The 72089-nt window shown below is 36.8% G+C and overlaps 2 protein-coding genes across 8 annotated transcripts in view; both read right to left on the minus strand.

Moving 5' to 3' along the window:
* Nucleotides 1-6385: 6385 nt before the first annotated feature.
* On the minus strand, nucleotides 6386-59341 carry NR2C1 (nuclear receptor subfamily 2 group C member 1). Of its 6 annotated transcripts, XM_085321331.1 has the most exons (17): nucleotides 59234-59341; nucleotides 46558-46615; nucleotides 46301-46475; nucleotides 42041-42116; nucleotides 37451-37558; nucleotides 32128-32358; nucleotides 28595-28676; nucleotides 27256-27435; nucleotides 25524-25671; nucleotides 25353-25443; nucleotides 23141-23325; nucleotides 19161-19323; nucleotides 17523-17644; nucleotides 14284-14423; nucleotides 11921-12058; nucleotides 7449-7554; nucleotides 6386-6937 (listed from the first exon to the last, which is right to left on the minus strand). In XM_085321331.1, exons 4-17 carry the CDS (start codon nucleotides 42092-42094, stop codon nucleotides 6763-6765), a joined length of 1923 nt encoding a protein of 640 aa, XP_085177457.1. In that variant the 5' UTR covers nucleotides 42095-42116; nucleotides 46301-46475; nucleotides 46558-46615; nucleotides 59234-59341; the 3' UTR covers nucleotides 6386-6762. The 6 variants fall into 6 exon arrangements, with proteins under 6 accessions (XP_085177457.1, XP_085177459.1, XP_085177460.1 ...); XM_085321333.1 differs by lacking the exon at nucleotides 46558-46615; XM_085321334.1 differs by lacking the exon at nucleotides 42041-42116.
* Nucleotides 59342-62185: 2844 nt separating this feature from the next.
* Nucleotides 62186-72089, minus strand: part of FGD6 (FYVE, RhoGEF and PH domain containing 6) — a 76543-nt gene continuing 66639 nt past the window's right edge. Inside the window, exons 19-21 of one of the 2 annotated variants that reach the window (XM_085321323.1) lie at nucleotides 70520-70648; nucleotides 67771-67919; nucleotides 62186-65617 (exon numbers count right to left, since the gene is read on the minus strand). In XM_085321323.1, the coding sequence (XP_085177449.1) occupies nucleotides 65581-65617; nucleotides 67771-67919; nucleotides 70520-70648 (315 nt within the window). In that variant the 3' untranslated portion in view covers nucleotides 62186-65580. Of the gene's footprint in view, nucleotides 65618-67770; nucleotides 67920-70266; nucleotides 70313-70519; nucleotides 70649-72089 lie in introns of those variants that run through there. The other variant, XM_085321324.1, reaches the window with a different exon arrangement.

Consider the following 72089-nt stretch of genomic DNA (forward strand, 5'->3'; position numbering starts at 1 on the left):
AGAACCCATGGTGGAGCAGGTCAATCCAGTTTCTCTGCAATCACAGGCAACTCCACCACAGGTTAGTTAAAAGAGTCCCCAGAACATCGCACCTATGCTCTTCCTTTTTTCCACCACCACACAAAAGCTAAAAATACTCTTCTCTCCTCCAGCACCAGGACTCAGAGGACACATTCCATTTCYGTACTCAAGCTGAAATGCACAACCCTCACTTCAGAAAAACATTAACGTAGTAGAAAATTGTATTATGTATTAGTGTATGAATCAGAGCAAGGGTTGGGATTTATGCTTGAGAGTTCAGAGGGTTCAGGAGGACTGAGGTGGCTAAATAGAGCTGTTCAGAGGCATGTATTAACACAGGACTTTATATGCATCTGAGGAAAACAAGGATGACATACAATGATGTACAGATGTTCTTTGGGGTTATTTCACAGGGAGGTCTGAAGAAGAAACAGAGAACTGGTGTTAGGAATGTTTCTTGAGTAGAAAGAGAAAAGGGGATGCTGTGGGTAAATGAAGTTTCTGTACAACTGTTTACTATTCACCAGAAGAGCACTTTTTCTATAGAGCTCTTCCCTTCAGAGGTAAACATAAGGCTACGAAAAAGAAAATGCAATGAGAAGGAGGGAGTACTTGATTAGCAGCCTGACTAAGGGGACCAGGGCTCTGCAAAATTACTGAGAAAGGTAAGTTTTTTAAAAAGAGCCAAGAGAGTTAATTCTGGTGGAGAAGAGGGTCTAAATCCTTATTTCCAGGACTCATATTCAGCTCAKTGAATTACCCAAACTTTATCTGTTGCCACTGCACCTTTTATCTTCAGTGTATTAGAGAGTAATACCATTTACTTCATGATAAATATATTTCAGAATTTAAACATGGAAAGAATGGTAGCTCACTTCTCAGTGAAGCTTCTTTGGATTGTGTTTAAGTTTACCTGCACCTTCATGCAAACACTGCATTCGTTTATAATTAGAAGAGTGAAAAAAAAAACCCAACCCACACTTCTTAAAATTATCATTGAAAAGTCAGATTCTGGAATGGATTGAATCTTGTGATAAGATTCACAATAATAAACATGGATAAATTGTTTGTTTGTCCAAGTAATGTTTAAAACAGAGATGATTATAATTAAACCCTAACAGATGAAGTCCCTATTTTTTTAAAAGAAAAAGTATCTGACCCTCCTCTAAACTCCAACTTTAAACTGATCAATAATGAATTGAATGACAGATTATTGCATTATATGAAGATCTGTGATCAGAGTTCAGTGTAGTACATTTCTATGTAGTGTTTTAAAAGCCAAAGTGCTGGTAAGTTAAATTTTACAATAAATTATTGAACTTTCAAATATGCAGATTCATAGGCCTGAAAGTAGTAAGCACAAAACCAAAAGGTTAATAACAACAAAAGGTAGAAAACAGTAAAATATTGCAACTATCACAAATCYCAGAGTCTCAGTATAATTGACAACACTACATTGTGTAATAGAAGTGTGAAATATCCACAAACTCTTTGTAATCACATATACTCTTAGGTAAGTCAATTCATATAAAACACTAACAAGCAAATAGGTTATTACAATTGTTTTCTATAAAGAAAGTTACAATTTATTTTAAAAAATACAGCCAAAATAGAATTTACAATTTTAGTCAGGTTTCAAGACATCTACAGTGACTTTTATACAACAGCAAGACAATTACAGTGATATTCCGATGCTTACATTAAAGCTGATGTACTAGCAAACTGGAAGCCAAACAAAATGAACAGACCAATGACTGACTTTTCACTGACGCTGAAAATCACAGACAAGAAATGTATTGACAGGGTAAATTTGTGACTGCAGATGGTATTGCAATGAAAGTACTTTTGAAAAACTTTAAATACAACAACTGTTTTTACCAGTATGAAACAAGCAACCTCGTCACATGTATATATTTACAACATACAGTTTTAAGAAAAATGTTTCAAACTAGTGAGTTCATTATGTATTATGCAACATTGCTCCCCTCTTTAATGATAGGATTCTAAAATGTATAAATTTACTCATTTTTTCATTCATGCAGTTTATACTAAAAATCATTTTTCTTGCTCTCAAGATTGAAAATTTTAAAGCTGTTGAAAATAAACTTGCCCTTTCATTTTGATTAGGCTAGTAAATGCCATAGTTTGGTTAAGTCCTGGGTGTGAAAACTCTAAGACTGCTGAAAATAAAAAAGCAGAAAAATAAATTAAGGGTAAAGAAAAATGTCACAAAATTATTGAAATATGTTCATGTCCGTAGTGGAATGAATTTCAGTATTTACATTTTTATTAGTAGATCACCAGTGTTGCTGAACAGCATGAAAAGAGTAATATTAGCCAGCCTTTCATTCAGTAGCAAAGATTTATTCGTATGAAGAAAAGGACAGTAAGTCACAGAGGTGGTAATGTGAGATCATGTCATCAGAACAAATGGCCATTAGAAACACAAGGGGCCTGAGTTGAAGGTAATTTAGTATGGTCATTTAATTGAGCAGCAGTTATCTTAAAAACRACAGAAATTGAAACATGCATATTCATCCCTGTATTAATTTACCTGCTTTAAAGTTCCCATTCCTGAGAAAACCCACATTATGCCTTGTTCCTTATCAAAAGCATGACATTTATAGCTTAAGAACTCAAAATGATTCCTGAAGAATCTTGATGAGCAAGGTGAATAACATAAAAGCAACAGCCTGCACTATGGGATCATCATGAAGACAAGACAGATTACTTGCCAGGCAGCATAGGGCAACCCGCACCCTACCTTATGCCAATACTGACCTGAATAGTGAAAGTTTTCTTAAAATTTCCGTAAGAATAATCTTTGGAAAAAAAGGTTACTTACCCGTAGCCAGAACTCTTTGAAATGYGTTGCTTACATGCACGTTCGCTCTACAGATGTCCAAACAGAGGTATTCAAGACCAGAAACTGGGGRTATTTTGGCCCTCAGCTTGTACTCACATCTTTTTCTTTTCTTGTACTTGACAGCAAGTATAGAGGGTGTAATATCCCGACAAATCAAGGGAGAAGGGTATACAGTTAATGTATATGTGGACAACACACAAGTAACTGGAATCTCTATTCTCTAGGGAACTAGAAAGTAGGAATCTAGCTCCCTATTCTCTAGGGAACTAGGCCCATACTCTCTGAAAAAGGTGACTGTGGGAGACTTTTTCGTTCTTTGGTTGAAGATTTCTTGAATTTGTTAAATCAAGTTCACTAGATGAATGAAGCTCCAACTGTCTAGTTTGTAAAGATAAGAAATAGCTATTACTGAACAAAGTCTCAAATGCAGTCGGAGAACTATTAAGATTACTGATGGTGACTTAACTGTATTGTTTTCAAAATGTAATACTTTGTTATCTAGTCCAGAGATTTCCTGATTGATTTCTTACCTGTCAAGATAGCCAGATTCAAGGATGTCTGAAAGTCTCTATCCTGTGTAAATAAGATGACAATACTCTTTATTTTCCCTCATGACCCAACCTTTGAATCATAGAGTCATAGAATGGTAAGGTTGGAAGAGACCTCTGGAGATCATCTAGTTTAACCCTCAGCATAGCCCATACGGGGACTGAGCCCGCAACCTTGGCATTTGCAGCACCATGGTCTAACCAACTGAGCTAAACTGCCCACAAAAGGGAAGTCTCAGGCCTGGAAATCAAGGATATGAACAGAAGAACATGAATGAGTTAATTCCCTGGGCAAAAATTCCAGATGAAGTCCAAGGGATTTCCAGGAAAAGAACAGTAAGAAGTGTGGGAGTGGGAAAAAAGTAGCCATTGGGGTTTGGATCTCCTGCTGTCCTACAAAGATGACAGGCATCAAAAAACCAACAGGACCATGTTTCAGATACCTGAAATTAAACAGTGTAATGTGAAACACAAGACCAAAGTTCTTATGCTCTTCAGTTAACACAACCTAAGAAAGAGACAACTCTTCTCTTGACCCAGCAATCCATAGTGATGGTAGTACATGCATTACTGAAGAAGGCTAACTTGTCTTCCAAGAGGCTAGGGGACAAARAGGAAGCAAGAACAGAAGTAGTCCAGAGAAAATAAAGTTCTGTGGCCTTCTTCTCCAGAACACTTCTCTGATAAAGATGGATGAGCTGATAAATTGCTCAATTASCTCAATTTAGCTCAATTGCTAAGGATTTCCATCTGTAGAAACACTGGTATTTCCTCAACTGTTTCTGTGGCTTGAAGGTACCATGCAAAGGCCAGATCAACTGAACTTTTTGCCCGCTATAAACAAAGAACTGCATATCACATCAGCAATTTAAAYTCAGGAGTCAAAAATTTCTGCAAGGACCTGTAAGGTATTTACAGAATCTACTAATTTTAGATGGAAAACAAACATTACCATCTTACTATTATCTAGGCTACATGAATCTGAACAYTGGTGTAAAGAGGTCCAATAGCCTGGAAAATTCTTTCAAGAGTATATTAARTGTCTGGGGAACCAACTTCAAACTGTTCAGGAGTAAACTGTTGTCAGCTTCCTTTAAAAGTTTAATCACAGAGGACAGTAAGTGTCCTTTGCCTGTTATATCCTGAAATACAAATGGGGCCAGAAATGGGTTAGGAATATCACAGGACTAGAAAACAGTGCCAGAATTTCTAAGCAGAGCTGAACTGAAGGATGATACACCTCCCATCTGCACCTGGGTATTAGAGATAGCAAGATGGGCAGGCATAYTCTTTAACCACTGGGGAGGAAACATGCACAACGTATTGGCAGAAACTATTTCATATTTTCATAAAACCTGCTTATGAGATGCATGCCTCCTGCAGCTCACATGGCGCAAGCACTGAAGAAAAGTTGTCCTCATACTGCATGAACTCCAAGGAATGTGAAGGAAGAGCTGAAATCCTGTGAGAGATGGGATGTAGGAAGGGAAGGGCTCAGCTGCCACGGCCAGCTCCAGCACCTGAGGTCGCCATCCAGGAAGTCATCAAATGCYGAGGCACACTGAGAGATGATTCAGTCCTGTCAAGGGTCCTCAGCAGCAAATGCTTTGGTCTGCAGTATTGGGTATGACTGCTCCTAAAGTACAGCCACAGAATATGGAACTTGGGCCGAGGAAGAAAGACTGAGCAGCTCACTTAGTGGGTGGAATTAAGAGAACAGAGAAATTCACTGTCAGAGGCAGTGAATTTTTGGCTGGTTAAGATTCTCAGGTGCTGAGAAAAACAACAGAACACACCCAGACCTCACCTAGTAGTCCCTCAGTGTTGCTTTGGCCTTGGAGTTGCTGTTGTAGAGTGGGCTCAGGCCTCCCTTACAGTTGATCTTCTGGCTAAACAATTTTGGTGCAACCATGTGTTTCTTGATCAAAGGCTCTTCCCAAAGTTGCCAGAGAAACAGACAACTCAGGATGAACAGACCTGGGCCTCAATCCAACATTTTGACAATCTTAAATGCTAGTGTTACTATCACTTTTACTAGGATACTTCTCTCATTTTAGGCCACAGATATTAAATTTTGTAGGGATTTATAGCTTCCTGTTGCAACAGGAAGCAAAAAGAGCCCATATCAGTGTTATATGACAGTGAGGTACATGCCACAAGACAGAAAAAAGACCTTTAGATAGAGCCATAGAGTATGATCAGGCAAGGTATATGAAGTGTTTAGACCCATTTCTGATAAGGAAAGGAAAAGCAGGGGAGACTGTGAAAGATAGGGAGAAAGAGCAGATTCCACAAATTCAAATTTATGAAATAATCATATGAGACTCACTGGAAAGGAGAACTACATAGTCAAAGGGTAACCATAATAAACCATTCCTCAAATCTTTATGTAAGAATAAAGTGGTGAACAGATGCACAAAATTCCAAAACACCATGCTTTGTTTCTTACAGCGGTGGTTAAAAGGTGTTAGAGGCAGCTAGAATGCCTCTGTCTTTGTGCATTGAGTGTGAAGGAGGGAGGGGTAGTGCGAACAAGCTTTAACTTTTGAGACCAAAAAAATAGGAGGCTGCTCTCTTTGAATGCTTGCARTACACACTTTTCTATTAGTTTTCCATAGGTCTACCAACACATAGCACTACAACACAGTATTCCTTTGCATCCACAAAACAATTAATACYGACCCTTTGCAGTTTCATTTCTAATCAACTGCACCAACATACAAAGAGAGAATTTTTAAAAAGTGAACTTTCTCTAACTTCTCTGCACTTGAAATGGTATCCACTGTTTCATTCAGTAGAAGAAATGAATCTSTCTTCAAAACAACAGAAAAACTGAGCTTGATTATAAAGGTCTTATTTCCACAGAGGCTGACCTTTTCAAGATGTCTGATCATGTATATTCCGTTTAATCAGTGACAAAGAACTAGCAGCAAAACACTGAAAACACAACTCAGAGAGGAAAGTTAATTTATTTATCTAAAACATCAAACTAAGTTGTGATACCTTAGTTCAGTCAAAGCTTCTTCAGTTTCTTCACAAGCCTGGATTTCATAAACAAATATTCCAAGTTCATCTATCTACAAAAATAGGACGGACAATTCTTGATTTTCTTCAGATACCAAGTTAATTTACAAGTCCTTGAAGATCAGATGAAAAATAGGAAGTGATCTTTAAGACACTCCACCACATTTCCCAAGTGTACGGGAAAGGAGGAATTTTAGCCTTCTTTTGAAAGGTGCTTGGGAAGGCTTATTGCCATCTCTTGGAGACAGGGTATGCATTTACATCACCATGACTGCCATGGTACATAATCCTTGATTTCTACTTTTATGTGGCATGACCAATTATTTGAGAGTTGTAGTCCGCTGTCTCCATTCGCAGAATATATGGGATGATGCTGTCAATCTGAACATTTCCAATTAGTCCTGCAAAGAATAACTCTTCGGTAATAGCAGCACTCATCAGTCTAAGAGCTGGCAATCGGAGAAGAAGTCTAGACAGTCTGAAAAAAAGGTTTGGTAAAAAGTGTTATGCAATTCCGGTCGCACATTTTGATGTGATTCACAATTATGTTATCAGTAAGAGAACATGAAACAGTAACAAGGGTCAACGTCAGTTAAAATTTGATATAAAAACTTCATGAAAAGCATAGATAATTAAACCAATAGATTATATAATTTATGCCAGTCATATCTGTGACAGTACAAACAAAAAAGTGAATGTGCAAGTCAAAGTACATGGATTCTATAGTATGTTTGGACTTAGACAAATGATCAAATATCCCAGGAGGGTGCAATTCAAAATGAAAACATTTACAATATTTCCTTTTTAAATGCGAAGTATACTCGGGCCTTGATTTTGGAAGGCAACAGTGAGYGAGTACATATATTTTATAAGTTCACTACATGTAATTTCTTAACGAAGTTTACATATTATAAGAAATATTGCACAAATCAAGATCACAGATGCTCTGAAAAGAGAATCAAATGAGATAACTGTGCAAGTTTACACACCTGTAAGTATCATCAGGATATGCTTTTGTTACGTAGTCTTGGAACTCCATGTAGGCCTTTTCCTGAAATTTTTCAATCTGTGCTACATTTTCAAGTCCAGGGTGATCTGAAAGACACTCTACATTGTTATATTTGTTCTATATAAAATGTGCTAAAATCCATACAGATTATCTAATTGTAACCATGCTCAAATTATTATTTAGTAGCTGTTTCCAACAATTTTACTAAGACACCTCTTTAGCTCCTTTTTGACATTGATGTTTTACTTTATTTTTTATAAATACAACCAGACAGTCTAATGAGTTCAAATACATGCAGTGCTTGCAGTATTTACAACAATCTTGATGATACAGTTTTGTTCTTGGTGTTTTGGTAGAACAGCATTATTCCAGTGTATTCATATCTATTGGAATATTGTATGCATAAATAGCATTTGGATCAGAGGTGAAGAATAAAATTAGGATCAATTGAGAAAGCAAAATAAAAGGCYATGAGCCATTTATTGCCTAACAACTCCAAAAGAAACGTTTTTCAGCTGTCTGGTGCAGAATTTTCCAAGGTGCTAAATAATTTCAGCAATGACTTAAAAACTTGAAATTTAACTCTTGGTAAAAAGAAAGGGTATTAATCCAAGTGCCAATTCACATTTGGAAATTACTSTCTCCTACTTCTGAACATTTTACGTGGTCTATCATTTATTAWGTATCTGGTTTAATGCAAGTATATTATTGTCATAATATCCTGACAAATCACAAACAATCACTCCTCCTCTCCAAATATTTATCTTGCCTTCACCAAACCCAGGAATTTTTGGTCTAGCTCTACAGCTATGGAAGCGTTCCAAGCAGTTTAGCAGTTACGTGATACATTCGATTCCCCATAACCCACCATTTCACAGATAAGTATCTTCTCTTGTCTAATAATTCAGTCATTCCTTATCTCCAGAAACCTGACAGAAAGCATGACTTCAAATTAATGCAGAGAACAAGAGGTTAGCAAGGTTGTAAAGAAGCAACATATTTTGAAGAGTTTCTACATACATGCAATGTATGTTGCTTCACGACATTGCTTTTGGAGCAACATCAGAAACAACTTCCCAAAACAGTAGTTTGAAGAACACTACTGGTTTGCTCATAGCCATTTATGAYGATGCAAAGCCTTCTAGGAACTCCTTTGCACTCACCGCTTTGTGTAAGGCTGTCTTATGACTATCAAACAGCTGGCTTGGCACAGCAGATTTTCATTAATCTTCCAGTCTCCAGCAACAGAATACAAATCAGCAGGGACCATTAAAGCTGACATTCTTTCTTTGGGACTCTGCTGCATGTGCAGCCCAGCCCCATCCTGTAGGGGAGCATTAAAATCCCCAATATTGTAATATTTGGCCTGTGAATCATTGCCAGAACATCTCTTCTGCTCARGGTACTGGCATATGTTATCATGACTTTGAGAGATACGAAGATTTTTTAATGCAGCTTACAGAATCAAAAATATTGGCTATGAGACAGTACATGAGTATTAAAGCAACTACACATACTTAGGTATGTGATCTGAKGCCACGTAAGCTGAAGAAAACTCAGCTCAGTGATGTGGCCTGATAGTCTTTCCTGAGATCTTTTTCCCTCCTATCTTTTGTATTGTTAAATGTAATTGGAAGGAGACAAACTAATTTCAGACTAAACAAATAAGTAAATATTGTTTTGCAAATATAAGCTTTCTAGGAAAATGTTTTCTAACAGGACTGATTTCTTCAAATATGCCAATAGATTCTGCCATAAAACCTAGCAGACACAGTGCTAGAAGAACAGGCTTGAGGTATTCTTCCATCATTTCCTTTCTTTTCTGGAGCAGCCTTCAGAGCTCCAGGAATGGTTTGAAAGGACTGTTTTGGGATAACCAACATCTAAAGTAGAAGTCAATCTACTGAAAGCATGATTTACTACAATTAAGCATTCACTCTCTCCTCCTTCCCCCTTAAAGAAAGCCCTAGCTCTTCAAGTAATAGTGAAAGTTCAGACAAATGTGAAGTCCTTAGCAGGAAAGGACTCTAATATTGCAATTAGATCCATCGTAGCTACTGGTTATCAAAAAAAAAAAAAAAAAAAGTTCCTGTGCTTTAGCACACTGTAAAAGCAAGCACATAAAAACATGCAAGATTCTCCCAGTCATGATGACTGAGATGAAGGATTAGGTTCTATAGCGAAAACACTCAGACTGATTTTCCTTTAGAGATCCAGAATAAGAAGGAAGTCTCTCTAGAATACCTTCTGGGAATTTCTTGTCTTTACTGTAGGGTTCTGGCATTACTTATACTGCTTCTTATTTGCAAGAAGTCCTTTCACCTCAAAAGTCTTCCATTAATGCAATATTAAAAGAGGAAATGGAAGATAGGCAAAGTTTTGCTATGCACTTAGGTGATTTCCATGGATTTCTGCTGATGCTGCCACTTTCACTGGGAGATGTGGATCCTCTTTGGAGAAAGAGAAATTACCATATATGAAAAGACTCATGTAAATATGAGGGAAATTGCAAAGCAAGAACTCCACAATTCTTATATACATATATTGTTTATGTATATGTGTGTGTATGCACGTATGTAAGAAAATCTGCTTGAAATTTACATTTTGGAAGCGTCCCAGATCCAGAAGTTTTTCCTGCCTCAACTTATCTCTCTCTGAAAAAATGAGCTGCCACAGACTAGAAGACAGTTCTTCTGAAATCTAATAAATCTAATAAAACTGACAAGAACCAAGTACCCATTTTATGCCAGATTTATGCTGAATTCTCCTGCCAGAGCCCTTTCTCTCATGGGATAGATTTTTAGAAAAACTGGTACTTTAAGAAATATTTGTTCTCTTTGAAGAACTTTTATTTAGTATTTTAGTAATCTCCATCAATTTGATGTTGCACTGTGGCCAGCATGACTGCTATACCACGGAGTAGATGGAGTGCCTCTGAAGTCAAGCCATACTTTGTAACCTTTCCCTATGCACCTAGAGAAAATTTTAGTTAAAAGAATGACCCATTACAAACCCTATGGTTTTTGAAGAAATTGTCATTTTCCAGTCTTCATAACCTATACCGATTAACGTTACATACAACAGCAGTCTTCACTGTCAATGAAAAAAACATTCAAATATCCTTATTTGGTATTCTAATTTGAAGAACCTACACTACAGACAGAAGGTAGTCACTAAGATTAAGACAGCATTTTAAAATTCACTCTGGTCTTTTCTTTGGGACATCAGTGTCTAAAGAAAGTAGAGTAATGAGGAATAAGCTGTTGATGCTTTTAAAAATTTCTAATGCAAAATGGAGTGACTGAAGATTTACTTTCTAAATGTGAAAGTGAAAAATTCCTGGAGATACAAAAGTATTTTAAGTTTATATAGCTTCCTTTTATCCAAAGGTGTTTTCTTGTTCTTATTTTAAATCTAAGCTCTGAATTATGACTCTAAGACCTGGAATATATTGGAGATTTTTTTAAAATTAATTTTACAGTTTTCTACAGTCTGCCCAGGCATATGTGTTATGTAATCTAACTGATCAATTATTAACTATTTTAACTAGAGGACCCTTCCTTCTCCATATTGTGGACTTCTCTCTCAGAAGGAGAAAATAATTACTTTATTGTCTAAAGTGTGCCCATAATCCTTGTTTACAGTATATTATTTAAATACTAGTCAAAAAATAGAAATAGCAATGTAAAGGAATTTTTGTAGCGTCAATCACCATATTCAGAAAGGTTTTATACACTTATTTTCATAATATCCAGGTAAAATGAGGTGATATATTACTATAATTTTACATGTGGGGAAACAAGACTCGGAGAGATTGTGTTTCATACATTAAAAACTCAAATTCACCTCAGTGTGTGTGGGGGGGGATATCAAAGGCAGAGGCAAGGTTAAAACTTAAAAGTTCCAAAGCAGCTTTCATCATCAAGCTCTCTCCATTAAAAGATTAACCTTCCTCTTTCTACAATCCTCTGCTTCATTCATTACACACYTTCCAGGATTCCTCAACAAGTGAAGCAGGGATCCTACAGTAACTGTAGTGGCATATAATGAAATGGGTAGAAGTTATATGGCAAAAAATAGCATACAGATAAATAATTCATGACTATCATCATACTGTTTTTGTACAGTGCTTAGCAGAGCTAGAATCTGATTCTGAAAAAACAAAGATTTTAGGTATTACAAGTGAGCTAATCTCAGTTCCCACTCAGCCTACTTATCTGATGTTACCGCCTCAATTTCAAAAAATTTGTTTTCAACTCTTCACCTTTTTGTCACCCCTTAAAAAATATTTTAAAAAATGTATTTAAAAATATGTCTTTGTGGAAAACATAGCAAATTTTCAGTAGAGAGTTTTAAACAGACTTTAAATACACCACTGAAGACTTTGTAGTCATAGTAAAAGTATAAAGTTCTTAAAATTCTTAAAGTTTTACATTAAGAATAATTACATACCGGGACTGAAGAGGACGATTGCTTTCAAATAAGCATATTCATATCCATCCAGGCAAAGCTTAACCATACTGTTACAGAACTCTTGCAGTTTGAAGATATGCTCCATTACTAGTTTTCCTCTGTCTGTTGGCAGCTTATCTAACTCAACACACACAAAATATAAAAACCCYGAAGTCAATACATATGCAAAAATGTAGTCATGCTGGATTTTTTTTAAAAAATAAATGCGTTCATCACTTGTATCAGATTCAAACAGCAAGAAGTCTAAGCCATATTTAGACTCGTATAGTAGGACTGAATAATCTAGAAACTAATTGTGATTAGGAGTATCACCATTTTTTTTAAAAAAAACATTGCTGCTGCAGATCTGTGCGCTACATCAATGAGGAAGATTGGTGTACAGTTTCATGGGTTACTTTAGTCAAAGATTACGTTATTGCTGAAAAMGATGATGTCCCAAATGAGTTCTTTAGTTCCTTCATTATAAAAGAGGAAAAAAATATAGTTTAGTTTTTCTACCAGCCTGTTTTTGCATAGCATTGAAGACAGTGAATTTTCATACATTTAACAACTCTAAAAACCAGTTAGCCTGAAAAACTATATTTACCTTATTAAAAATGTGTTAAGCTATGAACAGATGAAGACTACATTATTTTTGACTGATTAGCTTTTAGAGTTGAGAGGCTTSTGGGCATTAACAAGCACACAAAGAATATTAAGTAGAAGACTCCATGTATTTCAGTTTGAATACCCCGCAAAAGAGTRTTTCCTTCACTATACAGTAAATTAAACAGTAGGTCAGCTGGCATCTTTCATTTGAATGAAAAACATGCAAAGGATCTGTATCTGCAGAATATACGATTAGTAAGGAAGGAAGTATGTTCAGTGTAAATCTGCCAAGAAGACTTGTATTTCCCCAATTAGCCACAGTGATGTAACAGCAATTAAATAGGTGATTTTGATGAGAGATACATTTAAGAAATCAAGAATGCCTCCAAATGAAATTCCAGAGTTTTGCCCCCCCAGGAGTACAAAGATTTCTTATAGACTGCTTCTTAAAAATATTGTGTGGGAAACCAAAGGTTCAGTTACTTGTGATTAGACTAAAACATGGACATAATCTAACTGGTAATAAGCCCTCTTGATCTCAGAAGCAGACAGCAGAAATCGGTACCTATGGATAGACAATGTTGAATATGTAGCCATGGGTTTTTGCTGCATGTTGGGGTAATTCTGATGATCTCTGTGAATTAAGGCATCTGACATTGTCATCTAATGTGAAAAGTACATACTCTCCATTTTTCTTCTATGAATGAAGCTCAAGGAACCAGACTTGGGAAGCCTTCACAATTGTAGAAGACATTATCAGTTTTTAAGAACTGGCCCTTAAAAGACAAGTCTTCTGTGTTTTAAATAGGCATGTAAATCTGAACTACAAACAGAATATCTTCAAAAATACGGGAAGAGCACAGCTTACAGGATGTTGCAGCAGAGACAGGATTGGGCAGGTAAGTCAGAACAAGTTTTGAACCTTGATCAGATTCTAATAAAAGACTTTAGAAATATTTCCTTTGGCTTTAAAGTCTTTTTAAAGAAGGAGTTGAGACCTGCGGTACTGCCAAAGATAGTATAGAGCATTCCGGTCATCTACAAGCAGTAGAGGCAAATTTCAAAAGACAAACAAACCTCAAAGTCATTTTAAAAACCAAGACCATCACATGCAATGAAAGATGCAATATCCATGAAATACAGATAGTAAATATCTATGAAATACAGATAGTAATGAGCAGCTAAACTTGCGCTTAGCTAACTGTAGTCTAAAACTAGTATACAGAAGTGAACAATCCCAGTTATGTAAAGAAAGTACATGAAGAAGGCAGCATTTGGTTGCTTTGTCTCACAGCTATGAACAGCAAGGAAGGGTTAAGTCAGTCTCTACTCTGCACACTTAGTACAAAGGATGCATATTCACAGTACATTTATGTTCTTAAAAATAATGCTGTGCTGAAATATTCCTATTTTGAGTGGAGGTATACTAAGAGCAGAATTCTATTAGCAACTACAAAGACGTGATTTAAAAAAGCAGTAAATATCAACTTACGTTAGGCTAGTAAACATTAGTCTAGAATAGCTAAATATAGTTCTAGAGGAAGTATTAGCATAGCTTTCAGAAAATTGCTAAGAATTTCCATCTTGTGGACTATATTTTCTATTATTATTTTTTCTCAATACTACTCACTAAGCTCTACAAAGAATAAATTTACAATAAATTGAAAGATAGTAATCAACTTCTGCACAGTTCAGAACGTAAAAACTATGAAGTTACTTTGCAGATCTGGGAATACAGACAATATGTACCTTACCTTGCTGTAAACTGCCATGAAGGTGATTAACAAATGCAGTTAATATAGTGGCCACATTCATCACTTGTGAACATTGTGCAAGACCAAGTGTAAAAAGTTCATTCCAGCAGGCTTTTACTAAAGATATGCTGTTATCCTGTCTATTAAAAAATACAATAATTTCACTTAATAGGACCAGCCATTTGTATTTATATACTTTTTCTAATTTAAAGAACACTTAATGAAATATGCACCTCATTCAATCATTGCAACCAGTTCCAAAATAAAGCCCCAAACCAAAAGTATTATTTTCATGCTAGAATTAACATACTTGTTTTAAAGTAACATTTGTATAGAAAACATTTTGTTTGAATGATCTAAAAGGCAATAGATCTCTATCCCAAAAGCAAGTTAAGTTACCAAATGACAACTACCAAGGCATATTCCATCATACTAGTCTTAATGGGATTTACACTAATTTTTAGATACCATTTACATGGAAGAATGAAAARGTTTACATTCTTCCTGCATTGTGAGTGTAGAATAACTACACAAAGGTCTATTTTTTTACTTGAAATACGGYAGGGGAACTTTTTTCTTGGTGGACTTTTTAATTAAAAATAAGAATGCACATGTGAAATGGAATACATGAGATCAAGTTCCTAAACTTCTAGACTGCTATCTTCTGTAGCCCTTCCATGTTTGGTATCAGGCTTGAAATTGGGACCTCAAGGAACAAACAGAGGTTGTGAGGATTGGTTTGTTGTATGAATTAGTCCTTAAATTAAGCTTCATGTGTAGTGAATTTTCTTTCACCAGCTGAAGCCTAAAATTAGGTATGTCAATCCATATAGTAACCTAATGTTCAGTAATGCCGAGCATCTCTAACTCATAGAGCTCAACAGGAGCTCAGTACCTGAAAAAAAAAAACTATCAGTGAGAAGTCCAATTCAGGTTCCAAGTTCCACAGTTTTAGCCAGTAAATATAAAAAAAGGAAAGTTATAAGAAGCAAAGACCTATTGAAGATCAAAAGCATATTAAAGCTAGGATTTCAACTACAAAAATATGATAGAATGGATTTTTACAAGAATGTTAGTGCAATCTTAAGTGATTTATTGTAATATTATTTATATGCCAAATGACTGATTAGAGTTGTCCTACAGTGGACACAGAGAGCTCATCTAGGTCAGTATTTTTAGTGTGATCCAATTCTTGTTATGCTGTGATACTACACGTGCATCTCCTATGCATATTTGTTGTGCCCCCTTTCACCTCTTGTCAAAGAGACTGTGCTGAGGTACAGTGAAAATACAGTGTATTGGCTACTCAGCTGATATGTGTTCACACAGACAACCATATCATCTAGAACTACTTTATAGGCTCATCAACCTTAGACCAGAACTAGCTGATCAAAGTTACGCAGCCTCAAAGCACTATGGGGCGTAACCAGCTTGATTTAGGTTTCAGTAGGACTCCCTCTTGCCCTACACAGGTTCTTGTGCAGAAGATGAGCTAAGCAGTAACCCAATATCATTAACTAAATCAGCGTGACAAAGATAACTATCTTGCTGAGAAAGGAATCWCTGCCTGAGGAAGGAACCACTTGGATAAAATTATCTGTCTTCCTTATAAAACTATTACTGTGGTTTTGCTCTGGCTCATCAACTCCTCTCAATTACTAGTACCAAGAATTTCTTTTCCCTTGAAAATTGAAATGAGTCACCCTGCTAGAAGTTAAAATTACAGTACACAATGTGCTCAAGTTTAAAAAGCTGCATTAATTTTTTTTTAAAAAAAATTCCACTTGAAAACATGGTTAAGATTTTAAGCTTTTCAAAACGCAAATTGTATATTCATGTTAAACGGAGTTTAAATATACTGTTGCCCATGATCTTGATTGGGGCTGGAAATGCTAGCAGAGGCGAGTATTTTAATACAGCCTTCTCCTCCAAATATCTTGGGAAGTAACGTACTCAAAAAAAAAAAAAAAAAAAAAAGCAGATTTTCTAAAAGTATTTCTATTTCACTTGCTAAGAATTTTTTCTCTGAAAAGACTTACGTGCAACTTTTTTTAAAAAAAATCATTCTTTTACACAGTTTTKTAGCATCTCTGTGTTACAAAAGTCTTTGTAAAATGAACAATGATGTAATTCACTGTGTTTGTTTGCTACRTACTTCAAAACACAGGACAACAGCTTACATTAAAAACTGAACATTATGTTTATGCTTTTACCTGCCCTTTTCCCTATGTTGTTTTATTTTATAGAATTTTACTGTTTCTTTCCCCAAAACATAGGCTTCAATTACACACAATACAGTATTTCTCCTTAAACAACGTACAATCATTTCGCTTAAACATCCAAGTAAATACAAATGGTAATCTTGAGTCATCCTGACTTTGACTAGCTGTCTTGAAAAGGGGACAAACGCTCCATTTAAAAAGGAATTCTCTTTGTTACCACAGAGTCATAATCTATTTTGATACTGAATTCAAGAAAAACACTTTAGATGAGAACAGAGAAGGACAGGAAGAGATTTCTGATGAAGACTAACTGGATTTGTACTCCATTTGTGTCACAGCTGATATACTATCTTTACTGATAAGTAAAGTTTGATAAGTCTTCATAAAATGACTTCTGAAAGTAACAGAAATTACTTTTCCCTAGTCAGCAATGTGCTACTACGCAGCTTAAGAATTTTAGGTGACACACTAAATTCTGCTGGGAAAAAATGGACGTTAATTGCAGACAGAATGATAAAAATTCCTTTCAGCTTACAGCGACAATTTGTTTTTGGAAATTCCCTGGCAATTAAACAATTCTGAAGGCTTACTGAACCTAGCTAACATTTTTCCCATATAGTTAAGTAAAGGCAAAATTAATACAACTAATTCACCTACAACAACAGCAATATTTGGGGCTCCAGAGAGCTGCCTGATAAGCACCTTAAGTCCAGGACGTATTCACACGTGACAGGAAGTCTGATTTACTGAAAAATTATTAAAAAAATTGCAGCATGCAGACATTTGATCTTTACAAATCTATCCCTTTTTTCTTCAAAACCCAATCAAAGTAACTAAATTTGGACTGAAGTTGGGAGTAATTTTGAATCAGTAGATTTACCTTCATGATGAAGATCTATAAGACATTTTAAATAAATGGTTTTATATTTTAAAATGACCCTGAAAAAGACAGTAAAAATAGCCAATTAAAAAGTGGATATTCACAATACAAGARAATAAAAAAAACTGAACACTTACCCTAAAGCTTGGAAAGATGGAATGGAACGTGCCCAGTGCATGGACAAGAAAAGCAATCTGGAGGCAGATTCGCAGATGTAGTGAACGTTCAGATATTCRGGCATAGGAGAAGGCATGGTGAGCTGTTTTTTTTTTTTTTTTAAAAAAAGGCATATATCAGTTATTTTACTTTCTTCATGTAAAAATGTAATTAGAAAAATCAGTCTTCATGTTTCTTTTAGAGGAAAAAAAGGTAAAATTGTTTTAAAAGTAAACACAGGATAATCCTGAAACATAATCAAATGGCTGCCTTTGTTCCACATTAGCCACACCGTTATATCTAATGCAATTACAAAGCAAKAAAGAAAGGGCAAAAATTTTCAATCTTAAATAAGGATTAATGCCTGGAACACCTGGAGATGGAAAATCCCCAGTAAATCTCAAATTTTGAGGTATTCACAAAAGACTAAAAGTTTTAGAAGAATTACTGTAATTAGAATCATTTACGAAGTTTCTTATGTTTATAAATAGAGAGATAAATATATTAAAAAACATACAAATATTGAGGCACCATACCTTTTCATATCTAGCCTGAGAGTAAGTGGCCTGAAAAATTAGGGGAACTGCCACAATTACTACTTGGAGTTTTTTGGGAGCAGAGAGGGGATCCTATCTCACAAAAGACCTTTGGTTTGTAGTTTTAATTATTAGTTTACGAAGTTATGTTTTGGTATGCGAATAAAATACCTATATAGGGAGCTGCCCAAGTCCTAAAACAGTAATCAAGATGCACCAGAAATGACCCTTCTGAACTTATATGAGTAAAATCAGTGTTTTTTCCTGCACATGCTTTCTTCATCCATATAGAGAAACCAGTATTTGACCTCAAATTGCTAATTAYGGTGCTGTAGTTTTATTCTCAGAAGTTAATTCTTCGTAACATAATGGTTCAGCGAAGATTATTAATAAAACCTGTCATTTTGTTCTAAAATTAACATTAGAGGTATGTTTATTTGAGGGATCAAAACATGCATTGATGAGAGGGGCAAAGCTGAACGCGGTGGCTGATGCTGAAGAAACTTGTGGCTAAGTGAGCTTTTCGATTTGTCCACGAGTAACAGGAAGATGAAAAAAAGATGAAAGAATTTCTGCAGGCTTATGAAATGAGAAAAAGTTAGAAAATATTTGTTTCGCTAATAAAGAAATCAGATTTTCCCTAATGACTTAAGTCTATTAATGCCATACTAATATAGAATATATACACAAAGGAGAAACTGCAACAAATGCATTTAGGAACCTCAATATCCAGTTACAGAACACATTACATTTGTCTGTTAATGAGTAAGAATGTGGATGCTGATTCTGCTTTGCAAGACACTTGTCCATTTAAATCCCTTTGCAATGATTGCTATTGTTTTTAAGGTGCAAGACTACAGAATAAACACTGTAGCTAAAGCTCTGAAGAAGGCTGTTAATTTTCTCAAACAACTAGTTAATCATTGAACAAAAGCAATGCATTCATCAGAACTCCATGCCAATACTTTAAAGAAATGTCTTCAAAGAAATTTAAAAAAAGACTTAATCAAATCATGAATGATTTTGTATCACTAACTTAAAATGGTCATAAATAATATATAATAATTCAAAAGTATTAAGTACCCTGAATGCCACGTGTGCATCACTGAGTAGTGGCCCCTCTATTTCAACGATATTCATGCTTGTTTCTCCACCAATCAGCTGTACACTGGCTTCAATACTTTCAGAGTTTTGGCATGCTGCACTCTCTCCTGGATTTAATGCTTTTGCAAGAGTATCAAATGCCCTGTAAGATTTAAAAAAAAAAGGGGGGGGGAGGAGGGAGGGAGAGGGAGCAAATTCATTTTAGAGAATGTTTCAATTTAGAAGGAACCTTCACATCTGCAAGCAGTATTGAGATGTCTGTTTCAAACAACCAGAAATGGAAAATAAGATACAATAACATACTTTTSCTACATTCTACCTCATAGAATCCCGAAGAACACCAATTACAATGTCTCCAAAAACAAACTGGCAGCAGCTCCTGTTCACACTAGTTGCCAACAAATTCACAGTTTTGACATATTGACTGAGCTGGTGAATCACAGTTTGCCTTTCAGGATCTCTTTAGTGGTGTTTACTGAGAATGTTGGCATGACTGTTTTGAGCTCATGATCATCAGACTGTTGTTAAAGCAACTTAATGCACATGTAAATTGTATAGATTTTTGCCACTATGAAGCACAAACAGGAAGAGTAATTTTTTTCTGGCTTTTTCATATCATGAACTGTTGTTATGTTATTCAACTTAATTTGAAAAAATTGCTTCTAAATATATAGGAGAAAGTACTTTCATACTTTCAATACCACCCTTAGTGTCCTCTAATCCAGGGCACTGACTCCTGCAAAGACATGCACAAACATTACTCGTGAGACTCCAGGATAAGCAGAGATATGTTACCCATCATTTTGCTGCCTGATAATAATAAATAAAAAGGAACACCTGTATATATATCATCATTTCATTGTTCTTCTATGCGCAAACACACCTGAGAACCAAAACCGACATATCCACTCATCACAGATAGACGGTCAATCAGTGCCTGCAGACAGATGATTTATCCTGAGAGTAGTATCACTTGCATACAAAGTATCATACAAAGTATGAAAAAATTCATGCACAGACATTTACAAACTTTATGAAAGCTGATTATCAGCCTGTATGTAGAGCTGATTCTCAATTTGTGCAGATACATTTATTACCACAGAATCTAAAATCACTTTCAAAAATTCTACTACCTAATTTACCCTTAAAGTAAGTAGCTGAACTCTGCCCACCTCCTCTTCCTCCACATTCTCTTGCCACCTGAATGTACTAATGTGCTAAAAACCTAAATAGTTACTTACTATTTTTACCATAATTGTTTACAATCAAAAGAAACAACACAATAAACCAGCTGCTGACAATGCTTCAGGCTTGAGGTGGCAAATGAACTGAAATAGGTTTTGGTCCCACACTTGCCTGTACACCTTTATTTTACCGCATGAAGGTGACTGCGGCATGCACAAGTGGATTAAGTGGATATAGCCGGGAAATCTTGTCTCAGCTATATGGAAAGCAGGCATAAAGGGAAGGCACTCATGTACAAGCATTAAAAGTTACACTGTCTGTCTTCTGCTAAGGAATCTCAGTTTAAGGTCCTGTGACTCACACTTGGCAGCATCATGTAGAGCGGGCAAAATCAGCAGCTCAATGGCAGCTGCTCAGGAAAGACAGAGTATCTTCAGAGCTCCTTGCACTTAGCAGGATAATTTTATATTTCTTTCATAGCAGGGACAGAAATGTAAGATAGGAAAAAGATTTCTCTTTTCCCCCAAAAAACTGCTTCCCTGAGTCTGCTGCTGCCAGAGTGACTATTGGTAGAATAAGCCAAAGCAGCCACCACAAATGTCACTGCCAATCCTTTATTTGTTCTAGTTTAAGCTAAAGTATTTTTTTAAGTACTTTGGGCAGGTACAGCTATTAACCTGGTATGTTCACCATACTCTGTTTCCAATTTATTCTTTGAATGGTTGCTTTTAAGGAAATTTACTCCTTTCTATATCATAATTTTGCAGCAATAAGCCCATTGTTTTTATTAGTCACTGTTTCCTGAGAGCTCACCATTYGGGTTATAATTAACTTTAAAACACATAGTATTAATATTTTTTGTTAGAAACAAGTTTGATTCCCTTTTCATCCACCTCATTCACTAACGGATACACAGGACTATTGATAAGCTGTAAAAAATAAACACAGATAATGAAGCAATTAGAGGACAAAGGCATATAACATTACAACATAAAAGCAGCTGAATGCTAGCAACGAAGTTGTAGACTAAATTTTTCACAGCAAAGTGAAAGCTTTGCTATTGTAGCTGCAAGCAATGGAATATAATAAAATACATGAAAAACAATGATAAAATCTGCTTCTTGAATCCCCTCATTTTCTTCAGCAAACACCTGTGTATGTTAGATGAAACTGAGGYAATCCAGGCAAGGAAATCAATGATTTGGACCAAAATTTTAGCTTCTCTTTGGGTAACAATTTTGCTTCCACAGGAGCATTTGACTTGAAACTCCCTATTGGAAATGTATTAGTTAACCTATTAGAAATGTGTAGGTATTATGCTGTGTCAGAGCTCTTTTGAGCTCTCTSGCTGAGAGAACTTTATAGCTTTTCACAGACAAATTTTTAAAACTGAACAGGAAAACGGAAGCTGGCAAAAGCAAGTGCCTGGAAGTGCCTGGAGATAAAGACATGAAAGATTACTGTGCAACCTAGTATTTGCGTCTTCCTGAACACCCGTAACATTAAAGTTTATCAGCATATACTACGATATTCCTTACACAGCACGTTCTTTACCTAGGAGAACACAGCAAAGGTCCAATCAGTAACTTGCACTGACTTTCTAAGCAGCATATAAACAAAAAGGAGCAGAACAAATGTATTCTACTTGCCATACAGAGTACTAGAGCCTACAGTGGGAAACCATGTGCCTCAGTCAGAACAAGCTACTCCACTATAATACCAGTATTTTTCCCTTGACTGCACAGGCATGTTTTCAACTAAGAATGCATAATACGGATGTTATGCACAAATTAATATTGTTGGAACAGCTGTCAGGATCCTGCACAAGACGACAGCCAAGGAAGAATGTGGCTGTAATTGGAAGGATAACTGAATAAGCAGTATGCACAGTATCTTACATACACACTCACCAAAATGGCTCAGTTAAAATCAGTCTAAGAAACAAATTCATAAGATATACAGTGAATGCACTTGTATTGACAGTGGGCATTAATTTGAGTTCTTCTGTACAGAAAGAAAATAGTTTGCAAACTTTTAAGGGGACTAACACTTACAGTATTAAACTAATTATACAGACGACACCTCTAAGAAACATTTTCCAGGACGATACAAAGTACTAACAGGGCTGCACAAGATCTAATAAGACCCATTAATAAGGACAATCAAAAGGTAAGATTTACATTAAAATTAAATCCAATTAACAACTAGAAGTATTTATTCTCAAACTTAACTTCTTCATGATTTTACTGTGAAGGATTTTCACAGAATCACAGAATGATTGAGGTTGGAAGGGACCTCTGGAGATCATCTAGTCCAACCCCCCAATCAAGCAGGGTGACCTACAGCATGGTAGACAGGGTTGCATCCAGGCAGGCCTTGAATGTCTCCAGAGAAGGAGACTCCACAACCTCTCTGGGCAACCTGCTCCAGCGCTCTGTCACTCTCACAGGGAAGAAGTTCTTCCTTATATTCAGGTGGAGCTTCCTATGTTTCAGTTTGTGCCCGCTGCCTCTTGTCCTGTCACTTGGCAGCACTGAAAACAGTTTGTCCCCGTCCCCTTGACACCCTCCCTTAAGGTGTTTATAGACATTGGTAACATCCTCTCCCTGTCTTCTCTTCTCCAGGCTAAACAGGCTAATTAATCTGCAACACAAGCTCAGTCTGCTGTTGCTACTATTTTGATGTAGATAAATGATTTGATGATTTAATTAATGATCTTAACTGACAGAGAAATTCTCAAAAAGAGGAGTATTTTCAAGGGTAACATGCCTTACCTTGTAACGTCACTACTAACTTGCTCTTCTTGCTGGAGTTCAGATAATGATGCATCTCCGTTACTTAAACTCTCAATCATAGACAGCTCAGTACTGCTTTGAGACATGTCTTTGGATTTACTTAGATTTGCTAATGATGTCACCACATTTGCCAGTGTGCTTAAATCTCCTTGACATGCTTCAACCTGAGAGAAAGGTACAGTGTTTACATACTGGCAACAGTTAACTTGCATTAGAAGAATCTAACTTTCACACTAAGTAGTGAAGAACTGAGCTTGTGAATAGACCTCTAAGAAAATTGTTGTTTCCAATAAATGGGTAATCATACTGCAGCAATTAGATACTGTACTGTTTCTAAATGYGAAAGACACATATATTTACCTTTAGAAGTAATGGATACCATACCTTTCAGAAAGAATGCTACAGAAAACAAGCAACTGTAGAGACATTTCAGCATCTCCACTCCTTAGTTAAGTACTCAACTGGACTATAAGACTACCCTAGGCTATATATTTTGCTTCTTCTTTCCATTCTGTCCATTGTGCAGGGCATAAAACAGACTGTAGTAAAGGAGTGCAAGAATGTTTGAAAATAATGAATGGATAAAAAGTCACCTTTAGGCAAGCAGGGCAGGAAAAGAATTCTACTGTAGCTTTTTTGATTCTTATGCCTTTACTTAATTGCAAGGGAAGAGTGATTCATTAATGACCAGTAACTCAGATAGGCAGCAAGTCATGTTCTCCTCACTCTCTCAATTACTTTAATAAAGATGGTGCACAAGTACATGCTGCTGCTAATATCAACATGCTATGTGTCATTTAGCTTCATACTTCACAGATAGAATTGGAAAAATTAAACAGAAGAGACAAGTTTTGATGGTGCCCCTTGCAGACAGAACAAGCAGGGCAAAATACAGGAAAACAGCACAGGATAGATTAATATCAACTGCAAAAATACAAAAGCTTGTGTGCACACAAGCTGTGTCTGTGTGTGTGCACATGTGTGTGTGTGCACGCTTCCATGTAAGAAAGTTATCACATGGTTTTAGTGGACTACCAAGTGTAGCAAAATGGAAGAAAAAGGAAAACCTGCTCAGAAATACATTATAAATAAAAATGATGCCGAGAAAGCTCATATAAGCTCTGCAAAAGATTAGCGATTCAGGGGGAAAAAAAAGCTAATGACATTTATGAAATGCACTGTGATAATGCCCTATCTGCAAAGGGTAAGGAATCTTAGGTCACACAATCTTAGTTATATTTTTACAGTTAGAGCAATACAGGTAAGCCTAGATGAACAGCCACTCATGAATGTCTTTTGAGTAAGAGTCTGAATGAAGCAATTCAAGTCCAAGTTGGAATTTGGATAGCCTATGCCCATCAATGCAGTGAAAAAGAGGCTTCCTGCTCTCAGAGTATAATGTGAAAGCCAGGCAGTGATTTTTAAATGAAAAGGAACTGTGCTTTTATGTCATGGCTTTAAAAAAAACCAACCAAMCAAACAAGTATTACAAGCAACTGAAGATCAGGTTTTTAAATCCTTAAGAAAAAGCTTCTTAAACCTGAAATTTTATTCRTATCTGCATACTTGCACAGAAATTATTCCCTTCTCCTTGACTGAAAAGCTGTCCCTATACAAACCTAGCTATATCCCCCCACTAATTATTTGATTTATTCTGCAGTCTCTGCAGTGAAATTGAAAGGCAAAAGACATTTTTTCCATTCATTTTTCCACTCAAAACCTGTRTTTTAACCCTCTTTTCAACAAACTGTGAATAGGTCTTCACATTCTAATAAACTCAAGATTTTAATTCTACAAAACACATCCATCACTCTTTTCTACATGTGGGTCATTGCAACCTCACTGTTTTGATACAAAAAAAATYCCCCAAACAAAAAAAGGTTCAAGTGTCAAGACTGCCAAATAAAAACAAAAATAAGGTGGCCTTTAAAGCTCTCTCTAAAAAAGGGAAAGAAGGCACCTTTGGAGAAGACTCCTTTTCATGGATTTTTTAGCATTTTTACTACACAGGGCTAAAAGCAGTCTTCTGAAGAGAAGGCATCTGCAATACTGGGTAATCTTGTCAAGRAATGTCAGTGTTTAAAAAATTAATTTTATCAAAACAGAAATACAACAAAACAAAACAACCTTCCTTCCCTGTATGCACAATTATARCAGTCAACTCTAATATATTAGTCATGTCATCATATACCTTATCTGGAGTCATCAGCACAGTAGGCTCACTTTTTATTCCAGATTGATGAATATTAACAAACATTCCTGATTCCAGCAGACCTGTTGATCTGACACAAACAGCACATAGTTTAATTTTCTGGGGATTTCAGAAAACAGAGGTACCTCCTTCTGATTAGAATTCACACACCTTGCTGTTTCATTGTCCGTTACAAAAGTTGGAGTAGCAGCTAATGGACTGCGAAGATCTTTCCGAATGTAGATCTTTTCTGTAGAAGCTGCACAGTTTGAAGATTTTTCTCTTGACACTTCAATAGGTTTCCTCTCACATTGGACAGCTAACAGAACAGTATGCAATTAAGTCACACTACAAATTAGTCTAAGAAATAATACTTGTTTTTTCTCTTTATTTATTCTGCAATTTTAATGATTCTGAGAATTTCCAGAGAAGCTGAAACTTAAAAAATAACCCCAAACTACCCAATAAGCTAACAATTTGAGCAAAAAAACCAATTTGTGTCCCCCCCCCCAGCTTGATTTGTTCTTTATGGAATGACACAATAGTCAAAGTCTGAGGCCAAACACATAAACTTAATAATTTTTCAAGTTACAATKAAGTGAGAAACTCCTTTATACCTGATTTCAAATTTGGATCCTTAACAGATGGCTTACTGCTTCCCTCTCTCAATTTCACTAGCTCACACAGTTCATTTATAAAGGACTCTCAGTACCCTCTCCCATACATTTTGGGTCTAGTTTATAACTTTATGCACTTCATGAGATTGCTGAGAAAGAGTCAAGATTCCTTCAAGGGAACAATCACCCCACTGAGGAAGCTACATYACAAGACAGTGCTGAGATTGCTTTCCTCTCCCCACTCCTCTGAGGTACAAGATTTCTTACCTCAAACAATGCTTTCCTCCACTCACTCTTCCAGCATGGCCCAGAGATCTTCCTCCCCCATTTGCCCCCCTCCCACCTCCAGCAATTTTACTCTACTTGAATGGTCTTCTGTGGAGCGGCAAAGCATTGCCAGGGGAACTAAGAGGAGAAGGAGAGAACCACTTTCACCCCCTCAGCTTTTCCTCCTTTAAATGCATTTGTTTCCTCTGCGCTGGAAAACCATTACTTGTTTCCTCTGTAAGGACTGTAAGGAGGAGCATGTCTACAGAGGTTAAAAGGGGGCAGCAAAACAGAGCAGGAGAGCACAGAGAAGAGCTGAAAATTAAGTGGGAATGCAGCAACTACATGGCAGTATCAGAATTCTGAAGAATTCTTGTATTGTTTGGCTTTCTGCATATTTAGTATATACAGAATGGTGTGTATATATATACTAATCTATAGTATGTAGGAGTTGATACTACTGTGGTATTAAAATAACACTACATCCAATATATGGAATTTTAAAAAGGAACTTTAAGTCTCTAGCAATCTGTAAGGATTCCACTCTAGATCACTGTGGATGTCTGCCTTGTGAGTAACTGTCTCTGCTCAGCTTTGCCAAGAGCAAACAGGAACTGTCAGCAACCTCAGCTGTAGAAAAAAAATGACGAGAAGATCGACGGATTCAAAATTTTCAGTAGCTTGATTTACACACAGAAAATTTGAACTGCATATATAAAAACAGAAAATGGAGTCATGCTTGACACTTGCTGCCTAGGAACAACAGTTTCTATTTATCTCTTTTACCCTGTGCAATGTGCTTATTAAGTTTGCATTGTATGTATGACTGAAAGCATTCCAGACTTTTGATTTAAAAGGTTATAACCAATATAACTGTGTATATATATATATATATATACATATAACAATATAACAAATTCTTTTAACATAAAGCATATCTTTTGTAGCACATACTTTAACATAGCTGCTAGCAAAAATGATTTCCTTGTACCAGATTTACACTTCTTATTCAGACTTACAGTCTTGTTTCATTCCAAACGCGATGCATCTCTGCAGCCTACAGTACTGACATCGATTCCGGTGGTGTTTGTTAATGACACAGTCTTTTGTTCCTCGACATGAGTAAACTAAATTCTTCCGTATACTCCTTTTAAAGAATCCTTTGCATCCCTCACAAGTTACTGCTCCATAGTGACGCCCTTGTTATAGAACAACATAAATCAAGGTATTAGTTTTACACTACTACTATCTTTTCTTTCCTTTCCTTGTTTTCAGTTTATATTTATTCAAAATAATGCATTTATGATTTTACCCAGAAAAGGAACAATCTTATTTTTCAACCAGTCACAAATTTTAAAATATATCTCRTGGCTATAAAACTACATAAAAGAATAAGCAAGTCATGTTTCTAGTTTAAAATACTTACACAGGATAAATTTTACAAAAAGGTAAATAACCAAGCTGCTTATTAATTTCTTGCTGGATTTGTTGACAGTAATGTTAAAAAAGCTCAGGAAACAGGTACTTAAGAACATAGGAGAAACTCTTAATGTATACATCTTTAGCAATTTTTARAATTTTTTTCAGAATATCCCTACAGTCAAGTCTGATTATTGCTCATTACAAATTTAGCTGTAGAAATATACCCACTGAATACAATGCAAACATGGAACTGCATACCTAGCATTTGATAGCAGTAGGTGATCACTTCAAAGCTCTACTTTTGCCTTTCATTTTCCTAATGGGATAATGGTGCATCCTTAACTCTTTTAGTAAAACTTCTCATTGAGACAAGTAAACCAAACAGCTAAATTATTTATTTTTCAAAAATCAGTTCTTCTGTGAATTTTCTGGTATATAATACAACCATACAAAAAGTACCACAGAAAAAAAGTTAAGTTTAAACACTACTTTTCATTAGTAAATTATTCTGATCCTGCTATACTGCAAAATACACAAGTATTACTTAAAAGCACCAGTTTTAAGACATACTTGACAATTCCAACAGTTCCTCTGAACTTAAAAGTCTAAAAATAAAAATCACTGATAAACATTCAGAATACATACTGAAGAGGCATCAAGGCTTGTCTTTGAAGTAAGTAGGGCATACTGCAGAAATAAATCTGAAATATGAACCAATTTAAGGAAAAACGTATTTATAGATTCTTTCCTCACAAACTTCCTTATAAGATACCTCAATCACATCTGCTATAATTTTCAAGAGATTGTAACAGGTTTCCCAGATTCCTGTATCACATATATGCATACAAACTGTTATATAAATTAAAGACCCTTAAACTGCTTTTATGTTGTTGCACCACTAAAAAAAAAATAAAAAGAAAAAAGAAAAGTGAATACCTGATGCCTTATCTCCACATACAACACACAGATCAAACACTTTATTTAGGGCCTGTTCTGTGGAAGAGTTGTCTGTTAGGATCTGAAAAAAAAAGTACAGAATGATTTCATTTTTCTTTGTCTTGACATCAAGAAAGATTAAAATAAATTTCATGCTTATGGTTTGCTTCTAAGATAAGGGTGCAGATCTACAAAGTATGAGGTTTTCTCAACTACATTTTACAGTCTTCATAGAAACAAAGGAGCTATGTGCCACTGTGTTCCTATTCAGGATGGAATCAAAGTTTTACGTGTAATACTTTTCAAGATTTCTTCTATCTAAATGCTACTTCTGCAGAACAGACTGATATTTTGAAATACATTTAGTATATGCATATTCTTACCTTTTGTTCAGTTTTGTGTTTAGAGAAAAATCATATATCCTAAAGACCTGGTCATAGTAAAAAAAGAGACTTAAGCACTAAATAAAACAAAAGAATCCTTTGTGGAAGACATTATTTCTACATTCAGATTTGTTAACTCATCATAACATACAAATAGTGGACCAATAGAAAATATATTCYGAAAACATTATCATTAACTATCAGCAGTACATAGTTTGCATATTTAGGTGCCCAGTAACTGCTTGATGTTATTACAGTATTCTTGTCTTTCCTTATTAATTAATCTCTTGTACCTGTAAGCTTTGTTAGCACATCACCTTTGATCCACAGCACCTCAGGGTAGGCGCAATAGCCTTCTCTTTGACCTATAAAATTCTACCAGGCCAAGACATAAATAAAGCACAGCTAAAACTAAATTTAAAAAAGGAGCACACACACAATCACGTAAGTCAAATGTCATCCCGACAATAATGTACAACAGAAGACAGCAAATTTTYGAGTAAGAAGTGATATAAATATATAGTTTTAAGAGTTTCTAATGTCTACTGTGTCTTAATGGGAAGGCCGACTCTTTCATTCCTGTTTTGCGTATTCAAAGTAGGATCTCTGATAAAAAGAAAGGTATCTCTGACTGAATATACACATATCCTCTGTAGAGAAAATTTAAAATTATCTTTTTTGGAACATTTTAAAAATCATACAGACTATACATAYAGAAATGTTTAACAAACCTATTTCTGGTTAACCTTTATTAACAAGACTATCTCACAAATTCATCTTTTTTTTTTCAATATTAACATCTTTTTAAAAATATACTTGATGAGTTAATAGAAAATTAAGCTTTCATTCCTTCCTAATTTGCATTACTGCTGATATGTATGTTCAAGACMCTATATAAAATAAACATAATTCTAAGTCCTTCCATAGATCAAACCTGTGCTGAAACTGGAAGTTTCACTTAAGTAAGGACTACAGAATGTGGCCCATGAGGAGATGATACTCTCAGACTCAGAGAACTCAACAGCTGACTTGAATACGTAGAATAAGAATTGCTGATAAAGATGATGAAGAGCCACTGGAGGTGAAAAAGACAATGGGAGGAAGGGCCTTGCAAAGTAAGTGAATGAAAGATAGGATGCAATGAAAGAGAAGTTTTCTGCATAGCAAATGGAAGGGATTTTCAAGTGAAGGCTACAGAATTAAAAAATGCAAAATTGAAGATGAGAAGATTATTCAGGACAGAAAAATATGAAAAAGCCCAAGGGGCATGCAGTTGAATACAAACATTACTCTATTTCACCAACATTAAGTGGAAAAAAAAATCCCTACCAATATATCTGAATTGACAAAAGAACAAACTACCTTAGTAACAGAATACTCTGATTGCATCTCATGCTATCCTATTTTGCCCACATTGTACAACTAGAACTGGAGCTTTGAACTGATCAACCAGATTTTCCCTACATCGAAATCTTACTTTTTTAAATCAGTGTGATACACTTCTCATCTCTCATCTTTTAGGGTGCCTTTGAAAATAATTTTCTACAAGGATTACTAGAAACTACATCCCACTGCTTTATGCTTTTGTTGAGGTTTGCATAAGATACAAATGTATGACACTACAACGCATGCTGAAATTCCTCTCAATCAGATTGACTTTTGCYACCTCTTCCATATTAACAGCAATCAGAAATTCAGATCAGAGTTCTTTGGAGCAAAGATCTTGTATATCCACTTGCAAAKATTTATTAGTTTCAAAAAATATGTAATACACAATACAGAATTATGCTTCAAGCTTGCACATATGGGTAGTTAATCAGAAATGTGGACTAGCTCCCAGACAAGCACAAACTAAAACGATCAGGAGAGTTCAGTTTTGAAAAAGATTACCTGACACAGGATAAAACAGAGCTTTACAAGAACAGCAGAATCCTTTATTGTTTTTTCTCACAGTGCAAGAGACACCTAATGAAATWTTTCTCAGAAGATAAGTACTCTTTGCATAACACACAATTATACCACAGAATTTATGGCAACAGGATATTGTGCAGACCAAAGCATAAATGGTCTATTAAAATAACAAAAAAAGTTATTAAACTAATTAATGGAGAGTTAGCTCCAGAGTTAGCTATCAAATGTGACAGTCTCACTATAAACTTCAAATCAGGAGCTCTCTGGAAGCCACTGACTACTGCAAGCGAAAGAATATGCTCAGAAAGACTACTATTCACTTGTCTCATTTTTAATACCTTTCCCTATGCACATGTTTTATAACGGACTAAATGGACTGTTAGTTTAACAGTCCTTATGGTGTCTGGCCTACCACACTGATCTATTTAACAGCAGCRTAAATGTACATGGATAAATCAGTATGCAATAATGCTACGCTTCAGCTGATGTGCAGTCGTGTCCTACTTTATTCAAATGGAGCTCACATCTCCCAAGCCTTCTGTGCATGCTTTCACACTCTTCAAATCAGGGCCACCGTGTGCTCTTTAGGGGAGGATGTGGGCCAGAAAATTCAAAAGTCAGAGGGTGAGGGCTAAGGAAGCAGCACACACAATTTGTGTGGGACTAAAGAGCACCKGGGGCCTGTCTAGGCAGCTTCAACCCTGACAATCCCACATCAATAACCCCAGAATCTTTAATATTGCTTTCCCACCCTCACTGTGTAATGTACTTGCCTACTGTACAGTCTCTCTCAGAACCTACTTTTKGAAAACAATTCACACAGTTCAATAGTAGTTTCAACAGTATGTGAAAAGGAAAACAAAAACAAAAAAATGTTAAGTGATAAAGACAAAGGAGAAGAGAGCAAGTTTTCAATGGTATTCAAAAATAGATGGAGATTCAATGAAGCAGAAATAAGAAGGACTGTCAGTATGGCAGGAGCTGGAAATGACAAAAATAACAACGGTCTTTCTAACCTCAATGAGCCAGGGTATAAATTTAAAAAGCAACAAATTTACAAAAACCAATTTGTTTTCTTCATAATTTCTAAGTATTTGTGCCACGTCCTAATGCAAGGAAAAGCATACAGTTGAAAAAACAAAACTCAAAAAAGGAGAACTCAGACAGACATATTTGGAAATAAAACATCTCCTCTTATCCCATTTGAACCAATATTATGAAATAAAGTGCATTATCTACCTGGATATGTTGTGCAGATATATCAGGGGATGCAAAAAACAGTTGGTTGACACCTGCGGCATCTGGAGTTGCTAGGAAAACTTTTCCTGGAGTGGAATCTTGTCTGGCAAGGATCACCTTGCTTGGGGTAGAGCCATCATGATTTGTTAGGATGAACTGCTTGCCTGCTGAGCTCTGATCAAGTGCTGTAACAATCTGAATCTTCTGGCCCGTCTGCTGATCTGTGACAATCTAACAATACATTTATCTCAAATTGTTAYGGTAAATTAAGTTCAGTCTTAGGACCCAATCTGGGCACTGAAGATAATGGGATTTTTGCCCTTGGTGTTTGTGAAGCAGGATCGTCTCCCCCTCTGTCACACAAGAGTCACACAAACTCAGGCAAAACCATGGATTTTCACTTTATTTTAAACACACTTCAGCCAAGGGTGTCTGAAGTCAAAACCCGAATTCAGGTTAGTTTTACATGGCCCATGCTTCTACAACACTGCCGAGACCTCTGCCAAGTTGTCTGCAACGCAGCCCTAGAACCTGCAAAGTTCTGARAAACCTGAACTTCCCCCAGATTCACGGTGTCCCGCAAGAGGTGCTCGGCACCTCCCACATTTGGATGCTTAACAAGGAACTTTCTAACATCACAACTCTACATCTACTTCCAAGTGAAAAAAAAAAAAAAGAAATATTAAACAACAAGAAAAGCAATAATCTTCTTTCACCTGTATACAGATCTTAGGCTTTAGATTTTTTTTTTAATAAAATAATTCAAACGGTACCTCTCTCTGCCATTTTCTCTTCTATTAATGGAAAACTTAATTATGAAATGAAACATTAAGAAATTAAGAACAGGTCTACATTATCTTTTTCATTTCATCTCTATTTTCAAGTACAAATATAGCCGATTTTTATTAAACTTTTGCCCTCTGCCCTTCATTGAACTCTGTTTTCTGCTAACTTTGTCAGAAGTTCATAATGCTCAAAGACAATAGTTAAGATTACACCTCTCTTGCATTACGAATCTTMCTTTTAATCACTTCCTGTCTTTCTCCATACAGAAGTCTGTACCAAAAACTGCCTGGCTGATTCTGAGGACTAAGGAGAACCATTCTACAAACACTATTTTCTGCAAATTAKTTTTTGAATTACAAATCAGTAAAACAAGTCCAATTTAAAAGTTTTAATAACCAAACATTAATACACATCCACCCATCCTTAACACACACATGGTCCTTATCACTGATGAAATCATTTATAATGTCTTCATTAACTTCACTTAAGTAGGGCAGCAATATTAYATATATTTTCTAGGTGGAAAATGGGGGCACGAAGAAATTCAGTGAGGTATAATTTCACACAAGTCTGATTTTTATCAGCGTTGCTACTGCACCTTCACAATTAGCACATTAGTTTCTCCAAATGTTCAATGTTTTCAATTTGTTTAATTCAATGTATTTAATTTGTTTCTCCAAATGTTCAATGTTCTCCAAATGCTCAATGTATGTTTCCAAAACTTTGCTTAGCTTACATTTGAAAAAGAAACGCAGCAAGAAAAGTATTAATTATTGAGTATCTAATTTCAGCAGAGATAAATCAATACCACCAAATTTCAAATATTCAGCAATTATAAGAGTCAAAATATACAAAAGGAATGTATTTCTTTCTAGTGGCCTTTTGTTATTTGTATTTTTAGGGAACACATTTCCAAATATTTCTCTGCAAAAAACAGAATTAAAACCTTACTTAGCCTAGAAGTACAGGTAAGATTATAAAACTCCAGAGGCTAAAGATGTAAGGGATGTTAACTACTCTGAGACTTGGAGAGTAGGGTGAGAAGATGGAACAAAACCCCCATATCAGTTACCAACCTCATTAACATGGGGTTTTGCATTCTGTTTTCTGAGCTAGCCACATGTCCAGCACTGTGAATGACTGTGGCAGTCCACTGTTTCTCCTTCCATTTCCTCTCTGTTGGTTCTACACTCTTTAGAAGGKAAACATTTTAATTCTCCTTTTAATTTTCTCCTCTCATTCCATTTTTCTTCATTTTACAAACTTCATTTCTTGTGTCATTTCTGACTATTTCTAAGTAGCTCCCCTTCCCCCTTCCTTACAAACACCTCTACTTTATTGGGATTAGGAGAAATCTGCTGCATAACATTTTTAAATAGGTGCATACAGGTACAAAAGCAGAACACAGAATATTGTGCTGTTTCTTGAATTTCCACACCTGTTCTTTAAAAGATAAATTTACCTAAAGTCAGCCTCACTACTAAAATTTGAAACTGCAATTGTATACATAAAAAACATTTAAAAAATACACCATATTCTTTATCTGGGTAGTTTTATATTATACATAACTCAAAAAAAATCTATGTCGAAAATAACCAACATATAAATTTCAGCTAAAGATGAAGGTATTTTTTGATAATATATATGTTAAATTCTGAACACAGCTGAACATTTATACCATCTCTGAACCAATATGCTTTCCTATAGTAGTCCAGTTCCATATTTCACTTGTGGATAAATACAACAGGATGGTAGGCAGAAAAATTATTGCTAATTCATAAAATTCATTTCATAAAGAATGTCCCAATTCTTCAAGTGGCTTCCTGGCAATCTAGGGGGCTGCCCAAGCAGATCTTGATGCATAAGATAGAAATCTAGCGAACAGTGTTACTTTAAGTATTATTTTGTTATTTTATCCATACAAAGGTATCTAATCTACACAAACGCCTTCTGCTAGCTCTAAAACATTTGGCAGCTGACACAGGCACAACAGAAAGCAGTTTAAGCAATTAAGAGCAGTCTGTCTGCACCTGGCCACTAACAGTCATATACCGGCACAAACTCCACTGAAATCACAAAGAGAGTAGCTGTTCATCTAAGTATAACAACTTGCAAGAGCTAAATGTTCAATAATCAGAGGAAAAAAAAAAAACACTCATCTTCTCAAGGGAATCCATTGGGGTTTGGTGACAAGGTGACAATACATTATGTTTCCTAATAATCTGAAACTTAATGTTGCCATAGGGATCATGTTACAAAACAAAAATTTAGTAATTCAGGATTGCCTTCTTAAAAATACATTTTCCCCACATCTTTCATTTAAGCATCTTGATGGTAGTAGGMCAGTTTGTTTTCTTTTACGGCTTTTTAAGTCTTTTTTTTAAACAAGTCTTGACCTCTATTTGAACATCATTTCAATAAATTAATTACCTAAATAAGCCAGAATTCATGTTTTAGAAAAAAAAGTCTGTAAACATATGTAGAATACACTAGTTTGTAACAGAGCTGGTTTCGAACAGAAATGTCCATTTAGGAACAAATGACCATTAACTTCTATCCTCAAAAGCAGAATGTTAACATTCTCTAAAAAGGGAGACTAGTAAAACATATTTTGAAGAACATTTTACTACGCATTTTGTATTTCAAGATGCCAGATAAAGCAAAAAAAAAATTAATTGAAATATACACTTAAAATGAACCAATTTAACATATTCCTTTTGACTATCTTACTGAACTATATATATTTCTCCTAGAAGCAGTTTATTTTTGATTACAAATTCTTTTTGCAAAATTTTCATTACTAAATTCTACCTCTTACCTAATTTATTAGCATTTATAGTGTTGCCATGTTTGTAGAGCCTGTTACAGGAAGCATCCCATTCTACTAAGTGTTGTTCCACACATAGCAAGAGACAGTTCCTGTCCCAAAGAGCTCACTGTCCATTTTGGAGCAAATACGTGTAGTGAAAAACGACAGAGGACAAAGTAGCTGTGAAACACGGGATCTTCCAGCTACCTGAGATGATGAAAAACTATATAAAGGCCCCTGAAAAATAACAACCTTTAGAAACACAATTCTTCCACGTTCATCCGATCTGCAGTAGCTGCAGTCCCTACCCAAAAGCAGTCCTCTCTTCTCCCCCTCAGTGGCTGACACACAAGGGTTTAGAAGTCTGCAACTGGCTCTGAACGGACAGAGCTGTCTTGCTGTTCAAAAATAAAGGCTCACGGTTTTAGACACTGTCCCACATTCAGACCCTGATGCTGAGATTACATTAAATGGCTTACATTACAAATTACAAGGGGCATTATAGCACACACAGGTTTTGATGGGAAAACAGAAAAAGAGACAGCAACTGATTAACATAAACTAGTCATTTAAAGGTACAGCTATACCCAAAGTAAAGGCTAACATAGAAAAGTCATAGAGATACCTGAAAGAATAAAGATCTGCTGAATAGGTAAGACTGGCATCATGAATAAGAGTACAGGTAGAGAGGTGATAAAACAAAAGATCATGTGTGGGGCAGGGGCAGCTGTGAACAGTCTTGGAAGGTAGGAAAAAGCTTGAATGCAATGCACTGAAACAGGAAATACCAGTGAAAAATACTGAAGAGTGAAGCAGCAAAAGAAAAAGCAGCCAACATTATGCTAGCAGCTAGCTCACCTAGTGTGTCTCTCTGTGCAACAACATGTATCTGACAACAGTCTAAAATTTGTTCYGCAGTTGTATTTTTCTCTAAGAGGAAATTTAAAAACAATGTGCTTGCAGGGACTCACACTGACTTTTAAGGGATGAAAAGTAAAATTCTATTCCCCAAATTCTCTTCATCTCCATATACATACACATCTGTGCTGATTATGGTTTCACTACCCACAGTGCCAAAAAACTTCCTACCTTCAACTAAATGCAGGAGACTATTACCTCACTAGTCTACAAAGTAGTATAGTGGGATGCATAACATTGGCTGAGACAGCCAACAACCAACATGCTTTAAAGCACTCTCAGGCTTTAGCTTGCCAGTACTTTTTATGACTTGTTTCAATAATACCAAAAATATAGCTGCTTACTATGATCCCTGCAGCATTCCCTCCCCTGCAAAGTATAGAAATGTTCTAAGAACTCAGCTGAATTACCAAATCTAAAAGCTATTCAGCTTTTAAAGAGCAATGGTATTGGAAAAAGTCCTTTTCTGTTCCATGTTTCTAATTTTTGTAAATCTTAAAATTCTTAAGACAGAAAAGTAGGAAAAGTCTTTCATTAGCTGGTTTTGGACCCAATTAACACAATTTTTAACTAATGTAGGCAACAGATCCCAAACAGGAGGGAATTCTCCAGATCTGAAAAGTAGAAACAGTGCCGGAATGTTTTCTAGACCTTTCACTCCTGTTTATATAGAAATGATCTCTGCCATCCAGGACTGAATAGTTACATCTCAGTAAATAACATGAAGCAAATAAAAAAGAATCATATGTAAAAACTAGCAGAAAAAAAATACTTCAGCACTGCTTGTAAAATATACTGGACAAAGCATACCTGTATGCGCTGTGGTAAAGAGAGGCCTGAATCCGCAGGGACAATCTGTATTCGTTGTGCTGTCCCATCCATTAGTGTCTGCGTAACAGATCCTTGGGAATGGGTAATCTAAAAAGAAGAAACAAATACAGTGGATTGACAARGGATGTACTGCAGTACTACCATATGGTTTCACCACTTCTGATTGCTCTGCAGAAGGCTTGAGGAGTGTGACATTTTTACTGTAAAAGGAATCTAATTAATAGCTTAATTCTGCAGGTTAGAAAATTCTACTATTTTCAATGTTTTAAAGCCATTTTATAACACCTTCCAACACAAAATAYAGAAGCATTTCTGGTAAAGCTATTAATTGCTGACAAATCCACATAATCAGATTGACTATTTTCTGAGTTATAACTGCTGATATGTATGAGAGACATAYCTAACAGGATACCTTTTATCATAGCTGTGCCACATTTTGCCACATATGTATGTGTGCACTAACTTATTTTTACCTCAATGCTTTACTGAAAGTGACAAAAGAATTTTTGGTGTGGTAACACAGCAGTTGTCCTTTCCTGTTCTGCTAAGCCTTGAACCAGTAAAAACAGAGTAACAGAATTCTATACTGGAGAACTGTCAAGAAAGTCAGAGTAAATTAATGAAATGTGTGAGGTCAGTAAGCAAAGCATCTTAAAACAAACTTAAACTTCCATGTGAATGCTCTGAGACAGTTTGTGGAAGTGCTTTAACTATTATGAATATTTTTTATTTCTTAACATGCCATAATGCAAAGGTATGCAGTGGAAAGTGYTACCCATTACATTATCTGTCAATAAATACTAAGAAGTCCAACTGCTATTTACACAGGCTTCAGTAAAGCTGGACTCACTGTAGTACAAAYGAGGTATTTGTCTTCACAGGGTATTCATATACCTTCAGACTGGCATTTTTGACTTAACTTAAAATCCCTAGCAACTTGCTCAAACTCTTTGCACCAGAACTAGTTACACAGTTCAAAAATTCTGTAACATCCTGCAATTCTGTATTAATAATATTTCCCAACATTTACACTATTACAAAAACATTCCTATTCCACTGTACTTTTTTTTTTCTGGGATTAATATAAAGAATATATATCTGTATCTGCAGTAAGGGTACAGTTTAGTGGCTGGTTGAAAGCTTTGTTGTTCCTGCTGGATTAGTTTCCTGATTTTGCTGACCAAACCGCCACGTACGTGCATTGTACCAGCATAAGGAAGGAGGCCAGAATGCAGCCGGAGGCGAGCATGAGAAGGGGAAGGGGTGGTGGGTAAGCCTTCCCCTTACGGCAGAACTGCCATCAGCCTAAGCTAATTTCAAAATGCCAACCAAAAAGGCATTACTTTCGGTACTCGTCTCAGCTCCTGTGAGTTATCTGCTGCTAACCCTTTAGCTTGGTAGGCAAAACGGGTTGTTTAGTCAGTCAGTGCTCTGGACTAGGACACTGCRGGGTCAAAAACTACCCAGCAAGAGACAGACAGACAGAGGCTATTCTTAACCCAGATCAAACCTTCAATTCAGGTGTCCACAATGCTGAGATGCATCCAAACCAGTGCATGGGTGGAATGAAGCTGCTGAGGGAGTACTTAAACTGCCAGCAGAATCAAAAGAAATCCTTGTTAAACTACTGCCCGAGCAGTTTTTGAACACTGCTTTTGAAAAATATAGTATTTTTCATAACTACAAATACTGTCAGTATTCAAACACTTCATCCAACTCTCTGCTTAAATAAAGGACAAAGAAGAGTCCATTATATAGCAAAATTTAGAGCTTGCAAGAGATACACGCAAGCACAAAAATTTTGCATCAGCCTTTCATATACATGTACATGTGGTGATTTAAAGGCAGCCGGGGTATTATGTGAATTTGTCTTTGCTGTACAAAATTAGCTACATATTCCAGGACTGATTTACACTTGGTCTTTTAAAGTACCATGATCTATGTGCTGCAGAAGGTAAAACTGGTTATCATTCACACAAACTGTCAGTTTGCATTTTTACTTCTATAAGGAATAAAAGTTTTATTGCAGTTAAAAAATACTATTGACTAGAATAATTACAGTATTTGTTTAAAAAAATGTTAAAAATTGTATTTTGCATGTATATGACAGATTCTGTTTAGACAAATATGCAACTTTCTTCTGCTACTGTAACCTGGTAGGACTGCGGAAACAAATGGCCACACACAGTGTACAGAACCACAGATTAAAGAAGGATGATTTGGAGGAGCTCTTGATAGACAGCCTCCCAACTTGAATTAAGGAATGTGATCTTGATGTAGACATACTAATTATCAAACACTCAATGAARTACGATTAATAGTTGGCAGATTCATGGTCAGGCTATAAATTATGTCTTTTTTTTTCCTTTTTCTTCCCTTTTCTTTTTAGTAAATTTTGCTTTTATGCAAAAAAAAAAAAGTCTGACAAAAGAACACCTTCGTGAATATCATCATAAAAATATTCACAATAATTTTGTATTTTAAAATGCTTCATGAACAAGAACTAACATTATAAGGAAATCAGAACTACATTATAGAACACTTCTGATGATTATTTTAACATGACACAGGAGCATCTTTCATTTTTTTAAGAATGGGAAAAACTTTTTTTYCCTTCATATTCCACTTACATAAATCCTATGTAAGATACTCTGCGAAGGCCCCTGTTAAGATCACTTCCCTTGCTGGCTCTCCCTTTCAGGCAGTGCACTCAGGAGCACTCCTTTAACAGCAGTTTTGGCTTGGCGAGTGCTGCTTTGCACTGCCCTCTTTTCAGTCCTAACCCTGTCTGCTTTGTGCCAGGAYGGGCTCCACTTTGTATCAGATAAGGGAACTGATCCAGCTGGAAGGGAAATGAGCTTCCTCTGCTATCCTGTGTTTTTCTTTTCCGTTCTGTCCACCACACAGTGATGCAGAAAGCTAAACCACTGCATTGCGAGCACTGGCACAGTGTGAGAGTAAGTGGCTAAGCGAGGACTGGGGAATGCTTGAGCAGCAGCCCTGCCAAAAAAGAAAGACCAGTCTTGGGCATGGCAGGACCTTCTTAAAGKACAAATCCTAATCTATGCTGCTGACAGAACGATTTCCACGCAAACTGTAAGGCTGCAGTGCCAGAATGATCAGAGACAATCCTGCAACTCCCTACCTACAAACACATCAAACTGCTCCCCTGCTCCTTGGTCGTCTTCTCCCCTGCTTCCCTTCTCTGGGCTGCAGCCTCCTGCACGCTGGCTCTGGTACACACCAGAGCCTTCTCAGCTACCACTCAACTCACTAACCCAGCGGAAAACCTTCCACTTGTTTTGCCTGGGTTAGTTTTCTGCTGGCGTCGGAAGCTGAATCAGCTCCCAGAACAATTTAGCAACTACCGGCACAAGGCAAGTAACAAGAAGAGGACCTTCCCTTCGCAGCGGCACTGAAACACTGCATCAGCTCACTGGCTCATGGAATCACATTTATAACTGGAAAAACAACTCTCATAGAGACTAAAAAACATCATAAAACTCACCATCCTTTTTTGCAAGTGAAATGTATACTTCAACTAGCTTTGGCTAATGTGTTCTTCTGCACAAAACAGAACATGAAATACAGTCATACATTGACCTCCCCAAAGAATTATGTTACTAAAATAAAACCACACTAGACACCCTGCTATCCTATAAAGAGGATGAAGTAGACAATAAATGTACCACATGTGACATACAACACTCATGTCCTTTGAGGTAGCTGCAGCAACTCAGATGCTACAATAATGAAAGGCATAAGAATTTATATAAAGGAGGATTAACATCCCTCTACATCTTTCTATTTGAAATCAAGAATGAAAGGAAGCAAAATTACTTGAAAAATAACTCTATGTACTACACCAGACAGGAAACCAAGAGTGGATATTTCAAGCCAATAAATACCATTTTTCTAGTTCTACCTAATGTAAAGCAGTACTAATTTTAAATAGACTACACTACGATTAAATTTTCTAAAGAGGTATTTATATACTTATCCAGACTTCCAATCTATTTGTGCATCCCTAGATGTACTCAGACTGCAGTACATACATTCTGTACACAGGTTACAGAAAATAAAAATATAAGCTGGCAAAAACAAGAACTGAATCTTCCCCCTGACTTATGACATCAACAAATATTTTACAATGAGGAGCACTGCAAAGTTTTACTTTTGAGAACAACAACAACAAAAAAAAGACAATTGAAGCAATTGCTCAACTGGAAAGTGAAAGTATGTACGGAAAACTCTGGAGGGCAAATTCGTAACTAAGAGCGAGCAAAGCAATCATTATACAACTGAAGCACTCTCTAGAGACTACCACAGGCCTCAAAAGCATAGCTGGAGAACTAGCCACTTAACTAGAAATACTGCTAGATTTTCTTTAGCTTCRTTTCTGTGGATAAATTTTGGCAAGAACGAATTTGCACTATAACTTTAAAATGGGCATAGGAAGTTCTTCCATGGGAGGGTCTTCTGCAGCTTCAGGTATACTTGTGGCTTTGTTTATCAGCCTGTACATTTTATTACTCAAAGTCTTTTAGATAGGACTCAAAGTTTATGTACCTCTCCCATTTGCTGTTCAATAATTTGATGGGCCAGTTCCTCTATGGTTGCCATGATCTTTAATCACCAGAATTTCCTGTCAAAGAAAGGAAAGAAGATGCTTAACATCTATAGCCTCAACAGTAAAAATATCTTGGGAAAAATATAGTTCATCTAAGTAAAGAATCTTCACAGTTATTTGAAGGTGACATTCCTGCAGAATTTAAAGCTCAATTAATCATTTAGTTTCTATTCGCAAACTTATCATTTTACACAGCTAACTCATATGGAGATTTCCTGTTCTTCCCAAAGAGCAACAATATAATAAACTCCAATTTGACAGCAGATGGGTATTACTGGCCAGGACATTAGCAGGGTGTAATTAACATCTTAAAAATTGGAACCTTGCCAACAGTTCTGTTGCTACRTATCAAGGAAAAAAAAAATCCAACTTTTCCTGAACTCGCACTGATTTTATAGGCTTAACAGGATTGCTTAAAGGTCAGATTTGTAATTATTATAAGGCACTACTGGAAGGCAAAACCCAGATGTGTTAACAAAAGAAACAAATAAAAAAACAAAGTTGATTGTTCTACCATCAACACTGCAGCTATAGCGTAAAGTGTCCAAATTTTCCCAAGAATTTTGCAGGATTTAACAGACACTTATATAATGCAATATTAGGTATTCAGATCTAAGCCTTGTTTGTTTGGATATCTATCTACAAATATACTTTAGGCAGTATATAAAAGGAACAGAAATTAAGCTGTGAAGCACCATAAATACTTAATTTTCTGTTAAAAACTGTATTAAAAACATTGTAATATCTATTTTTATATAAGCCAAATATTAAAAGATTTGTCTATATACTAAATTTACTTTGCTTCAAATACACTATACTTAGGTTATACAGGCTTCTCATCGCAGACAAAGTCATAAAGATGTTTAATACTGACATACATATTCCTGTTTGAACCTAAGAATAAACAGTGTCGGTCTAAAAGATTTTTTTACATAGCATGACAGCTTTTTAAATTATTTACAGGCATCACGTAACCATATAAAGAGTCAGAATATTAATGAAAGGAGCTACATATGCAAAAAAGCAGTTAGCTGTGCAACAAATGCATCGAGTTGCTTTTTCACGCTTTCATTTGGCCGGACTTTCTGTGAACTGTCTCCTACCGCAGTGATGACTAAACTCGCGCAAACAATTGTGCGAATAGTGAAGTAGCTCATTGGAAGCCCACTCTGCTCTTAGAAAGAGAAATCTCGTTTGACTAAGCCGAGAACATGTCATCTATCCTGAAAATCTCTCTCGTTTTAAATAAAATACTAGCAACAAAATAACACATTGTCTATACACCCAATGCCAGAAATCTGTACTAGTTCATTCACAAAAAAGCTCAACTCCCTAAAAGCGAATTAGAGAACTATTCAGTAATAAAGACACACTCTTAGGTAAGACCAACTTCAGCACTGACAGACATGCACTTCTTGCAAAAAGTTGTTTTACAAGAAGATGTTACTGCTTTGTGACGTTTTGCTATAGCAGAAATATTGCACATACAACAGTACTTTACCGAAAACGAAGAGTATAAAACTAAAATTCTGAAAATGGGGTCTGATCTCATAGGATGGCCTTGCCTCTGACTCTACTTTGAGAGGGCATTTGGACTAGAGACCCTCTGAGGTCTCTTCCGACCTGAAATGCTCTGTGATTCTTACTTTTTTCAGTTAGGGGAATGCCATGAGTTCCTTGAAATTACAAAAATAACAGTATTTTTAAAGCAGTTTGATTTGCAAATTATTCTTCTTTAAATAGCTGAAGAATCCTTTCAATGCTTCGACATAGACCTACTGTGTTGATATTTTCAAGAATACAATAAAAGATTATCTCATTTCAAACACAATTTTTGCTTCACTAAGGGTCTAGTTTGAATGGCTATGCACAAGAATATACATTTTAGATAGCTTAATCTGATTTTATCCAGCAATAATGATTACAAGCTTAGTACAAGGGAAGAATACATTTTTCCCTACGTCAGCCTGGTCAGATACTACAATCTGAAATCCTTTCTCCATTCTATAATCACTATCTCTAGCATCTTCTGTTTTCCAGAAAAAAAAAATCATCAATACCATTATTTTTCCATCAGAAAAGCCATATCTATAACCTTTCCCATAACAAAGTATGATTTATGGCAGTCACTCCAGTCCCTGCCTTCCTTGGTGGAGCACCCTGCTCCATTTGCTTCATGACATCTTAAAACTTTTAGGAAGAAAAACATTTTCTCCTGAAGCTACAACCACAGTATCCTTCTCTTTTCAAATTCTCTGAAATAACTGATGATGCTACATTTACTGTGTACTCACTTTCACAGAGCTATTTGAATTTAATCAGTTTCTTGCCTTGCCCTGCTTGTTACGCTTCAGTTCCAGCTGCTTCCTTCATTGGCTTCCCCCACAGCCCAGCTCTCCCCTACGGTGCTGATGAAACAGTCGGTCTCCCAGCTCGTGTCTGATAGGCAAGCGAGCAAGGTTTCTTTGATGGTATTTTCCTCAGCCTTTCCGCAGGCAGAATTCTGGTCCCTGTCTTCCATTAGCTAAATAACAATAATGAGCTATTTATGTTAACTGTAAATCTTCCAAGACAGGGAACCCTCAGTCCATTTATTTGCAAAGTGCGGTGTTATACAAAACATCTAACGCTATACCAAAACTGGATTACAGCTATAACCCACACTTCTGCAGATACAGGTCTGTAAGGAACATTTAATATGCCTTCTTCAGCCAGATACTGCTTCATTAAAATTGCTAAAAATATAATAAAAAACCCCTCTCCCTATACACTTTGTGCACTACATACACAAGTTGCACATGCAACACCATTAATATCCTAGTAAGTTAGAAAACAACCATTCAAAATTTATAGCAATTACATTTTGGAGGTGTGCAAAACAAAACAAAACAAAACAACTCCCCCAAACACTAAGATTCAACAAAAACTTTGAAAATGACAGTACTTTTAAGAAAATCTAAACAACTGAACATTCACCTGGATTGATCACAATTCAAATTTATCATAAGTCAGAATGCTGACTTGAAACCACATGGATTTTCACTGCCGACACAAAAGTTCAAGAACTAAACAGTTCACAAAATTATGCAAATTCTATGTTTTTTCTCCATTTCTCCCTGCCAAACAGAACCAAACTACACTTAGCAACACAAACGTAAAGAAGATACACTAGTCTAAATTGTCATTATCCTCCAAGTCTTGCATTCCACGACTTTTTTTGCGAACATGGCATACAGGCACATCCAGTTTGCAATCTTGGCCACGTCTATTTGCTAAGGTCAAGCCTGTGGGCCTCACCTACTTCAGATAATAAAAGGGCAGAAAAAACAAAGAAACCTTTTATTTTGTCAACAGAGATGCCAGGTTTTATAAGTGTCTGTGCTACTAGGAAAGTACGATGGTCATGCAATATATGTTGATACTGTAACCCTGAGAACGACAACTACAGTAAGGTAATTTTAAGTGCTTGTTGAGATACAGGTTTCACTTACAGTCACTACTTCAAGCAACTAAGGCATTAGAAAGTATTTAAATCTCCTTAAATGCTCCCTGTAAGACATCTTTAATAGATAGCATTTACTAGCATAAAACAACACATTTCAACATCCAAATCTTCAATCCTTCTAAAAGAAGCTTCTAAATCTTCTAAATCCACTGGAGTAGGTTTTTAAAATGGTTGGCATAATGAGCTATTTGATAGTAATATTTAATACAGTTTAAAGGGGAAAGGGGGCAAATTTAATCCTCTCTGCAAGCTCTATGAATAAACTAGAAGACTGCCCTACAAATCCCAGCCTTAGTTAGAATGACAGTGAACACCGAAGTTGTACTGTCTGGTGGCTTCTCCCAAGACGCACTGCAATGGAGAAGCCATGTTACTTTGCCTAGAGGACAGACACTTTGGATCAGAACTGGAACATTTACTAGATCCAAAAAACAAAACAGATTTGTTCAAGCTGGATAGACAGTTCTTTCTGGCCATATTCTCTCTGAATTTTCTGATGATTCCTAGAGTCAGTAAAATCAATGGATCTGTCCATGACCCCTGGGGACTTGACTCCTAGCAAGATCTGTGCTTTCACAGCCAGATGATGCTCCATGCACTAACAGACAAATCAACCTGCATGCTCTGAAAATAAGTTTTACTTACAGGGCTATATATCCACAGCATGGTACATATTCATAAGGCAAACTCTTACCTGTGTTTTAGGATGTATTTAAGCTTGTGTTGTTGATTATGCCCTGAAAAAGACACGTCTTTGCTGTAGCAAACTCTTTTGTGGGTGGTGAGAGTTCACACCAACTTCTCTTTGTTGACCAAGTCTCAAGGAAGTGAGCAGTTGAAGAACAAAGATGGAAATTTCTTGTGGATCTCTGTTTAATGAGATAGTGTTTCAGATAACATAAAACTTGGACTGTCTTCTCAACTATTTTGCCATATTTGCCAAATACTCACCAAAAGCATAGTGAGAATTTGTACTGGTAATGGCAGAATTCTGTACTGGTACTAAAACCTGTGTGTAACAAGAAATACCTCTGGTCAGCAAGACACACAGCTGTAAGAAAGCAGGTACTTTTACACTATTAATTCAGAGGATAAGAAAGAAACAGTGTTATCAACCAAAACTAAAAAAAAAAACAAACAAAAAACAAACAAAACAAAACAAAACTTAAAATATTCAGCACTCTCAAATCCAGAATTGGCCATAACCTTCCTATTGTTAGGAGCAATATTAGTATATTCTCTTTTAGTCTTAAAGAGAGCAGCAGAAGAGCTCTCTAAGAGAGACTTCATGCCCTGATACATGATTTTTGCAAGAATTCTATATTAGAGATGAGAAAAAGGAAGGAGGTGTTTGGAACAGAAAAAAAGTGTTGCGCAGTTACAACCTCCAACACATACTGAAGTCTAGCAGTACAGTCTAAATGCCATGAAACTAGAGAAAATTTTAAACCGAATGGGCACTGAGGAGCCAATCTATTATCAACTGCTTTAAAATCAAAATGCTTCAAAGGTGATGATTCCTAATGGAATTACAACAGACTTTGAGAACCCAACTAGATCAATATTCCTTCAACAAAATAATGCTCCTATTTTCCCCGAACAGAATAATTTTATTGGTCAGAAAAGATTTTGAGATGTGAATCTCAGAATCAAGAAAAAGTCTGTGTTTGCAAGAGTTCTCAAGCTCAGTTACTTCAGGACTTGAAGAATTCCCCATTCAAAGCACATTTAAGGAGGTTTTTCTCAACTGCTATTATCTTTAGAGAATGAGCTGCAAATGGTACAGTCCTGAGAAACAATGCCTTAGTAAAACAGGGCAGTCGCTTAACACCATCATCATTAAGAACCTCAACTGTCACATAAAGTCACCTTTAAGAATGTTATTTTCAACAAAACTGCTTGACTCTACCCCTGATAATGCATCTTAGGAAAATAAAACAAAACAAAAATAAAATAAAACAAAAATAAAATAAAATAAAATAATTTATTTTCTTTAGCTTCTTACAAGCAGTTAATTCTAAACACTGCAAAAATAAGCAGGACACTCATCCTGAAACTTAAATTCTCGATCATAGTTAGTCACGGATTCACCAGCTATGAGCTTGTAGTACAAATTTACGGATGTCCCAGACTTGTTGAGACAGAGAAGCCTCAAACCAGAATGTAAAGCTTTCAAACCGATTATCTTGTCATTCTGTGTTACTAGTTAAATCATTGTGCAGTTCAGATGCACACTTCTGCAGCATTGTCTTGGTAGAAAATGAAGTGTGATCTTGGGAATCAAGTGGTGTGTGTTTTAAGAAAACACTTCGCACCCACTGGCTAGTATCCCTAAACTGGATGCTACTGCCTTCTCAGCTAAGAAGTATTAATAAAACAAGCTAGCTTAAATAAATGCTGGAAGTTATTTAAACTATCACATTTTACTTTACAATAAAGCAGTGAAGGACTATAAATACAGCAAACCATGATGTTCCAGCCATGGAAGTAACTTTCAGATAGAGAGGCAAAAACAAGCAATTAGAAGTGATAAATTCTGAAACTTTATCCAAAAGAGCCATCTGCCTCCCATCTGCAGTAAATTTGCTTGAATAGAGTACTTCAAGCATACAAACAAGACTGAACTCTCAAAACTAAAAGGAGTCTGGAGAATAGGTTGTGGCTGTCCTACCTCTTCATACGGTCTGGAATAAGCACAAGGAAACTTACTTAGCCCATGGGTGCAGAACCAGCTGTGGAAGCAAGGCAAACAGCCTGGCCGCAAGCATGTGGCACATACACACCATGGAAGAGGAAAAGAGGAAAAAAAAATCACCTGAGTGAATCTGCAGGTACTATGGGCAAGATTACACTAAACAGTTGCCATGGTAAGTTGACAGAGTATTTTTAAAAGTTTGCAAGGACTATTAACTAGCTGTTCCTTACCTGAGCCTACTAAAATAAAAATGCTAACTGTCAGTGCCCTTGCTGTTACAACTGTATTATTACTAGCAATGGAAAATTTCTGGAAAGGAATCTAGTATCTGATACAGATACAGCTAGACCAACTCTTGATTACCTCGAGTAAAAGACAGCCATGAAAATCATGTTGGTACTCAACAGAAAATATTAAGCAAACCAGCTTTAACATGCAGCTATTATAACCAATACACAGAAATCAGATGCCTCAACAAATATTGTAACTAAATACATTACAGCTAAACCTGCAGTAGCATAGAGCGTGTGTGTGTGAGTATATATACACCTCTAAGAAGGTACCAAGCTTGTGACTACAAAGTTTTTGAAATTATACAGCAGAGCTGTAAAGTGCTTCATTTATAAATGCTGATAAACCTTTTATGGAGAAGCTGTGAAATTTAAATCAGTTTGACTTGAGAACTGTTAAATTCATAAGCTCTAAGTTAGAATTAGTTCTYTTCTACGCACAGAACATGGTACTGCATTTACACTACTGCAACATTGCATCTTAAAGCTTCTGTGCAGAAAAAAGCCTGCACACAAAACTAAATTAAGGCCATTTAAAATTGATATATGCCAATATATCCCCCTGGAGATTATTTAACACACATGGTTTTTAAGACTGATGTACATCACGCCTGATTTATGAAGTTATACTGATTATAAGGATATGATCTTATTCTAGCTTCACTCCAGCAGGTGAAATTTCTTTGTGCATGCAAGAACAACCTGCAGATTTATTGTACTCAGGTATCTCAGTCACAGAGCAATACTTAGAAGCAAGTGATTGGTTTGAAACTCTTAAATTAACACCTCTTATAAGCAGAAATGACATAGCTTGGAAGATCCTACTGAATCAATCCTTTATCCAGTCTTCTCACTGCTAGTATATATGTGGGTGAAGCTACTTCTGAATTAGTTCCTGAATCACCAGATTAGTGTATCATTCTGAAATTGTATTTAAATGCCATGCAGTAAACAGTAATACTCAGCAACTAGCTCAACAGCAACTCAGATACCTGCGTACTACAGGTGAGAAGACAGTTAGGACTGCAGGAGTTGTGCAGATGTCTCTGATTATGCACTAGAGCTCTTAAAAAAAGTAGACCATAGGCTGAATTTTGGGCTGAAGACATGGAATTTCCATGCACTTCAATTCTGCCACTTGCAACTTCAAGATGCATAAACACGAGAGTAGTAGTTATTTTCTTTTCTTTTTTTTTTTAGCTTTGTGATCCCTAAACACAAGGGCACTAATTGACCAACTCAGTGCTCATAACAAYGATATTCTACTCTGAAATGTGTTATGTTAAAATACAGTGCACTGGGAGACCTTGCTCTGAAGAATATCATCTATACTGGTGAAAAAACCCCAAACTTCAGTGCTTAATTTACAGACTTTGAAGCACCATTTAATGTCACAAGTAAACTGATGAAACGGCTAGCTGAAACGGGCACTCCTATTCCATTGCCCCATTTTTGCCTTATTTCTTAATCTTGTCCTTGTGCTGGCATTGCTATACACCTAACCCCCCTAGGAGTCAGTTCAAGAAACTGAACTGGCAGAAACTTCTTCCCGATTTGTAGAGTGAGGATATGGTTTCAAAGGCAGCTTGAGCAGAATTMCAGTTCAGCCATAGCGAGGAGGTCCTGCTCGTCTTGAGCAAGCTCCCACGTTCCTGTGATCACACAGTGAGCCGTTCAACTCGCTAATAAGACAAAAATCGACCTAGCAGAAAAGCACCAAACATTTGCCAAATAAGCATGTTGAATCACTTTGCTTTGCAATCAAGTTAATTCTAGAGTGGCCAAAAGAAAGAACACGTGGTTAGATGTCAGGGGAAGGTGGTTAGATGTCAGGGGAAGGAGTCAAAAGGAAAATGAGAAAGGAGCTAAAACTCCTTTTTCATTCTTAATGATAGAGAGTTGTTAGTTCAGTTCATCTGCACTGTGAAGCTGTAACCTTTATTTTCAGCCTGTTTAGCTGCCTGAGGCAGCTCACTGCAAAGTCACAAAGCACCACATCCAGTTCTGCAAAGCAGCAAGACTGCCTCTTTGAACAGTTATGACCTGTTAGACTGTGCATCTTGACATTAGAGAGATGGGAGTTAAGATAGGTCAGCTAGAACTAGCTGCAGACAAGTTCTTAAGAAACTCTGGGACAGCTGTAAGTTTAATAGTTCACTTTCAGCTTACCTAAGGTATCTAATTATACTTCACATCAGGTATGCATAATCACTCTTTAGAGATCCCTGCAATGAATTAAAAAGAAAAATAAAATTTAGCTTTCTTTTCTCACATGTAAACTTATATATTTAGCACCAGATACTTTCATGCTTTAAAAGCTTGTTTTCCTGAATCTCTCTAGCCAAAATTCCAAAATACTGAATTGCTTCATGTAAGTCTTATGATTAACACACTCTAAACTTGGAGCAACCTGGGCAATGTTCTCTAGGTACTTTAGAACAAACTTTAAATTCCCCAGTGAACAAAAGGATTTAGATTAACTCTATCCATTGTCTGAGCTTGGAGCTTCAGTAACTGCGAGTAAACTTCAAGGTGTCCATCTAAAGTGATTTCAGAAATGCTTTTTTATTCTAGACTTGTCCAAATCATGCCACATTTCCAAAGCATCCATCAGGTGTAACCATCAGCCATAAATGTTGGTTTTTACTACTAACATAGAAAACAAGAAGATTGATTCAAATAATTGCTGTTTTCTTGACTCAGACTGTTCTGCTTTCCTTTCAAGGGAAAAAAACTAGTCAAGATAAACCAAACTTTATCCACACGCTGAAGATTTTTGATTATGTTTATAGTTCTTTTCTAATCCTATCTACAAAAATAAAGCAATAAGATCTGAAATTCCAAGAGTCTGGAAAGCACAACATGAAACAAAGTACACATACTTTTATGATCCTCTTTAAAATATCCCATAACTAAATATATGAAAAAGTATGAACTGCAAACCATATTATTATTATTCCAAGAGGAGGGAGGAGCCAAAACTCCTGCCAGGATACCAAACACTAAGAAAAGTTGTTACCAAAGCTTGACTAATCGACTTTTACCTGATTCATATCCTACTCTGAACACTCTTGCAAATTATTTTCCTCACTCTCTTATTTTACCATGACATCTCTTTCATTCAGCTGCTCTACTGATTTCCCTTTCTCACGTCAGATATAAAGTTTCTTGTCTGTATTTCTCAGAAACTTCACAGTGAAAGTGAAGTGATAAAGAAATGCTTTGCTCTGTGACCATTTAGTCAGTGATACCACTCTCTGCTTAAACTCCCAAAGGACTTGCTTCTATAACTTCTTGCACAGTGGCCATTAAGACTGTAAAGGCTCTTTCTAAAACTACATAAAACTAATACGTGATCCCCCTTCAGTTCTTCTTAAAGGAGACGTGTTGTTTGTAGAAAACTGACAATATTTTGACTACCAACACGGTTAGATCACTGCCTCCCCAACTGTCCAATATTTTCTCTTTTTGCAGCTGGGTATTCCATCAGTCTGTGGTGAGCTGTTCGTACTTTTTGTCAGCAATAGTTAATTCCTGGGGTCAGGCAAAATTGCTTTCTTGGAAAATTTCCAACACAGTGAGAGTGTAAAAGTAAAGCCCTTCTTCTATTACTTGAGGTAAAGACTAACACAAACATTAGCACCTGTATTTATACTGTATATATTTACACCTACTTTACCAAGTATAATCACTGCATGTGTTTCTGAAGTTATTTCTTGAGTGCTTGGCAATATTACATCCCATATAATCAAACCAAAAAAACCCAGCTCTTTCAAGCATCTATGAAACAGAAACTAATGGAGGAAGAATTATATATCCATCTATTTTCTTTTGAACCAGTCCCATTTATTGGAAGCAGCATCTAAAAGCAGGCGTTTTGATTAAAGACAGGCACTGGATCTTTTCTGCATTACTTAAAAGGCTTTCATCATATCTCTCCTTAATCTTCAGACTCAAATGAAATGTAATTTTAATCTCTTTCTGTGTATAGATACTCTGCAAATATTGTCTGTTTATGCCCCCATTAAATGAGTTAGTGAGGCTTTCTGGCAGGCAAAGTCAATTATTATTTTTAAATACATCACTGTCATTAGCCCAAACTTGTTGATGCTGAACCTGGCATCCTTGCAAACGGTGCTCCATCGCTACTTTCTGCAAGCTGCTGTGTTGGCGGAAGAGATTCATTAGCTTGCATTAACTATTCAACCACCTTCTCTGCCTCTTACTCAGTTTGTATATACCAGCATTATTCTTAATGTTTTAGTCAAAGTTAGCAAAGAACTACTATTCAAATTGTTTCCATTTGGCTTACTTCAGCTGAAAYGGGTTAAGCAGCACTCCTAAGAGAGCACGCAGCAGAGGTGAGGGCCAGTAATCAGGAACACTAACCTGTCCACTGGTAGAGCTATAAGACATCAACATTTAATTCATGCCCTTGTCCAAAGGCAAAAGTTGTACAACTTTAATGATCACAGTATGAAGTTCCTGCTAAGGGGATACAAAAACTACCATAATGGGAAGAAAGACAGGAAAAAAATCCCTCCTAGAAGAAATTGTCTTAGCCTATTTCTAAAGTCATACTACTTCAGTACTAAATGATTTCAACAGACCTCAGAAAATTAACTAAGGATTTGCTATTCCAGCTCAGGTCATCACACTGGGCTTAAATCTACTCTGTATCTTAAAATGGAAGCTATCCTTCATTTTCATTCCCAGATGTCACCTTGTCCTAATTAAGAATTTAGCATAAACTACACAAAATTTGTTTAATGAATGTAAAATGAAAAGCATTTAAAAAATCACTCTATGTTTAGACGTCACAGGGATTTCTGTTACTTGTTTTAAATACCAAGGCTATTTAAAATTACAAACAGTATTCTGCAGTGCTTTATAAATAATAAATCAAGCCAAGGAATCAAAACACATTTGTGAAATAAATGATGATGTTCTGCTCAATGTTGCATACAAGAAAAGCCCAGTGAACACAGGAACCTAAACCAGCTATTCTTGGATTATCACTCTGTAAGCCATATTGCTCAAGATGGTAGAACAGTTGGCAGACTTAAAGGAGTAACATTCTCTCTTTCAATGAACTAAGGAATATTTATGCAATTCTTGACACACAGTCAGATACTGTTTATTTGCATTACAGTAAGATTTAGAGAAYACACATATTGTAAGACAGAAAAAAAACCTGAAGTAGCTAGAATTACAGGCAAGCAAGAGAAGATTGGACACTTGTGAAAGTATGAGGAAATAAGTAAAAGGCATATAGCAAAAAAGATGCATTTGTAAGCATGGCTGTACAATTCATTTTAAGTCACTGCTCTCACTGCTTTAAAACTGCTGTGTTTATTTTTTCATGTAAGCAAGCACTACAGGAGGAGAAAAGGATTGCTAGGATGAACTTTTAGGAAACCACCGAGTTATTCTTACAATCCAGACCACCAAGGGGGACAGCCTCCCTTTCAGCCGTGCACCGGCTACTTTTATTATACCATCTCTGGAACTTGACTTAACACCTACAGAGTTGATTCAACTCACCAGCCCTGCAAGAAACTGGGGGCAGATAGGGTGGGGGGAAGAGGGTTGTTTGCAAGCTGAACCAGTTCACACAAGCACTAGATAAGCACTGGAACTTGGTAAGGACAGAGCTATTTAATCAGGTCTAACTGTGTTTTATAACTTCAGGCATAGACTGCATCTCTGTTTGAAGCTGACAAAATCCAGCATGGTTACACAAAAAAAGTAACTGGTTCCCTGTACCAAGGCCAAARCTGCACAGCAAACCAGATCAGGAAATTCATCTGGCTGAAGACTCCACATCCTGCCCCCGCCCCGCTGGATTAGTTTCAGCCAGGTCACTTGTCTCTGGCTCCTGCGAAGCCACGCACAGACTGTGCTAACACAACAGAACAAGTGCAAATACACCTTTCAGAGGACACTCTGGCATCACATCCACCACGGCACCATTACACCCYTTCATGCAAAGAGCTGGCCGCATGCCTAGCTATGGTTTTTCTCCCTCTTTGTATTCGATCTAGGGGCTSTACAGCTGCAAGGTAAGCTGATGCTCTGAATCTATTCATCCCCGCTCTATTCATCCATCACAGAACACAACAATTGTGTGTGACGCAAGGAAAGCAGGTGGAAGCAGGAGTAAGACCATTTCTTTTGGAATAAGCCTCCACCGTTACACCATCTCATGCTCAACACCAAATTGCACTCATAGGCCTGATGTGACATGACTGCTTGGGGCATTCACTGAACTACAGCCACAGGCAAGGTAGTCAATAAATGAAGCTATTCTATGAAAAGGACTTTCAAATCTAGAACTTAAACAGTATTACTTTTACCTCTCCCCTGCACATGTTCCTATATTCCACAGAAATTTACTTCAGGGAAAAATATGGAGTTTCACAGATATCTTTCCTTTAAACTAGTGTTGACACAATTTCAAAAGAAACTCTAAAAACACYGTCTTCATCCTCTTCTTCCCAGGCTTTTCACTTTATCAACTCCACAAGGTAATTTGTGTTAAAGGGCAAGCTCCCTCCTGCCCCTACTTCCTACAAACAGTGGTACGTATTGCAACGCCTAAAACATACTGCAGCAACTGTGAAGGGTACAGTACTGGTCCCAAAGACTTCCAGCATCATCATCTTCAAGAATGACCTTCTGCTTCTAAGATTACTCAAAGTTTAATTAAGTGTCCATAACTCCAAGAGATATTTTTCCCCATGGTTTCACAGTAAGGTTATTTAACATCCTCCTCCTGGCATATGTTATCAAAGTTTTTGTTAGAAAGCATTTCAAAAACTCACGCTGTCTCTATAAATCAGAAAATTCTCATTTAACATGCAAACTGGAAATTCATTATATCATAATTTAAAGTAGCTTTTTATTTGAACCTGAAAATAAGCGGCTTACAGAGTAGCCCATGAAGATTTTGCATTAAGCTGTGCACTGAAACATCATTTATTATGCCAAATCTTTTACATCAAGAATACAGAACTATATTAGGAAAAAAAAGTCAGAAAAGTTTTAGTAGTTAGATACAGGATAATCAAGGATGGCAAGCAAAGCACTCCGTAAAAAATATTCAGATTAAGACAGTAAAGAGTGAAAGCATTAGTCATGTWGACACTTAGTCCTGCTAATACTTCAAAAGAAACCTATTACCAAAATAAATGGGGCAGTTTTCACAGCACAGTTATTCTCAGGCTATAAACAGAAATCTCAACTTATCTGAGGTAATATAACAGTGAATTATAGCTAATATGCTAATACTAGTAGGGTTTTTTTTGGGGGGGGGGATGGGGGAGTAGAGAGAGGGGGTAAGTTACTGGTTTAACTTCCTAAGAGGACAAAATGCGTAGCTTAGGCTAGAGTACATTTTTACCTAATTGAATAGAACTAGTGCAAGTAAGGCCTGGCCCAAAGTAACAAAACTAAGTATTGGTGCAGAATGGCAGTTCTTATACCACAATTTTCCGAAAGGAATGCACTTCCGTACATGATCTACAGCACTACGGGACTCTCACAACTCAAAACTCTTCACTTCCAGTTCTCTGAAGTTGTGGGATAGGTTTTGCTTCTTCAAAAGAGAAATCCTTTGTTGCTCTGTTACTTTGGGAGTTTGGTTGGTACTGTTTAACACAATAACCTCTGGAATCAAAGGCTGATGACTTCAAGATAAGGATATGGACATATGGACATACATAATGAGAATTTGGTTAACTGCACCTTTGCAGTTTTATCTGCCATGCTCACTTCATGAAATACTCTTTGTGACACTTTACCTCATACCACTAATGTACATGCAAGTTTGTATTGTTAAAGGCAGGTTGACACCACTGAGTAGTTCACTCATCTAACCAAATTGGTTTAAAGGTCTAATTTGAACTTTCTGTATCATCAGAATCTTACTTAAACAGTTTAGTTTTCTTGGATGCCTTAAAAACTACAGATATGTATTTCATTCCTAAATTTCAGGCTGCAGACTGACTGTGACTGAAAAGAACATGCAGACTGGGTCTGGCTGTGTCAGTCAGAGAGCCCCCACACCTGCCCTCAACTGCTAACCATCTCCCCTATGCTAGATGTTAGTATCTTCATAGGTCTGTGMAAGCAGCTAATCACATGAGAACTCTCTAACCTCTTTCAATTAAAACTCAGGGTAGCAATCAATTAGTAACTCAGGTTACTTTTTACACTGCTTAAGCCAGGATGGCTGCTGAAGCAGGAAAGGGATACCTGTCCTCCTGTCCTCTGCAGTCCTCCCACAGGCTGTAGCAATGACAGTTGAAATCCATAGTTCTTTTATCAGTAGAATAAATGTGTACAAGTTAGACTCTACATCACTATATTCCTTGTGCACAGATGAGCTCCCTATATTAAAGTTGTTGGGTTTTTTCTTCCCCCCCCCCTTTATTTTTTTTTCTCCTGATCTTGCCATTAGACATGGCTTGCCTTCTTTAGGGAAACTGCTTTCCTTCACAAACTGTACAGAAATTGCAGCAACCTCACTGGCAGTATACTTTTTAATTGTATAATATTATAAGCACACAATAAAACAAAATGAAAACTAAGTATCAGCAGAGAGAAAAGCAGGCTGATCTTACAAGACTACGTATTTAGATTCCGTACTATGAATGAAAGCCAGTTTTCTCTGGACTAGCATATTAGCTTTAAGCATTTTGTAAGTATATTTTGCACTTGAACTGTTTAACAGCCTGCTACAGTATCAGTGCTCATTTCTTTCAACACATCTTTAATCAGAGAATATAATCATGAAATAATTCACATTGAAAGCTACTTCTGAAGGTCATCTAGTCCAAATACACCCCACCCTTCACCTGAGTCAACTTCACAGTTACATTGCCTTGCTTTGGGCTTTGTCTTCAGAGGCTATGAAACTTGACAAGTAAAACAGGGTAAACTTAAAATCCCACTCCTTCCCCACACACACCRAGCCTCAGCTATCGCTGTTCTTAAGAGATCAGAACTCCCACCAATTTAATTCCCTTCAGAACAACTTTTCACATGAAAATGTAACTAGCAAGAAAAACAAAAATGTTCATAAGTGCCCCAAGTGAAGAGCGAAAAAGTTAGAGCTAGACAATAGACCTATTATTAGTTGTTTTCTTATGAGAAGCATCACCTTGAKCTGTCATTGCAGCATTTAGCAGATTTAGCAAGCGGTGTCTAATTATCCAGATGGGACACGCTACACATACTACAACAGCAGTTGAGGACAATACACTCCACTTTCTGCCCATCAGATGATCTCAATGTCCTGCACATATCCTTGTACACTATCACATGACAACATTTGCTCATACAATAAGAGAGGGACTGCACTGTCTCTGAAGACCTTGAGATAGAAGCGAATGGCTTCTCAGACTTTCAGGATTTCCCTCAGACAAAAGTTCCCCAGGAAAGTCAGACTGCAAGGAGCAAGCTGTGGGCTAATTGCTGTTTGATTAGGATACCTCCTATCATAACTGGCTACTGTGGATTACAAAAAGTCTTTTCTAACTTAAGAATAACTCTGTAATGCTGTTATAGAAAATGCCATTCAAAATTACTAAATGTTGCAGAAAAARAGAGAGTCAACCAGAAGCTTTTATTTCTGCTTCCACAATACTGACTCTGAAAACAGGGAGCTGTCCTAGAGATAACCTTTCCCTCCTCCCATCTTATTTTTTCTGCAATAGATGGGGATATATAGCTCTTTCTACTACACTGCGTTTCCCAAGTCTACCTTTAACACTATTTGTTAGCAGCCTCAGATCAGAGAAAGCCCCACTCAGTTTTTCAAATATCAGGGCCACACTCATCTTGTAGTAAAACCAGTTTATTTGTAGAACGTATATAATCTCTTTTCCCTCCACAATTTGTAAATTTGAGAAAAAGAATGAGATACAGGGCTGTGCTTTTGTTCTTCAACAACTCAGAGCAGTACTGCCTGAAAAAATAAAAACCCGCAAACAACCCATGTAATGTAAAGAGGGGAAAAATATAATCCCACCCATCGACTCAAAATAAGAAGCGGCGACGGGGTCGTCTGCCCCAACGCAAGCAACAGACGGAGTCACTCAGGATCAAGCCAGAGCCACACAACTGCCGAAGGGCCCCRAGGCCCCTGCCAGGGGACCGTGCCGCAGGGCAAGGAGAGAGGCCGGGCGTCACACTTCGGCCCGGGCCCGGCCTGTCACCGGCCCTCCGCCGGGGACGGGATGGGGGTCGCAGCGGCGCAGGGAAAGGGGAGAAGGCCGCCGCCACCGAGCGGCGCCCCGCACAAAATGGCGGGGGGGGGGGGGGAAGGGCCCAACACGAGGGGACTCGCGGCCACCGCCCCCCCTCCCAACCCCCGCCGGGAGGAGGCCGCGGAGCGCCACCGCGGCGCCGGGACGCGGCAGCCGGCGCAGCCCGGATGCGGGGCGGCGGGAGCCGCAAGCGGTTCCTGTAGGTGAAAGGTCGAGGGGCGCCGAGCCGCCGCCGCCGCCGGGAGCCGCCCAGCGGGACCGGCAGCGGCATGAGGCGAGGCGGGCCCGGGCCGAGCAGCGCTCCGAGGCAAGAGCGGCGGAGGCTGGAGCCGTTAGCCGGCGGGAGCACGCGGGCGGCGGGAGTCGCTCACCTGGCGGGCCCAGCTCCCGGCGGCCTCTCCGGCGGGCTTATTTGTCGGTGGCGGCTGCGGCTGCGGGAGGTCAGAGTTCGCGACCCCGCCCCCTCGGCGCCGCCCCGCCGCCGCCGCCGCGCCTGCGCCCGGCGACCCTGCGGTGCGCGCGGAGGAGCGATCCGCGCAATGGCGGGGGCGGGGCCTCGCTACCCGGCGCGCTCGCGCCCCCTCAGGGGGTGCCCCGCGCCGGCGGCCGTTAGCGGTAGGGCGCGGAGCTGGTTGTGCGCGCGGGAGGGCAACGGCGCAACGGCTCCGCCCTCCGCGCCGTAAGAGACGGCGAAGCGTTGCGGAGCGTTCGTGTTTAGTGGTGCGAGCTCAGGTTTCGGCTGGGRGTAGCAAATACTGAGGCAAATACCCCGGTTACAATTTTGCAGATACCGTTCAAAATGTCTGCAGTACGGTGAGCACCTAAGTCACTGATGGTGCGACTTACATCCACAGCCGGCAAAGACATAAGTTACCTCATCACTGCATGAGTTACCCTAGAAGTTACTCTGGAAGTTCAACCAACCCTCTGTGAAAGAGCTACGCTCAGTCAGTGGTGGCCACGAAAAAAAAAATGCCAGTTAAAAGTCAACACAGCTCTGAAAAGCATTTGAAAAGGTAGCAAGGAAGCTGACTTTGCTCATCAGACTGAACTCATGTGGTGCCTTCCCTCCTTGAGGAAAGCTTTCCAAAAGGCACCAAACCTGGAATGCCCAAAAGGCACTGCTGTTCCGCTTCTTTACACCTCTGTGTTCTTCTTGAGCAAAGCTAAGTTACCAATATGTATGCTAATTAGTGACCTTGGTTTTAAGTAGTAGTGACTATTTTTAAAATGTGCACCTGTTTTTCTTCCTTTTCCATCTGTTCAGCAAAGATTGTAGGCTGTGGTTAGAGATCAGCAGGAGTCATGGAGCCCACCATGGCTATGTACACAATTACAYTGATTTTTTAAAAAACATTCAGACTACTTTGTATAATTTATACTGAACCAGATAACATCAGCACTAATATCTGAAAAGCAGAGATATGAACTACCCTGAAGAATACAAACAATTTATATGTTAGCATTAATAAAATTATTCACATTCTTATCTTGCCAATTCCTTTGCTGCTTTTCCTTCCACGCACCTGAAGACCCACAGCTGCAGTTGTAACTAGCCTATTCTGTTCAAGATCACTAGTTCAGTCAGTACTGGTAAGCTTCATATTTTGTGTTCTGACTGAACACATTCTTTAAAGCTAAATGCAAATGATCATTATGGAAGAAATCTAACTCGGAGCATTTGAATTCCTAGCCATTTCCTGAATGTGTAGGCTGTTGTAGCATTTTCAATTTACCTCACTTACCACTTCTGAAAGTAGCCTGAGCTGCACGTGAGCTTTCTAAATGAAAGATTATTGCAATTTAATTTAACAAATAGCAAGGAACTTGCACTAAAGCTAATTTCATACAAGCATTTTGATATCCTCAATAGAGCAGAAATGACACTGCAACCAATAAAGTGTTTAAATTTTTTTAAGTGACCCACTTCATAACTGGTCTGTATTACAAGGACACAATCCATGTAGCGGTGTCAGCCGGAATTACAAGAAAGAGATACATCCCTACCAAAAACATTCATGGAAGCAAAATCCTTTATGTTGTTATTGCAATGTTATCAAAAAAAGTGCTTTCCAACATCTGTTGGCGAAGCACAAGGAGGCAGGATAATTAAGCTGACAGAAAAATCTCTTCCATGCAGGCTCCACTAAAATACTTACGCCAACAGAAACTATGTGATACGGACACACTTTGACCCAACAGAAACGAATTCAGTAAAAGCATTTATTAATGTAACATCCTTCATTCAACCTTGCCATAAATAACTTTAATTCTTTAGAATGATTATTTCTTAGGCTGTTCTCTTTGCCACAGGTGTGTGCTAAAGAATTAATTTAAACAAATTAGCTTGCCTATCAGATGCAGTAATCACTGGGAGTTGGATGATCAGATTACTTTATTTTTAAAAAGAAAAACATGACCACAGCACTACGATGGGTAAATTTACTTATCTGTGGCTGAAGAGGGAGAGGGAAGTAAAATCCCATGTCCTCACAAATATCAGGGACAAAAATACTTTCCGAGCAATTTTAACCAGGAAACTTGAGGTAGCAGCCCTTTTACTCTGTTTCTTGTGTTCTGAAACTGTCTTACCTACACTGATAAATATTCAAGAACATTGCATTAATTAAGTGCTTTCTCTTTGGATTAGTTTATCCTACTCAGCTGTTACTGCAGCTATAATTTCAGCTCATATACCTCTAAATCACACTGCATTATAGCGCATAGGCACAGGGAGCCTAACTCAGTCTCAGGCATCAGTGTTGTCCAGGTGACCCTACTGAGAAGGGCTGTTTTTCCCCATAGCTCAGGGGCAGTTTCAGGAGTAAACTGGATTGCACTTGTCATCACTTCTGCCCAAAACACAGGCTCCTCACCCTGTTGAGAAAAAGGCTCTGTAGAAAATTGAAACATCATGAACTTGTGAAGACATAGTCTTTCAGTTTTTGAGGGAACAGAAGTGAAGTACYTGACAGCAAGATGCAGCTATAGGAAAAAGACAACAAGGCAGRAAGATGAAAATAGTTTTCATGGCAAGGATGCCAGTTTTTGCAAGAAGAGTGTGTATAGTGTCTCGGTTAACAYGAGCAAGACAATTCACTTAAAACGTGTTTCAGGTTGCAGTAAACTCAGCAGCAATATGCCACCCCATGCATATAACCTGTTCAAAGTTTTTAATGTTTGTAATGACCAAACCTAATACAGACTTTTAATTAAAACAGACATGTGTGATAACAACAACAAATTATGTCATTTGGAAATCAATTAATAAATTAATTGCCTAACACATAAAAGACTTGAAAATATTTCCCAAAAAACAGAGATTCAATTAATGTGAATTTATTTATACAAAAATGATACATATCCACAAGAATATTTACAACAACTTTTGGCACTTTTCATTTACAAAATAAAGATTCTACTCTTCCATTTAGACAGAACAATTTAGGACTGTTCCAAATAAAAGTCTATTTGGATGGTAAATTCACTCAACAGGAGCTAGGACAAACAAATGCATTGAATATGTCTCTCCAACCAACTCTTTACCTTGTGATGTCATTTAAATAATTTGGTAGTCCACTTTCCATACACAAAAAACCCCTAGTAAAGTATGTTCCATATTTGTTCATCCATTCATTTAAGTACTGCAGGGACAATAAGAAGTTTTAAGTCAATGATTTAGGATCCTAAAAACCTTTCATTTATCCAAGATTAAGGATGCTAGAACTACTCTTCAATGCTAATGTTTGTCTCATACTCTACTAACCAACCTTAAATAACTATAGATCTTTATAAGAGGTAGCCAGGTGTTTAAAAACTATTGGTCTTGTTTCATAAATCTGCTGATGTAAGAGTCAAATGTAGAAGTGACTACTTAATCTTCAGTGGTAATGAATAAAAGGGCAGAAGGGAGAAATCGGGTAACAGTTTGAAAAGCAGTCATCTGAAAACATTATGAAAATACCTATGTTGGAGGTCCTGGAAATTTTTTTCATATGATACAAACCACTAGTGCTGGAGAAAGCAAAAAAATATTTATATGTTTATACTACAAAATTTCACCTATTTCATACATAATTAGACTGTAGCATGTCTACTAATGTTTTTAAGGCTCTATTCAAATATATTTGTGTCTCAAGATTTTTGGCTGATCAACTGCTTCTGGAAGAAGTTCTCTGACTTCTATAGAACACTAAAATATTTTCCTRTTCTGCACCAAACCATTTAGAGGTAGTTTCATGCCATACATGAAGCAGAATTTGGCACTTCACTGTGTTTTGACTTTTATTGCTCTGTTTCAATTTTGCACTGAAGAAATCAATATCAAACCATAAATTTAAAACAAAATTAGCTTGCTTCTAGCCATGAACATATTTTTTATTTAGAAGCTCAAGGCTCTCCATCTTTGCTGGTGTGTAGTTCATATAAAAATATTAAGAAGTTCTTCCATTTGATAACATCAATTGAAAGAACCACATGACATCTATGTTATATTAGTATCAGCTTTACTTTGGACACAGTAAAAGCATGTCAGAAATCACCTGATGAGACATGCTAATAGCTTACTTGGCTTCAGTCAGCAGCTGTTTCTGAAAAATTACATAAAAGCCCTTTAAATATGTAACYAAAAAAGAATATTTATCACATTAAAAAAATGTGTAAATAAAGGCTTTGATCTAATTCCCATTGATTTTCAAACACTATCTGGTCAAATCTCCAGTGTTGAAGACARATGCCAGATCAACAGCCTTAAGGCCCTGGTTCAGAAAGGTCCTCAGGACTTCTGAAATGCTTGAAGTCAATAAAATTAGTTAAAGCATTAGGCTTCCAAACTCCCTGATTAACTGAGCAGGTGCTCTGGAAGGCAAGCTTCCTCAGAGCTGTTAATATTAATATCTTAAACGTGATCCTGAGGTATTACTTTGAAGGAACAACAATATTTTGGTTTGCATTTTCATTCCAAGTCTTTCTGTGATAACTGCTAACTACTAATTCTATCACCTGTTTTCTAGTGTCATCTACACATTGTRAAGCCGCATCCAGCACCGAGCTGCAGTAGACCGGGCTTTGGTAAGTTCCATAGAGTTCACAATCATTCTAATCAAATATGGTTAAATCCCCCATTTGTCACTACTTATGAATGTCCCTCCTGTTCCATCAAATAATTAACCCCAGATCCTTCAATGTAAACGAATTGCAAATACTCTGTTGAACCAGGACATGAGTCAATATATCAGTAAAAATAGGTGCTCCCTGGTTTTTGTCTATATTAGGACTTCCATCAACACAGGTAATTGGGGATAACTCACAGGAAATCCCTAACCCAAATTCTCTCCCAGTTCTACTTTGTCCAACCATAGAACAACTGTCAACATGGATTTAAACCAGCAATTGCTCTTAATCCTGTTACTGAAATTAGCTTGATCCAGATGATCACTGAAAAAYGTAACACACAGTAAAATTAATTGGCAGGCTACATATGCATTGCATTTGACTTCCTTTCATGTGTTTTTCATAGTTCTAGTTCCATTTATGCTATTACAGTGTTAACAGTTTTTCAAAATTTAAATAGAATAAATGCACCAGAATTATCAGTAAGTATTTCCTAATGAGGTATACTGACAGTTTTCTAAAGTTAAAAAAAAAAAGTGTTTTAAAGTGTCAAAAAGAACAAATCATAGTGTAAACAAAAAGGTATTCAAAGAATGATATGCATCTTCAGTAAAAAGTTGTGTTTTCTTGCTATGGCAATTCCAGTTTAAACATAATATTTATGCATATCATTTTTAAGATTTTGGGGGAAGGGCATATATTTAATTTTTTTGAGCAGTACTTTATACAGTGTTTCATACTGTGTACAGAACTCATTAAATATGAAGAATTTTGAGATGTGTAATCTTTCTCTGTATGCAAAAAAATTAATTTTGACTCTACTTTAATTTACTACTGGWACATAAAAGAAAATATATATCCTGYAATTTTTTTTWAAAAAGATAATTAATTTAGTCTCTTTGGTTTCTGCAGTATTGTAAAAGCTCTAGTGCATTATCTTGGAAATTGCAAAGTCTGCTTTAAAATATTTTTCCCTTTCCTCTTTTTTAACAATTGAGTTGTACTTTGCAAGAGCTTCTGTGATACAGAATTTGTTGTACTGCTTTACTGTACTGGTATACAGGACTTCAGCTGCCATTAGAGGAGAAAAGCAGCATTATTATACAGCTTCTCATAAAGGAGTTTTATATAACTAAACAAAAGTCTAAAATCTCTTTCAAAATTCCTATTCTGATCTGTTCTTGCTAAGTTGCAGAGTGAGTATCAGCAATTCAAGATCTATAAAAATCATGAGGAAATACACAACTGCAATAAAGTTTGTGCTTAAAAAAAAAATCTAAAAATATTTTGACCAACCATCTACCATTCTGAAGACAAGGGCATTTTGGAATTCAATGCAGACTTTACAAATAATTATGACCATTAAAGTAAACACTGGAATTTAATAAATAACACATTTTGTATCAACACAGAAATACACACAATTCTTTAAAAAATATTACCTCGCATTAAAAAAGCAACAATTCCTAATTCTGACAAATATACAATTTTGTGTAGGTTGACATGGCAGGATTCCATTTCTTTGAACAATGTTGCTGTACGGTGTATATTCTAGCATCGTCTCCAGACATTTTGCTTTAGATTTTCAGACACGGTGCTGACACCACTATAATATGGTGCCTTCTTGAAAAGCTTCTATCCACCTATTAAAAAATTAATAGGTATTAGGAAGCTGCTGGTAAAAGTTCAAATCATACTGCCCACTTGCTGAAGAACCACACACAGAGTAACATTATACATCCACTACCAGTTGCTCTGTTAACTCAAATACCAAAAGTTYGTCCAAGAGTCCAAACATTCAAAGCTTGCTAATGACCTGTTAAATATCAGTACAAGGCCAGATGATAGAAACTATTTTTCTCATAGTTCTTCCCTCCTGAAATTACACACACACAGCTTTTCAAGAAGTTGGGAGTAAAGGGAATAAAGTTCCTACTTTATTACAGGGGTGATAAACATCCTCACATTCAAAGATGCTATAAAAAATTGTTTCTCAAGTACTTTGATGCTGCATTGACAACCACAGTAAGAGAAGATTGCTGTTTTCAGAGTGAGGGCTGAACCGTGTGCATTTAAAGTCAAGGGGTCCACATACTGAAGAATAAGCAAACACTGATTTGATGTTGACTGAAAATCTTCCAAGAATTGAATAAGATGACGACTAATATGATTGTGATCRTGGAAATTCAAAGCAAATACAAGGTGCATTAGTCACATCCTTCCTTGCCTCAAGTTTGTAKTTTAACTGTGTCAGTCATCTTTGAATTCAAGCTTTTGGCAAGAACATATTAAGCATGTGTATACCCCATGCACATCTTCTGAAAACAGTTCAAACTTCTGTGCCCTACTTTTTAAGGTTTACTCTATTTTCCACTGCCATATATTCATTAAAAATGACTAAAATGCTCAAAGGACTGATTATGTTCAAAGCACTAAATATAACACATTTATTAACACCTTAAGCATTGAACATAGTACTATATTCACAAATTTCAAAGCTCATTAAAAAGTAAGCATCTGTTTACTGCACTTAAACAAATACATCCAATATTTCTTTGGCCCTAAGAGGGAAAAAGAGTGCCTATAGAGGAAGACAAGCCAACAAGGGRTGGTGGTGGTGTGTGCATGCATGCATGCATGGGGTAGAGGTAGATAGTTTTTTTTTCCTTTTAATGCTATCAAAGCAGCATTTAYTCTGTAAGTTCAGCATAAATATCCCTAGGATATTAAATACTTGAGAAACATTGCAATTTAAGGTACATAATTTTATTCATAGCCTAGGTAAAACAGACTACATTGAATTACAAGTTTTCCTATGGGTTACAAAAGCCATTGACTGAATAGGAAAACAAATCTATTGAAAGCCTTGGACTGGGTTAATTTTATTTCATATAGTACAAATGAGGGCACACTGAAACAAGAAAATACTGCCTTAAGTAACAATAAAATGTTTGTGCGCATCTGGAGACAAAAAAAAGACAAATAAAAGCTTCCAGGTTTTGAAAGCATTATTAAGGTACTTTGTTTTTTTGAATGTTGGTATTTGCACAAACTATAGCTACAAACTTTTTAATGACAAACTTTTTAATGTTTAAGTATTAATAATGGACTACTTAGCCCATTAAATCTATTTTTTAAATGTAAAATTCATTTGSAAAAATTGCAGTGAAATCAGTCAGATAACCTAGGTACATAGGCAAGATATGTAAATGCATTGCTTGCGTGCTCACTTCTAATTTATTCCATGACTTAACAGGAAATATTTTCACCTAATTAATGATGAAGTTTCTAGATTATTTTGTATATAAACAGATAAATGGTTTTACAAATTCAAACAAACCTGAAGGAGTTATATAGCTTGAAATGGTAAAACAAAACAGACTGGTTAACTCTTAAAACATGCTTTTTGGTTTTCTGCAAAACTAACATTCAATTTTCATTTGAACAGATCAAGGATAGAGATAAAAGAATGGTTTATCAATAAAACAGATTTAATATTTTATCTTACACTTTTCCATTCTCTTATATTTATTCTTCTGCAGAGGAAAATCTGCTTCTTCATTTAAAGCAAAAATGAGAAGGTTTTGCCTGATTTTGCTTGGTTTAGACCTCTGTCTAAGAAGTCCTAACGAAACCAGTATCCTCTGTTTAAACAGTTTTATTTTTTAAAAATATTTATTGACATATTATGCATTTTTCATACATACACTTAGTCCATGAATATTAACATTCATGACTTCTGAAACATCTTCCCTAGAAAAAAAAGTAACAGGAATGAATTCAAATAGTTTCTTACTTTTGAGCTGAATGAGGATCATCTGCTTTGAATATGTAAAATAAAGTGTTTTTGTGCAGTAAATGGAACACTCTGGAYTCTGAGTTTTCGTCTTTTACTTCACTGACTGTGAATCCCAGTAAAGGCTGGCTCTCTAGCGCTGCCACATCCTATTTCAGAAAAAAAACAAAAAACAACACAAGACAGAAATAGAGCTCATAAGATATACTGAGCAATTCTTTTAGACTATATTCATGCACCATACCATTGCAACAGATCAAACAAGTTATTACAAACAGTCATGCACAAAATGCTTTTATAGCCTCCATGCATGAATCGGTGAATAGGAAATAACAAAACCTTATAGACTTCAACTGTCCCTCATCCTCTGCTGATAACACAAGTCTTCTCCCTCACCACCTAGTCTCCTCATTCTGCCCAATAAGAACTTATTGTGTATCAAAAGACCTGCCACCACATGGCTTCAGACCGAAGGTCCATCTAGCCCAGTACCATCTCCAGCAATCTTGGTAAGTTTTCATGTCTGAAAAATGCTGCAATGGAGAGACTAAATGAGATTATAAGGTGTTCTCTGATAACATTCAGGGCATCACAAAACCCAGTGTTTGTAAGCTGGCTCACTGTGGCGCGTAAAAAGTCTTTCTGGGCTTATCAGTGAAGAGAGCTGTGAAGTGGTGAAAGTATTCCTGGAGAAACTGATCCAGGATGCTATTGCCTCTACTGAGTACACTAACAGAAATAGCTATAGATGTAGACTATGTTTTCAGTCACTACAGTTGTACTCCAAATTGTTTCGATGCCTAAACTTACTTTGCTTTTTGTTGCCGAAAATTAACAAGGTGAAAAAAAAAAGTGAGTATTCAGAAGTCATTGGCTAGGAAAGAGCAACAACACAGCAAACATGTATGATGCTTCCCCTCCCTATACACRTCTGGGTTTTCTTCATTTAATTTCAAAACCTGGCCTTTTCCTTCTRCATTTATCCCAATTACTTCCCTTTATGATATTCTTATCTTTTAGTTTATAAAGATACTGTACAGCATTTTTGGAAAAAAGTATTTTCATCCTGGGCAAATTCCATAATACTGTTGTGCAACTAGACCAGATTGTGCAATGCTTATGGATAGAGAATACAAAGACCGTATGTAAATGCTGACACATCAGGTGAAGACTTGGACAATGGCTTCTAGATCAAAACAAAAGTCTCCTACGAATGCAGGATTTCTTGATTTTGGAAGACAGACAAATCAAGTAGAGCAATYTGATTTAGTATTTTAGGTCTTCATGCCACTAATCAGAGTATAAGCTTTGTCATTTTGAATACAGCCAATAAGCTTCTGAATCAAAGGCAACAATCTTAAGTGGGGGTTCACTAATAAGGCAACTAATATAAAAGGCTTATGTGGGGGTTTCTGGCTAAAGCTGCATTGGACTAGTCATTACAACCTTTCCTTGAAAGTCTCCAAGCAATCTGGTGCAACAGCTCCTCAAGACAAAAACTAAGGACCTATTTCTTAGTGTAAAGAAAACAGGAAAAAAATAATTTTGTGATCATAAGCTGCGAACAGAAGCCTCCCAGAGTAGCTGCAATCTCAGAGGAAGCCAAGCAAAAGAAAACTGAAGGTGACTGCCAGAGACTAACATGCCTTTCTTCATGGTTGCCAAAATCTCCCTCACAACTGACAGGAGAGAGATAGTGCTCTAAAATATTTTTCAAATCTCTGCAAAGATTTTTTTTTGTGTACGTAATTATCAAAGATCTTTTTAGAACTACCTGATTATTTGCTATTGCCCATTCTATAGTTGCAGTAACATTACAGGTTCTGGACATAATTCAGAAGTGCTAAATTAACAAAGTTTGCATTAGAACACTGCAACCTAGCAATAAAACTGAGCACAATTCCCCATAAAACAAGGAAATAGCTAAGGGTGGAAACTGGGATGAAGTGGTGGTAAAGAAGGGCTATTCTTTACATGCTCAGGATGGTTGAGCCTTACCATTTCTAAAGAAAATGAGGGATAGCACTCTCCTAAACAGATGCTTTGCGTATTTTGCTTTTGAAAGCTATAAGCAAGCTATAATATGTAACACAAAATAATCTAAAATTCAAACTTTAACTCTAGAATACATCCATATATGTTGCAAAATGTTATAGATATGAGAAAAATACAATATCCTTAGTATGTGCAGATCTTTATATACTGGTTAGAGAATACTCCATACCACAATAGGACTAAATATTCTAAATAAAAAAGCCATTAGACAAGATGCATTTCTTATTTTCTACTGCAGCAGTGTTTATTAAATGTTAATTCTAGGCTGAAAGAGACAGTTTGAAGAGAAGCTGAGAGATTTAGTTTGCTCATTTTCCAAGCATACAAAATACCTCATGGAACTGCAAAACGAGATACTTCAAGATGCTGTTGGTTTTGTCACTATTGCAATATGATGCATCTAAACAGACTCCCCATGTATTCGACTGACTCAGAACATACCTACAACTGTGCAATGGTGTGCAGTGCAGAGGTACTCAAGCTAGGTCTGGAATCAGAAACAGCATAGCTATATCAGCATATTACTGTACCAAGCTCACTGGGCCTTCTCAAAGTATCATATTGCAATCAGATCAATTGCTGTAAGGTGATCTAGTTTTATAGCTTGTTTCTAGATCATAAAAATGAACAATCTTGTTATAAATAAAGTATTATCATTGGATGTTTATTTGATTTCTAGTATGTTGTCTCTTACCTCACTAGCAGCATACGTGTAAAGCACCTTATTTTTWATAACAAACCATAGGTGTTTCCATGGTTTCTTACTGCCCTTAGATCTGTGTAAGTATCCGCTCATTGTAGAGTCTTCGGTATTTGCTGAAACCTGAAATKAAACAACACCAGAAGCATGTGCACATCCATCTGCATTCTGCAGAACGGCTGTTTAATTTTCACAGACTGTACACAGATTATTCTGAAGGACAAGATACCATGAAAATTAGTGCAACATAACAAGCCAACTCAAATAAATTAGAGTCCTAATTACATTCCTTGCATTCAAGACATCAGATCAAAAGTCACTGTTACAGTTGTTCAAATGCAGGTCATGTTCTGGTAGTACAGGAGAATAACAGCAACATGTAGCCCTCTGTAGGTGACAGCAGTTACTTTGGAAAGGGAATATTCCATCCTGAACTGCAAAGCAACCTGAGGGCGGCTGCAGGTGCGACAGAGACCAGCCAAACACCTTCAGAAAACGAAAGCTAAAGAAGAATCCTTATCCTTCTGACTCGACTATTGCTGTCACAATTGCTGGTTGCAAGCAGTGTCAAGCCCGTAGACATGACCGAGTCAAACTTTCCTTCACTCAGAACYGCAGCCAGTCGACAGCCTCTGGTATCAACAAGTAATTGCTGTAGCCAACTGAAGACTCACTGACGTGACACAAAGAAAACCATTTAGGTAATCTTTTCTTCTGCCTACCAGCTTTCAAATGAAATGATTTATGGAACAATTCTTACCATGTGGTGTCTGTCTGATTTATTTTGTTTTCTCTCATTAGTAGAGGGATACCTTCAYCTTAAAGCTCTTTCACTTTTCTTAAAATTTCAACATGTGGCTGGTGGTGAAAACTGTGTGTCAGCTAGACAAATGCAACTTGCATGAGAGTCAATGTAAGGTTAAATAGCCTTTAATTAAAAATATCTTTCATTGTGCATGCTGGAAGTTGTATACTTCATTCACTGAGTGTATTTTTTACTGAAATATTTGTCTGCTATTTAAGACATAACATGCAGTGTCATACTGATTTATCCAGCAACAGCTCAGGTTGCCCTGTTTCAGGTAATTGCCTCTTCTTGCAGTTACAGGTGAGGAAACAGCTATCTTAATGGCTATAAGAAGAACTATAATCTAAACACTGATCTTTACCTTCAATATAACTGAATCCTTACTATTTGCTGGAAATATATCATTTGGCATGGAGATTCCTAATGTCCTATTACTTTGGGGACTTTTAGCTAAACAAGACTGCCTTTTAAAATTAGATAATGTCATAGAGAACTAAGAAATTTATTCTATACTTTGATATTAAGTATTTTTTTCATTTGATCTGATTTTATGCGTTGTACTTTATGATATCAGAATGTGGATTAAGAAAACAAACAAAGAACCTCTATGCCAGAGTACGCCACCAGCTAGGCCTCAGTCATTACAAGCTGAGGTTAACATTAGGAGAGTAGAAGGAATCACAGGATTTCTGAGCAGAGGCCCCTTTCCCCTCTGTGTGTGTGTTAAAGCCGTCACAGGGCTATCGTTACAGGTGT

The sequence above is a fragment of the Rhea americana genome, unplaced genomic scaffold, assembly GCF_003343005.1.
Source record: "Rhea americana isolate MKP2758 unplaced genomic scaffold, rheAme1 scaffold_69, whole genome shotgun sequence".
NCBI classification, from domain to species: Eukaryota; Metazoa; Chordata; class Aves; order Rheiformes; family Rheidae; genus Rhea; species Rhea americana.